The following is a 72089-nucleotide window of genomic DNA, read 5'->3' as shown; positions in this document are numbered from 1 at the left end:
AATAGTTGTGTAATTACTTTTTTTCACTGAAAATTAGAGAATTTAAAAGTTTGCTTTTCAGAGAAATATGTGACCAAATGTGTTAAACTTCGAGAACTTTACATGGTGTGAAAAAAGGTCAAAACATTTCAGAACTATTTGCTAGATACCACTGGAGTTGAGTAAGCAAGTTTCAGAATTTAGGTGAAACAGCCCTTTAATATCAACTTATTTCCATTCATATTCAAATGTTTCTGCAGATTGGACTTTTGTAATAGATTCTCTTGATTTTGAAGCTGCACTTTTTGCAAGCGTGCAGTTAAAAAACTGAGGCTGCTGCAAAAACTACACACTCACTTGCATTTCTTTCATTTGAGAATAACAGCTGATGTTGAGATGAATTAGTTGTTGGTCCACTGGTTACACATACAATATATACACTTACTGTCAGTAAGTCTGATGGCACAAAACTTACCCTCTCATACCTTAAACTGCTATTCCTCTTCTATTGAAATTACCGTGAAGCGGCAGGTCATTTTTTATTACTTTCTGCTAACAAGCCCAAACCCTTATAGCCTGCACAGCCAACCATTTGGAAGTTAAAAAACAGCCCATGATTAATGATCGCTGTGACATGTCTGAGTGAACCAAATGGAGTGTGCATGTAAACGCTCCCCTGCCAAAGCCTTCACCCTCACACTTATTGTAATCATTACAGGGAGAAAAAATTAGGGAGGGGTGAGGGGGGGCTGTAATGGGTTAATTACACCACAATCGGCGGGTGTAGAAATGCAGGCCTTTTTAATTATCTCCCTCCATCATTCCACACATTTCTATTATTTTCCTTCTCTTTTTCTACTCTCTGCTGTTACAGAGGTTCAGCGTCATGAAGGAAAATAGGGGGATAATTGGGTTCATCCATCTCTCTCTCTCTGCCCCCTCCTACCCCTCGCTCTACCTCTCTTTCTCTCTCTCTCAAACTCCCCCTCCCACAACTTTTTTACCTCTCTCTGTGTATCTCTGAATACCGCCGTAACTCTTGTTCTGTTTCAATCGACTCCCCCCTCCAACCTGATTTGGAGGAATCAGAGGAATGGGCCGATGTGTTGTTGCTGGCGTTTGTTAAGTTGATTGTGGCTTTGCATTCTTTGACTGCTAGTACTGGCAGATTTGATGTCATGTTTCCTGTCTCTGATTATCACATGCAAGCTGGTTATGACACCTAATGGTTTGTCAAGGAATACTTCGAAACTTGGATTCAAATTTGGGCTGAGACACCTGTCAATAAAGTGAAATTTTTTTTAAATTGTAATATCTTATTTAAAGTGGCACAACTTCAGTATTCAAGTGTTTTATCTGGTGTATAAGTATATAAGTGTACAAATATAATTTTGTCAACACAACAACATTAATATCAGGACCACGGACAGGTCAATGTTCAGTCTTTCCAGGAATTTTCGATTTTGTGATCAAAAGAAGTAATTCAAAGTCAGCCTATTTCCACAGTATTTACAAGAGCAATTTTTTAAATGCAATGTGCCAAAAAACTCAAAATACTCAAAAGAAAAAACTGTCTAGTTTTATTAATCAACATAGTTTCCACATAAAAACAAAAAAATATGGAACCATTTTCATGAGCTAAAGCCAAATAATAATCAAGCCTCAATCTCTACAAACTAACTTCCTTCTAAATCTGATGAGGACCCCCTTTTATTTGACCCTAATTTGTCAGGCAGTGGCCTCCAGTCTATGTTTTCCTCCCAATAAACTCCTCCAATATACCATTTTCAAAGTCACCAAAACCAAACCACTTCTACTCCAACCCTCCAACTTTAAATCATTTGGTTTGAAGTCACCGTACAGGCTTGTAGAAATGCTCTTGATTTCCTGGCAAACAAGAGGAGAGTTCATGAACAGGTCATGATCAGATTATTATATTTTTGGATGGAGGCTGGTTTAAATTTTGTACTTGACAAATGTTATCTACACACGAAAACCCACTTTACTGTACTAAAAATTTTCATATATCCTGTAGCTCTTGCTCTTTGTTCTACCTTGGTTTCTCCATTTCTTAAACTGTTACTTGTTGCTCTGTTTCTTTGGTGCCATCTCTCTCTCCACTCTCTCGTTCCTTCCAACTCTGTTTTCTTCCTCTATCATACACATCCTCTTTTTCCTTCTTCCATTCCTCCCTCATCCATCCTCTCTTATCACCAGCGACAGTGGGAGGATTACGAGATCTGTGTAATCTGACGTGAGACGTGTGGCCCCATGATGCCCCTGAAGATCGCTCGCACTCCTCCCCCGTCAAACACACACACTCACAGAGTACATGTCAAAAGCCTCCCAGAGATGATTTCTTGGTACTTTACAATCACACCAGTCCGACATTCACTGAAGCTTTTAATCTCTGCACATGAATGAAGTGTCCCGTCTAATTTCCCTGTTTCCTCTGATGATCGGGAGGTGGAGGAAGGACAGAGAACGGTCAGAGGGAAAATCACCAACAGCAGCTCCATGTTAGCTGATAGACATTTAAATAAGGGGACAGGGGCTTAATATATACAAGTGTGTGTGCGCGGATGAAGCTAAGATTATTGACTCCTGGCTCTAATTACATAATTTAATATGCAGAGATATGAGAATGGTATCGATCTTCTGATCACAGAAACTGATGGCGAAAACAGTGAATAAGTATATTTCCCAAAATGTCAAACTGTTCCTTTGACACTAAATCCACTTTTTTGACTGAGGAAATTATATGTACAGTCAATTGATTCTGGTCCCATTCCATAATTATTTATTAATCGCAAGAGTAGTTATTTGCCTGTTTTCAGAACACTGTATATGTAACTTATAAATGTACCCAACCCTTTAAACATAATTAGAATCAACTTGGTTTTTCTGCAATGGCATAGCATGTTTACGAAGCCTGCATACACTCTCCATTGATTGTTATTTGAAATCATGCAAAGTAAAACATTTCAAATGCAAAAAGCTATCCTTACATGCAATTTATATAACATATTTCTTATCTACATTTGGCTGGACCACTGAACAAGCCATGGCATTAAGATGATAGTGCCCATCAAGCCAGTAGGGTCAGTCATGGCTTCTTAGCATAAGCAGATACAATGTAGATATAAGGACAGGTTAAGATGCTGAGTAGCTGCTCTTTGCTTTGGTGAGAGTAGGATTGAAAGGCAGCTTAAAGATAAGTTAGGTCAGGGCTAGAGAGTGGTGTCACCTGTCAGACAAAGATCACCCAACTTTTGGCACATTTTGCTGTGTATTGGTTACTGTAATAAAATAATGTCTCTGCACTACACGCTACTTATTGCAGCAGAGAAATTGAGATTTAAATGCAAACACTTTGAGGAAAGAAGCAGGGCAACAGGCAGGCACCCAGGAGCCTGATTGGTACAGAGAAAACAGGTAAAAGGCTGTATGTAAACTAAACAAAGTATTCAAATTAAAAAAAAATTAAAAAAGTTAGTAGCCAATGTGGCAGGTGACCCTTATTGATTTATCCACTGAAAACAATTTTTACTGGCATGCAGCAGCACTTGGCAGGTGGGGGTTTGGTTATCATCTTTTTTTTATAAATCGAGTGTGTGGGTGTGAGTTAGAGAACCAGCCTCTGCCTGCGCTGAGTAGCACTCTTGTGCCCAACTCAGCAGAAGAAACACAATGAAAACATTCAGCTGTGCTCCTCGAGATTGTTTTTGGCCACAGAAGCCCTGTAGGAGGAAACACAAGCCCGCCTCTATACTACTTTGTGTCTGCTGAAATGTATGGATTTTTTTTTTCCTGTCTGCGGCTGAAGTTGTGCAGCATGCCAAATATTATTCAATTAAAACTCCACTTCATAATGCGCAATTTCAACAGTTTTGTGCACCCCGATCTTGACGAGGAAATTTAACTTAATTGCTTAACTTTTATTATTGATACAGTATTTAATGTTTTAAGAGGGTTTTGGCATGGCTAGTGTTAGCGATGGTGACGACGGTGGAAAATGAACCCAGGCTCAGTGTTTTTCAGTCTGCTAGGCCTTGTCCTGGGCAGCATTGTGGTCAGACCTCAGTCCATAGAACGTGGTGATTAGTTTGTCTTAGTTGACCGCTGACCAGAGGAATCCACAGGAGTTCCAGTAAGTGGGGCTTTAGACACTGAGGAGAAAATGAGTGTTTAATTTCACGGTGAACCACCTGTCTGTCTGCACAGACTTTCTTTTTCTTCCTCTCGCTACCTGTCTCACATTCAGGGATCTCACAGACTGTCCCTTTCTCTGCCAACAAACATCTCTGCCTGGATATTTTTATGCTGATGTTCTGTACTTTGTACTTTACTTTCTTACAGGATTTTCATACATTTTAGTAACTCTCAGTTGCAGTGATCTCACCAGTTGTTCTTTAGCAAGTAACAGCAGTCTTCACCTCTATTACAGACCTGAGAAAACTACTTAAAACCTGATCCATTAGACCTGAGTGCCAGCACCATGGTGCTCCTCCAATTAACGAGCTGCCGCAGTTGAAAAAGAGTAGCATAGTTCACACTTTCTGTCTTGCATCAAAAACACATTTTTCTCCCTCAATGATTATAATGTCATGATGTGATCAGAGCTGATAGTGAGAGTCAGATGTCACTAAAGAAAGGATGCTGCACAATCTCAGTGGGCTTAACATCCTGACCATACCAACATAAAGTTCTCCTCACATTCATGTCCTAACAAGTAAATGATCCAAAGATAGCACCTTCTATCTCAAGATCAGCAGGAGATTCAAACCTGAAGTATCTTGTGTCAATAAAGTAATACCCACTCTCAAGGGTAAACTCAGGAGTCCAAAAGTTTTATGTCTTTAAATATATATTCGGTATATACATACCACGTTCTCTCATAGAAAATCTCACATTTCAGAACCATTGGACCGCACATTACTCCTCATCTTAGGTGTAAACATAATAACATTATGTATTTGAACCCTCTCCACTATTTAACTTAGACCAATCAACCACACTGGATAGGTGAATTGTGAATTCTTGTTTTAAATCTTTAAATACAATCCTTAAAACCTCTGAAATTGCATTCAGAACACTGTGTTGCATTGTTCATGTAAATTAATTGTTGGACTGTTTCTATAGTCTGTGTTTATTCACCCTACACAGCTAATGTACTGACTGTGCAGATGTTAGCTGTAGCTAGCTAGGAACTAAAATTGACGAGTGTGGTTGTGTGTGTTTATCTAAGAACCTTATATTTTGGAAACATTTTCTTCTTGTCTCCGTGCATTTAGATTCATGTTAGTGCAGATTTTTTGCTTAATTTGAAACATTTTCAACTTGCTGAGATGCAAATTTTCATGTATTGGTGCTCACTTGGACCTTTTCCATTGCGTTAATTTGTAATGATGCCTAGTCTGAAATTTTCTACCTGAACACACCTTCAGCCTGGTCCAATTAGTTAGGCTGCTTACTGTAGCTTTTTATGGACTGTGGTAGGGCCGATCTGTTGGTCATCACCTGTCTGACCAGAGCAGGACTAATCCAACTGCATAGGACACATCCCCCTTTCCTCAGTCTGATCCAGCCCTGGTCCTCATTACCTGTACCTGTCTGTCTGTAGGTAGGTTAGCCCATCTGAATGTCTGACAGCGTCTCCTCCACCGCCGACTGCTATTCAGGATTAATGAGAGCCAATGAAAGCAGCCCCCCTCCTCATCCCCTTCCCCTCCTGTTCTCCCCCTGCCCAGCCAAAGCCAAAGCCAAGGCCGGCCGTAGGCCTCATTATTAAAAGCAATGGCCAGGACTCAGGCCCTGTCTGTACAAACACGCAGCAACGGAGTTGGGAGGGAAAGGGAAACCGGCTCGCGGGGGGATGAGGTTTCAATAAACGTCAGCCAGCGTCGGCTCTGTTTGGACTGCAAATTATTGCTGGCTGATGCTCTATTATTTTACAACCAAAGATCGCTGTCGAGAGAAAGGTAGAAGGGGAGGGAAGAGAAAGAGAGAGTTGGGAGGGAGGGGGAAGGAGGGAGAAAAAGAAACTCTGGAAGGGCGCCTAAGGGGAAAAAAGGGTTAGTGAATACTATAATAATCTTTAAAAATATTACTGGAGCAGCCGCAGCTTAAGCTAAGAATAGGCTGGAGAGAGCAAAGTGCCTGTGGATGATTCCAGTGTAGATATGAGAAGTAGAGGGAGGAGAAGAGCAAGCAAAGAGAGAAGGAAAGAGAAGAAAAAAGCAAGTGAGGGAGGAGGAGAGGAGAAAACGGAAAAGCCATGTGAGAGGGTTATAAAATCAACACCTTCAGTAAACATAAATTACAGCTGCCTCATTACTTCTGCAGGAAAAAAAATACATTTTTGACCATGGTGAAATTTCTTTAAAATCCAAATGTGTAATGGTCCATCACCCATATGGTCAAACAAATGAGGAAAATACAATGAAGGTCATCAAAAAAATTTAACATCATCTATCAATCCTAAAGCCGTCCTGCACAGGTGCTGTATGGACCAAATTAACACTAATGCAACTCAAGCTCCTGCTGCTGCTGCTGCTGGAGGTGGAAACTGCATCACTTCACAGGCACCAGATGACACATTTAATCTGGGAAAGTCCGCCAGTACCAGATACCAAATATTGCTTACATGTAGTGGGAGTACAAGCATGTAAATGTAATTATAAAAAATGCAGGGCTAAGTCAGACTTCATCAATTGATAGTCTGCGGTTGTGGTGTTGCAATGTTACAATTCTCTCTCTACAAAGACAAACTGTAAAGTCTAAAGGAACACTGTTGATTTGCTGAGTGTTGTCACTGTAATGCAATTCAAAGGTTTGTCAGGTATTTTCTTCAGTAGGTACAGATGCACATTATGTCTCCTTTCACTTACTGTATGTTGTCTGTGATAACATTAGTGCTATACCACAGCATACACAAACCATTTCTTGTAGCTTCTGAAGAATGTCTAAAAGGCTTAAAGATTCCTCTTGAGAATGGAGCAAAAGTGCTCTTAAAGAATTTTTTTTTTCAGCCATGCCAGCAGCATTGTTTATAGGAATGACAATGCTGGTCAGTTCACTGCTTTGGTCCAGTTTAGAATATCTCAACAACTATTGCATGGATTGCATAGATTTCAGGGATCCTATATAAAGTGCTGTCAGTTCATAAGTCCAATATGTTCAACGGGAGGCACTGAGACTTGTCTATACTCCTCCTCCTCCATCTGTACAGATATTCATTGCCCCCTGAGGATGTATCCTAATGACTTTGGTGATCTCCTGACTTCTCTTTTGGGGCCACCATTAAGTTTGATTCATGTTTTTCATTCATGTCTAGACAGCTGGATGGATTGCTATGAAATTTGGTTCAGATGTTCATGTCCCCCTCAGGATGAATTGGATCCCTAAACTTTTAATTGCCATCATCAGGTCAACATTTTATTTTGTCTCTTTATCAGCCTGTTTATGACCAAATACCTGCAAAACTACATTCCCATCAACCTCAGCTGTACTTTGTCTGTAGTGCCATTTAGCAAATGTTAGCAAGCTAACACACAAAAATACACTGGTTAACATGGTAAACATTATTCCTCCTGAACATCAGCATGTTGCCATGCTCCAGAGGCCTTAAAACACGAAAAAGAGCCTCCCTTCTGGACATGTGAGCATGTTAGCATGACAGCCTCACAGAGTTGCTAGCGTGGCTGTAGACTGTTAGACTGGATTCTAACAGTGAGTGACTGCTTTTGGATTTGTACATGGCAAACATCTGACTTTTTGTTCGTATTGGGCAAAGATTCTTTTTCATTCTTGTGTGAAGGGTCTCTAAATAAGAAATGTGAAGGATTAGATTTGAGTGATGCACAGATGCAACTCAGTGCTTTAGCTTTACAGTCCAAATAACTATTGACAGATACGCATGGCTCTTTAGCCCACAGAGAGACTGTGTAAGCTCTGTCACCACTGAGCAGCTTTGATAAACTCCTTATATTCTTGTAGACACATAGTTGCAACAGATTTGTGGCATTCTTTCAGGCTGCTGTGGTCGATATCATTTGATAGCTGCTGACATTTAACAGGCATCTATGTTGGCTAATATGTGGATGTGTACAAACTCATCTGATCCAGACTTGAAAGCTGTCACACTGGAGACACACAGGGTAGATCTATACAGAAGGATTTCTACCACCATATTTCATCGTCTCAGTGTGTGTGTGTCTGTATGTGCGGTTGTAAAGATTTTAATGCATTTGTGCGTGTGGGTCTTCTGTCCCCGCTTTCATAACACCCTCCCCCCCTAAAATAGGTTTAAAAAGTCATCTGGCTGACAGGGGAAAGCAGTTTTCTTACCTCAATAAAATTATCTTGGATTTTAGTGTTTGCCTAACACTCTTGTACCCGTTTAATATTTGAGCACGCTCCTCCACTCTGGGTTAGAAAGAAAAAAAAAAAGGTGTAACTTATAATGGGCTTGGCCTCGCCGGCAATTCCTGCAGCTGAATTAAAATGCAACATTATATGGCTTGGCCAAGGTTAGTCCGTGTTAGCCGGGGTGCTGTTATGGGCACTTTTCGAGCCTCTCAATTGAGGTAATAAATTGAGTCTGATGGCTAATTTTAGGTGAAACCCAATACCTCTGGCTAAACTATGAGCCAGAGGGGACCATTTAATCAAAATATGTCTGGCACTGCCGCCAATATAGAAACAAGCTGAAAAAAAATTGATTTTAGAGTAAATATATATTTTACAGAAATTTGTTTTAAGGGATACTGTAGCCTCTGTCAGTCAAGTGGAAAGAGGTAACAAACTGTGGGAGGTAAAATGTATGATTTTAAATGCTAAATATCCATTTGGCTGGCAGAATAGTGAAAGTAGCATTTAATTTTCATCAACTTCAGCTGGTGAGCAAAATATCTATATGTGTGCATATGTATTTATTAGGATATTCATACTTTAAATTTATTATATGTAAGCATTCCTTGCCTACGAATTTTGAAGCTAATCCTTATTGCAGTCACAGAATACCAGGAAGTTACATTTTATTCGTTTTCACACCACAAGATAAATTCAACAGATATCTGTAAAGAAATAAAACCACCCAGTCCTTGCAGTGCAATCCAAATTGTGCTTTTAACATCCAATATGTTCCCCTACACTCACTAAATCATCCTCTGAAAGTATCTCCCACTTAGCAGGGGAGGGAAAAGATCTTCAAAGTGGCGTCCGGTTCGCAGCCTTCACAGCTTGCCAAGAGCCACATCTCTGAGCCGCAAAAAGTGACACTCACAATAAACGGCCTGATATTTAATCATTAGGCGAGGAATGCACAGCGGACGTCTCTAATCTGCTCCTGTGGCTGCTGAGAAGTTGCACGGCACGCAGAGTGGAAGCCGTGAACTCTCAGTGTCAGCTTCAGCCGTGTGCCTTCGGGGTTTCGGTGGCAGACCCCAGAGGGGTAACGTTGCATAGCAGGAGGCCTCGGCATGCCTTTGCAATTAATGTATTGTCTTACTTAATAAGATGGAAATGTTGGAATGATTAGTGAGGACTGTGGTGTGCACTCTGGGGTCGGTGGGAGGATTAGTTACGAAAGTGCTGAGGAGCTCACTTACACCTACTGCTGAGGTGGACTGAACGAGAAATATACTATATTCTACTGTACATACAGAATTATTATTGTCAGGTTAAATGTTTTAACGTGCTGCGATCAACAGCCTTGTTTTTGCTTGATTACCATGCAGCTAATCAATTCTGAAAAAGAGAAATGTGCAGTCTTCCAATTTAACCTCTTCAATCCCATAAATCATCTGGTTATTGTCATCAAAGGAAAAGACCAAAATCAACAATGAATTCAATTATACTAACAAGTACTGATATATAGCCAAGGCCTGATATATCTTATTCCTCTCTGCCATAGAGCTCCACTGTTGTCCAAAAGCTATTAAAAACACATCACTGAGCCACACTGTTTTCAGAGATTTACATTTCCAGTGGAAATGAATGGGCTTCGTGCTGAGAGCCACAGACAGACTGGTGAGGTCAGAAAGTATTGAAAGATGGACTAACACATTGTTGGTTTTGGTCTTTTCATGGGATTTGTTGACATAACATAAATATAAAATATCACCAGACTTTTCCTTTAAAAACACACAAAACCATTATGGTTTTGCACAAAACCATAAGCCAAACTGATAGTTATATATTGAATTCTAATCAATATCCCAGGGTTTATAAATATACCAAACATGGCATGTTGAACTATAGAGATATGTGTGTACAGTAAATGTACACAGATCATATAGTATTTTACATTTGATGCAATGTTGCAGCCATAAAAGACTATTTTTGATTAGATTTTTTTTTTTTATCTAAGTACAACAAAATGCAGTTTAGTATCTTACCATATAGCACAAACTGTAGCAAGGTGCATATAGAAATATTATAACATTGTATTTATGTATGGACTGAACAATAAACCAATACATGTTCAGTATGAATGGATGTAACTATTATGTACAATATGAACTGCTATACAGTATGTACAGTTTGAGTGAAATATATTGTAGTGTAACAGTGTTCTAAATCTGAAACAAACAGATACAGAATATATACATGATGTTGTCAAATGTTTGTTGTTTTTTTTAACAAACTTTGAAACTATAAGAGAAAACTAATGGGACATTAGAGCTAAAGCATTTTACTAGACATTGACCATATGCATTACATTCAAACTGCCCAATTACAGCTTGGTAAGTGGGTAATAAATTGTGAGTCTGCAGTGCAGTGCTGAGATTTTGAGCTGTAAAGATTTGACATATCAGCTGGCAAAGCTGTTAAAATCTTTAACCCTAATTACACAACGCAAGCATAAATTAACATTCAAAGCTCATCAATGTGTGGTATACTTCATGTTGATTTGAAATAAATAACAAAGGAGAGTAATAAAGCATGGATGATGTGGATTGTTACCTTGCTAAACAGGCATTTAACTGGGCACCAGACTGTATTCCAAGCTCAGGAAAATGTATCTGAGTGCAGCGCCTCTGCAACTACACTACACACGAAGGAGCTAGAACCACAGCATCCATACACACATGTGTCACACGACATGGAAATACAATATGACAGTAATTATATTTTGCATACCTTCATGAAATAATGAAATTATCACCAACCTCTTTTGAGTCAATACTACTGCAGCAAAGCAAACAAGAAGAGGCCGTGTGATTTTTTGAAAAAATATTTCTCTGCTGAAGAAATTAGCCACAATCAAGTGTTCATAATAATTTTTTATTTTCTCCCTAAACATTTCTAATTGCATCCAGAGGTGTGTGTGTGTGTGAGCAGCTGTCCCTGTGCCACACTGCTATTGTTGCAAGAGCAGGGTCAAGTGGTTCGTCACTCATGCCCACATCACTTAACAGGACTGCCACACACGTTGAGCAACACACATATGTGGAGGTTTGTTTACTAAAACTGACTGCTGGACAGAAGATGTACACTGGCACATGAGGGATTTAAAATAATACATTTTTTAATTCATTCATATTGTTCTGCAAAGCTGAAGAAGAGTATATTTATATTCAATATCTTTTCCAGGATCAGTTTTTCCGACTCCTTTTTTAACATTATATATCATTACAATGCACTTAAACTGAACTACATATCTCAGAACAGTTACTTGAGGTGTGAACCATATTAATGAATATTATCCATTTGAATACATCACACACTTGTTGCATCTCATTCCCTCTCTTGCTTTTTTTCCTGTGTTTTGCCCCTGATATCAAACTGAACAGGGATTCATTTAACCAAGTCCCCTTTGTGCATTTAGTTTGCAATGCTTCTCCTTCCTTTTGTTTATATCGCTCTACATTCTCTCTGTGATTTTTCGATTGTGTATGACCTTGGTACCCAGGTTTTAGTAAGTGTTGTATAATGTAACATACTTATTTACATACCAAATTCTTTATTTGTCTTAAAGTCAAACAGAAATTTGGATTCTCCTCACTTTTTGAGTAAATTTAAACTATAATAATGATACTGCAGCTATTGTCTAAGCTTCATTTTTTGGGTGGGCATTTCCTGTGGAATATTGACATTTGAGTTCTGGCATCGCTATAACTGTAGTCCTGTTGTGATAACTCCAAATTGCCAGACTCAAAGCAACAGTTAGCCCTGTGACCTCAACATTCTGCGAAAGGTGTAATACAGGGATTTAAGGAAGCAATGTAGGGCGTGCTGAAAAAAAATGCTAATAATATTGCTCCCCCAGCTAGTTAACTGCCTGTATGGTCCTTGGAGTTGAAGCAGTGCTGCCAACTATTGTCATAACATATTGTAACGTAACCACATATATTCACAATTTTTAAAAATCAAAGTAAAAAAAAGGCATGATAAACTTAACTGACTCTAACTAGCTTTATCATCAGGTTATTATGTTTCAAGCTGCTTACATGCCATCAGTATCTCTCTACTATAGGAAGGACTACATACATATATACAGACTCTGTCTGTATGTATGTCCTTCGCGTATCTCTTGAACTGTTCATCCAATCAACTACACATTTGGCGAGTGTATGGCTGGGGACCCAAGGGAGTGCAATGTTGAATTTGGTGCAATTTGGACATGCGATACATTTAATATTAATAAACTTTTAATAAACCAGTGATCAGCGAACCGCTCCGATCTGTGAAGGGGCAATGCCCCTGCATGTCAGAGAGACCAGAGACGAGGCGTGATACGAGTCAGAGAAAAGTGCTCTAAAAAGAGAAAAGTAGCACAAAAAACACAGAGGCATTCAGGTACATTGTTGAGTGTAGGTCACCCACGTTTTGGAGGCATTTTTCAGAGCCTAATAAAACAATGACTGTAGTTATGTGCGTAAAACAGAGCAAACACTACAGGCAGTTCAAAACCAGGTTGTCTCATATGCTGCAAGACTGTGGTGAATGTGATGTGCCACTCCGGACAAAGTTAAAATCTTTTGAGCAAACAAACCCACTCAAATCCGAACTGAAGGCACAGAAAATAAACGATCTAAGAGCCCAATATGATCGATACACTATTTTAGGATACACATTATTTTATCTTTAAATGCAGCCCTAATTTTGAGAAATGAGAAACATTTATTTACCATTAGAGCACTTATTCTTTATAACATCTATGTATAATAGAATGTTAGTTGCTTGCATGTTGTTGGTGTATATACTCATTCATACCTCACAACAGTACCTCATCTGTATCCACTGTAACTGTAATCGGCCCGTTCCAAACAGGAACGTTTTGAATGGGCACTGCACTAGTGCATTACCTCTAACATCAAAAAACTTTGTACAATTGTTCTGACTATCAAACTGAAGTATCATGAATAGAGAGGATGCAGACACTAAAATAAACTCACTCTTTTGTAGTGTGTGTATTTGGAGGAAAAATCTTACATTTTCAAGTGAAATAATTTGGAATAAAAACAAAGGAGAAGGAGTTCTCTGGACAAACAATGTGGATCAGTAATTGGTTATTAGGTACGCACATTCACATGATGCCATAGCTGTAAGGGAGAGGAGTAAAGATCTACCCAAAAAATCACTAGATTTGTCACTAGGTGCTTTTTAATTACTAAGGGGGTCTTAAAAGTGGCTGAATGTTGCAAAAATGTGACGACTATATACACAAGTCAAAACAATATATACTGAATTTGGCACAAAAAGGAATTTTAATTTCTGTTTCATTTTAATTTTGCTGCTTCATCTGTCACAAAAAAACCAGTCTGGATTTAGTACAGCAGATTAAATATTCTTCAACCAACTTTAATTGTCACTTAAATATAATTGTGGAACCAAAACTGATCTTTCCAAACAAATTCCTCGTGAGCATGAAAAACATTGGACTTCCACAACAGCTGCATCTATAGTCTTCATACAAAAAAAAAACAAGTGCATCTCTTTTGAAACTATTTGACAGTAAGCCTCCCACTATCCTGTGTATTTATATGTCGAGCTGATTTGCTGATCTTTATGGAAAACATGAAGAGATTATTGGAGGGAGGCGAATCAAAGTGACACTAGTGACACACACTGAAGCCACCCAATATACACTACAGGAACCACAAGCTGGAGCGCCTCAGGCTGTGGTGAGTTTATGGCCTGTTGTGACGTATAAAAGCCAGCAGCTTCTTAGTGTTTCTTTGCTCCTGATTGAGTTTTAATTGATTTCTCATAGAAATGCGGTTCATTCTTGTCATTGAGAAGGAGTCTTTTTGGTTTTTAATTTGCAGATCTCTTGATTTATCCACCGAGTCTGTGATTATTACAATTATGTGGCTTTTGTAATTGGTGGATACAGAGTTGATGTTTTTTTGGGGGGAAAACATTACTTTGAAACAGTGAATGCTGCCAGGGACAATGAGGCTGTGCCGGGTGGGGTTTGATACATGAGCACACTTGTGGTTGAACCACTGTGTGTGTATGTGTGCCTCATGTACAGTATGAGCATGTTTATTCATATTTCTGCATCCTGTATGTCCACAGTGTGCGTGCCGACCGCAGCGCCACCACTGCCTTGCTGTCTGCTTGCCAGTGTAATGCGTGTTTATGTTTACTTAAATGTGTGCATGTGAGTGTGCATGTGTGTGTTTATGGAGTGAGTGTGATGTGGAGCACCTGCCCTCTCCACCCAGTCATGCTGCTGTGTGGCGGCTACTGAGCTGGAACCTTCCGGATGACATCATCAAACGGTGACAAGGCAGACAGGTCAGGGCGCCTGTGGTTGTTGCTGGAAAAGGCTACTCCCCAAAGTGTGTCTGTGTGTGTTTGAGTCCACACGTGCCATACTTTCATATTGATTTTCATATTGACTTTATCGGTGGACTCTCTTTTTTCTTTTTTTCTCTTTCAGAACTTATTAGTGTTGCTAGTGTGTTGCTACTTAGTAACCAGCTGGAATGCCCTAGCAACCACCAAGAACATCATACCACCTTACAATTACTCATAGAGGCCATAGACAGCGCCTGGAATTCCCTAGCAACTAGCTGCTACTCCATGTTAGCAAGGATAGTAACTACATGTTACTGTCAAGCCCCCAGAAACAGCACCTGGCTGTGAAGCCAATTTGACACAGTGGCCAAACTGTGTAATTACAACTTCTGGATCCATTACGTGATACACACTGGCCCTAAAAGCATTTTCCTGCATGATTAAATTATTTTATCCCCATTCAAGTGAATGAGGAGCCAACCGGAAGTCTGCTGGAGCCCAAAAACCCAGATGCTTAAGTAAGCCCGTGGAAACATGGCAGACTTTTTTTTGCGCCACTGAGCAGCTTTCATAGAAATGAATGGGCCGCATCTTTGAATGCGGTATCCAATTCTCCTTAATACATCTATGGTTACTGCCCTAGCATCTGCACAGGACACCATAGCAACCACATAGCAACCTATGTACTGAAGAGGATAAAGGTTGGAATTAATTATTCATTATTTTTTGACTTCTTTCACTATATACTGTCACCAAAAACTCTCTGCTATCCCTGCAATTGCTCTGGAAAAACAGCGCCATCTTCCTGTCTTGAGTCATAAAGCAATCCAGCAGCTTAAACAATAACAATTTAAAATTAAAGTACAAGCCTCAATCAAATCATATGCTTGATACAGTATATGTTGTGATATTCTCAATAGTGTAACCTTTTATTCAGAACAGAGGCTTGTGCTTTGGGCAAGTTGGGCGAAAAATGGAGGTATGCAGGCAGATTCTGATTCCGTTACACACAAACACATTTTTATGTATGAAAAACAGTGGTAATAATTAGGATTGCAGTGAACCAACTCTTTCCTCCCCTGATACAGACATGTCAGATACCCAATCCACTTATAAGGTTTGTATTGGTGCCAGTGCCAATCCAATCTCTTGTAGTAATACAAATGTGAATAAAATATGGCGGTAGACTACTAGTCCAGTGTTAACAAATGCATAATGTAATGATAGTAGTAGCTTTTTCTAATTATATTCCTCATCATGTTTTGTATATTTTTTCAAAACACAGAACAAGCTTTACAGAAGAGGAGACGAAAAACAGTCAGAAACAGTATTTAAACCACCACCTACCTTCTTAAAATATTCTGCCCGCTGCAGAGTTTCTAAACTCTATAAAATGCTTTCTTACACATTCTACTCGACTGCTCTTTGTTTGCTCTCTTTAGTTTTGCCCATGAGCGTGCATGTGTTGGTCTGTCTAGACCACAGAGGGCAGGTTAGTGAGGGTATATTCGTTTTCCATTTGCAGATTTAGAGGATATTATGGCCTATTTCCACCTGCAAACCCCAATCCAAGTATTCCTCCGCCTACCTGCTATTTGTCAGGATCTGTGTAATTACCAGTGTCTATCCCTCACTCCCCATCTCATATCCTGAGCACAACATTTGCTGTGGCCCAGGTTTACCCACTGGCTTTGAAATGGTTTCTGCTCAAAAAACAACACTCCAATTTCACTGCAGGGACAAGAAGTGGCTGGAAGATGCTGCCAGGGTGCAAAATAGACAAAATATCCCCTGTCCTGTGTGTGTCCTGCGTGCCACCACATCATAATCAAATCAAATCATTTTTTTTCTAATGACTTGCTGTGCAATGGAGACGGCGCGTGGCTGCCCAAACATAATAACCCAGAATGCACCGCGGGACCAAAACGGTATCGGCATTTCAGCGAGTGCTCCGTTAAAGAAACTGTTTTCATTCAGGAACATTCCTATTTCAGGAACTTTAAATGTTAAGTAAAGAAACATTATGAGAGGATGGCTGAATGGAAAGCTGTGTGTGTGCGTGGACGTGCATGCGTGCGGATTAGAGGCAAGTGTGTGTGTGCGTGTGTGTGTGTGTACCTATGTGTGATTTGGACATACACCTCTAAGCACACCTAAGTGTATCTAGCCAAATGTTTTTATATGGTTCCATGACGGGGGAGAGAGTCTGTCTAACAAAGGAGACTATTTCGATGGGGCCGGTCAGTGAAGGAGTGCTGGACTCATAATGACATAGAAAACAAACAGTGGTGAATGGGCACATGGTCCCTCCGTAACCACAGGGCCCTTAACGGGAAGAGCCTGTCCAGTAGTGCACAGCACAGCTCCAGCACTACAGGAAGACCCAGGCGCCAAGGAGTTAAAGTACACCTACTGTGTGAGAGTATGTCTGTGTGTCTGTGTGTGCATACAGTGTGTGTGACATGCATTGCAGATCTGCTGCACATATGCACAAATACCTGATGAGAAGATATGGACACTCTCACGCACACATGTAACACTAAAAAAAAACAAAAAAAAAAAACAAAAAAAACACATCCACACGTTTCACACATATTAACATACAAATACACACATTCATACTCCCTCTATGTCTCACACGTACACACACAGTCGCGGGGGGGACTTCCCAATCAACCACCAGCAACAATATTATCCTGCCATTCACTGTCGCGGTGTGATTGATGAAGCCGAGGGAAGGCCGCACTCTGGCAGCTCACACTGCTCCAAATCCCGACGTGAAGCTGATGTAGAATAACAATGTGTGGACAACGCTCATATTAAACTCAAATTGTGGCACCGTGTACTATTTAATGGCCAAAAAATATCAAACTGTCCCCATGTGGAGAGCTGCAGTCTACATGCATTCTCCAGTGAAATGTTTGGCAGAGAAAAAGAAATATTTTAATAGGATTTCATCTAAGTTTGAGTGTTAATCTGTAATGCCGCATCATGTCTGTAGCTTTTGGGAGTGCTTAGTGTTGCACATGTAACTCACACACTCATGAGATTTGGAATGAGCCAAAACATAGAACATATAATTTAATTATGACTGAATTTAATACTGAAAATGATGTACCATCAGAAGGAAAAGTGCTCTGTGTGCCCAAATGAAGTGTGGTATATTACTGTTTGAACACAGGACAGTATGTGGTATTGAAGAACATGACAATCTTTGTTAGTTATGTGAGTTAAATGAAGTAGACAATGAAATGCATTTTGTATTATATTTATCTTTAAATCATGATCTATGTTTGTTGAGTAAAACTAAGGATTATTAAGTCAAGTCTTGTTGGGAGATGCTGAACTAATGAAAAGACTAAAAACGGATACTTTTGCATTGTCAGAGTATCTGGACAATGCAAGGTCATTAAAAGAGTGTTCACCACTTTAGCCTTGCACTCTTACAACATTGTCGGACTCACAACGAACAGTTAAATAAACACAAGGACAAAAACTGATGCAGCAGAACTGTCATTTTTATTCCATACTATATGAAGCAGCGTGTCTGTTGTCCAGCTCCCATTCTTCTTCAGCAATTGGGGAGTTTGCCCACTGATCAGTTTTCTCCTAGGATGCAATGATCCTGACAGAGTATGCTTTGAGTGCCTCGGATGAGACCACATAGAGAGAGGTCTTCAGCAGCCACCATCCTGTGTGGACTGCTGGCGTCTAATCTTGGGCAGTTGGTGGGAGCATTTTCAATGCTTCAACGCGGCGCTCGGCTGCGAGGAGAGTGAGTTGGAACTCATTATCGATGACACCAAGCCCCTCTGGCTGACGACACACCCCTCCCACTTTCGGTCTTCCCCACTGAGACAATGGCTTCATTCGCAGATGATGAAGATAACATCTCATCAGTGTCCGATACGTCAGCGTCCCACAGAAGCCCACTGCCAATATCTGATGGCCAGGATTTTCCACAAGTGATGACCATCGCGACGGACCATCTTGGGCTAGCTTTACCTCCCCGCTTCCACCTAAACTGGTGAGCCATCACCGTGAAGGTTTCTATGGGTTGATTCACTTGTGTGGAGGCATCCTGGCAGCAGCCACTGAAAAGGAGAGCAGGGTTGGTGGATTTTCTCCAACAAGACGGGAGATCCATTTTAGATCTCCGCACCCTAAACTGGTGCATCGCCCGCAAAACATTTTGCATGCTAACCATGCAGCGGCTACTGAGTTGGTTCAGCCTAGCGACTGGTTCACCACCATCAACCTGAAGGATGCGTACTTTCATGTCGAGCTGGCTCCGAAACACAGTAAGGTCCTGCATTTCACTTTTCAGGGGATAGCCTATGAGTACAACAGACTGCCATTTGGCTATTCCCTGGCCCTCTGCACCTTCCGCATATGTGTGGACATGGCGCTTCAGCTGTTGTGCAACCAAGGTGCGAAGATTTTCTTTTACCTCAAAGACCTCGTAGTCATGGCCAGGTCCAAAGAATTGGCTATGTTCCACAAAGCCCAGTTGATTTTACATCTAATCAAGTTAGGGTTCATGATCAACTGGAAAAAGAGCAGCCCCCAGCCACAACAACAGGTGGAATATCTGAGGGTTGACTCATGCAGGCTGTGGGCTTTTCTCTCGGAACTCAGTTAGACAGTTCTACTGCACAAACTGTGGCAATCACAAACTGTGGGGTGCAACAGTGATGGCATTGACCATCATGCAGGCACTGGGGTTCATGGCCACAGCCCACCTGGTGGTGCTACTAGAGCTGCTGCACATGCGACGCCTGCAGAGGTGGTTTACCAGCCTTCGCTTGGATGCCAAGAGGCACAAGCGCTGCCTGGTGACCATTCCCCCCTCCGTGCAGGGCAACCTGCGATACTGGGGGTCCCCACAGCACCTGTCACAGGCAACACAGTTGGGACAATTGACTTCTTGCGTCACGGTGTTCACGGATGCATCCCTGAGTGGGGAGGGACTTGCCTGGGGAGAACAATAGGTGGAGTGTGACCTCTGATGGAGAGCCTACACACCAACCTCCTTGAACTCCAGGCTATTTTCTTAGTCCTCCAACACTTCAAGTCCCTGGTACAGGGGAGATGTATGTTAGTGAGGACCAAAAACCGCACTGCGATGGCCTACATCAGCAGGCAGGGCGGAGTTTGGTCCATTGTCCTGTTGAGGATAGTGAAGAACCTGTGGAGTTGGGCCACAGAACATCTGTTGTCTCTGAAGGTGCTCCACGTCCTGGGACATGAGAACAGGGGGGGCTGACCTCATGTCAAGGGGCAGCCCTCCATCAGAGGAGTGGAGGCTTCACCCCGAAATGATGAAGCAAATTTGGACCCAGTTCAGGAAGGTGGAAGTGGATCTGTTCCCCAACTGGCGCAACACTCACTGTCCCCTGTGGTTCTCCCTGACACTGTAAGATGAACCACCCCTGGGGGTGGACACATTTGCACACGTGCCATGGCCAGAAAAGCTGTTTTATGCTATTCCTCTCTTATCAGAGAGAGTGAGACAGAAGCGGTTGGAGATCATCCTGATAGCTCCAGGTCACCACTCAGCACTGTGGTATGCAGGGATGACTCAAATGCTGATTGCCCAGCCCTGGACAATGCCCCAGGGGGCTGTGTCCCAGGAGGTGGGGGCAATAGGCACACTGCCCATTTTGGGCCGGCCCCTCCGGGCTTGGCTTCTGAAAGGGACAGGCTGATGTGGGTTGGACTGTCTGTACAGGTTGTACATATCATTCAGGCGGGGAGAGCTTGTGGCTAGCTGGTTCCAACGCTGGAGGTTAGATCCACTGATGTGTGCAGTCAGTTCTATTCTGTCTTTTTGCAGTGTTTGCTGGAAAGAGGGCTGTCTCATGCCACTAGCGTATGCAGCAACTGTCTCTTCCTGTCACAAGGGTTTTTAGTGACAGACTGGTCTTTAGCCACGCTCTTGAAAAATGTTTCTTGCAGGACGTCAGTAGACAACGCCCAGTGATGTGTGCCTATCCCCCAGTGGGAACTGCCTCTGGTGCTGGAGGCTCTGGTGAAGGATCTTTACAAGCTCCTGGAGCGCTCCTCTCTGTAAGTATTGTCACTCAAGATAGCTTTGCTGCTTGCTCTGACCTCAGCAAAGACAGTATGTGAGTTAAATCGGTTCACCCCAGGTGAATGCCGCTTCACAGTGACCACAGTGGAGATACTCTCAGACCAAATCCCTCCTTGTTCCCAAGAACATATGGAGTTCTTTCAGGTTGAGGGTTATTCAGCTGGATGCATTTTGCTCTCTTCCCTGTGGGTGGAACAGGGGTCGAAATTACATCTCCTTTGCCCAGTTCATGCATTAGCATGTTATGTTGAACGCACAGCCCCCATCAGATGCACAGAGCAGCTGTTTGTTTGCTATGGGGATGGTGTGGCTGGAAAAGTTCTATCCAAGAAACGCCTTGCTAGGTGGCTTTGTGAGTGCATCTCCCAAGCCTATAGGCAGGTGGGAAGAGACCGTTCCACTGTGGTTCACTCAAACTCTACATGGCATGGCAGTGGGTGGCCTTGTTTAGTGGGATGAGTGTCGAGGACATATGTGCAGCAGCATCGTGGTCTGTGCCTTGTCCATTCATAGAGTTCTATCTCTTGGACATGTCAGGTTCCTCTTCACAGTCTGTGCTTGCTGGATCGACCCAAGACTGGTGAAAAAGGTGAGTGTGTGTGTCAGCTTTGTTTCACGTGACCCCCCTCTGGCCATGATACTCCTGCATTTGTCCTGAGAAATGAGGTGTACAGATGGTCTGTTGCGTGACGTAGTGCCCTGTGAGGTCATGGCCTCACCCAGTTCAGTAATATATAAGCTAGGTCGGCTGGGCCTCCTACTTTGCTGCTGCGGAGGCCTAGGCTATAAGACGGAGGTGGGCTGTGGCGACTAAACTTAGCCGGTCAGGTGTTCATTCATTGGGCTCCACCCACTGTACCCTTTGAGTCCAGTAGAGGGTGGAGCCTGTGTGAGATAGAATGAAGGTTACAATATTGTAACCCCAGCTCTGTTAGCACAGTGGAGCCCTCCACCTACGGGCCCTGCCACTCCTATATTGCTCACTGAAGAGATTGTAGGATACTGGATAGCAGGCATGCTGCCTTATATACTGTGCGCTCCACATGTATTCAGGTAGGCACGTCCTCACTGGCCAGCTACATTTATGCAAATTTCAGGGGGCGAATATAGTACGTGCATGCGATTGGAAGAGAGTTTTACCCGTAGAGTGCTAATAGAACTGGGGTTACAATATCGTAACCTTCATTTCTCAACTCTCACACACTGTGGTGCTGGGAGTCTTTTGATTCGTTATTCTTGGCAACCAGTGCCAATGTATATTGAGGTTCAATTGAAAATGACTGGCACCCTGTCGCTTCTCTGGTCTTTGAGTTTGTAAGTGTGAACACGTGGTAAGAGAAGTTTATGTGGCATTTTTTCTTTGTCTAGCCATGGTGGCTATGACTGTTCAAGCCATCTACCCAGTTCTTCCTCTACTTATTCATAACAAAGTGGACACATAAAATGCGTAATGCTGCAGTGTTTGGAAAAGCTTTCATCTAGTAGATTTAGGCTAGATGTCAGTGGAGTCGAAGGAAAACATATCATTTTACTTTGTTTGACAAAATGATGACACTTAAGAGTTGATCCATGAGCTTCAGATTGTGATTTCTATTTCTTCAATATTATGTTTCAATTTTTTTTTAATAAAACCCCCAACCACAACTAGAACACACAGTGTGGCATCTGGTTTTTGATATTTCAGAATGTTTCTCCCATGTGAAGCAGGACAAGACTGGTGAAAACAGTGAGCTGTTTAGTGTGGGCGGTGATGTCCAAACAACAGATGCATGTGGAAATGCAAACATGTGTTCACTTTCCGGTTTATGTCCCTCTCTGCTGGCCCACACAGATGTTTTAAAGACACTGAATTTAGTTTTATTGCTTGTTTTTATTTATTTTCTTACCATGTCTGGCAGGTACACAGATTTTTCCACCTTGTGAGGTGTAGTGTAGACATTCTGAGGGGCAGCGCACCTTTTAAGCCAGTTGCTATTTTGAAACCATCTTTCTGTTTTTGTCACAGTAAACAATGTTCAACAACCAAAATGAGGCTTTATTTATAAATTTGTAATGCTTACAATTTTAGCATGTTAGCATGGAGTGCTGGTGCAAATGATTATCAAGGATGATTTAATGAATATGTTCACTATCCACACAAGAAGAAATACACTGTATTTCTTTAATATGCATTTGGAAACACTGAAACAAAGCCCCTGTGAGGTACAGACATGAGCAGAGTTCTTGATGATGGTGTTTTCATTCACTCTGCTTGTTTACATGTTACCATGATACCTGTCAATAGCTCTTCACTGTCAGCCCTCTGTGCCCACACTTCCCACACTTTGCTCTCTGTCAGACATCGTATAGGTCTGTTCACCGCTTTGTAAACATCATAAAACAACAACAACAAAAATCCATGCTAAAAATGGTATTAGGGTGCAGATGGTTTATAAGGTCATGCTGGTTACTAAGCATCAGGAAATTGTCTCAGACAAGACCTTTATGTGGCACTTTTTAAATTGGAAAATCAGTGATTTGGAGAGAAAAAAATGGTATCAGCTGAGTTAGTGGACAATATTAAAGGGAAATTTCCTCAACAAAGTACAAAGTGTAGAACAGACACCAGAACATTAACAAACACTTAAGAAAAGATCATTTCTAGCTGTTTCCAATGACTGGTAAATTTTGCATTCTCGGCAGAGTTAAGCTAACTTGATCCTGATCGGTGCAGCAGAAATGCTGAGAAACATTTTTCACCATACACCCCCCTGGGGTGTCTGGAGGTGCACGTGTGCCGACCGCAGCAGCTCCCCCACTTAGTTTTATTACACAAGGTCATAATGTTCTTCCGTGCGTTGTTCTACTGGCTTTTTTTTCTCCATAGTCGCACATAATACTGCCAAGGACTAATTGACATAGTTACATATTCTTTAACTGTATCTGGTTCAGTCAGTGTGTGTGTGAGTGAAAGTGTGTATGTAAGCAAAAACCAGACAGAGAATAGTCGAGAGAAAGAGAGAGGGAGAGAGTGGGGTTGCATCGGCAGAATGTCTGGTTCATGCCCCCACTAACCGTAAGTAGCCAAGATATATCGGCAGTTCCTGTGCATTATGGGATACCGTACTGGCAATAAACAGAAACAGAGGAAATCTGAAATGAGGTGACTGAGACTTTTTATGACTTGTCCTCTTCACAATGCAGAGGACTGCAGCAGAATTGCCAGCCCAAAATCAAACATATAACCTGCAACGTATCAGACATCTATCTTACTGTCTGCAGCTGAAAAACACACACTGCGGTCTTGCATGGGAAGGCTAGACTTTCTTTTGATTGATACTGTCTCCAAGGTTAAACACACTTTAAGACCTCCTCTCCTCCCTTATTTTTATTTTATCTCCTTTTTGCCTGCAGATCTGGCTCATTGGCCCAGGAAACATGGCCTGAATCACAGGGGTAAGTTGATGATGATGAGCTCTATTCATTCTGTGCGTGTTGACATATTTGCTACCATAACCATCAATAACTCATCCCTCTATGTTTGCAAGTGTGTGTCCCTCCTGTTGATCGTCTATCCACAGCTTCTGCCAGTCATCTAAGTGTATTGTAATGATTATACTGCAGATAACCAGCAGCAGGCAAGCTTGTGGTAGCTGGAAGCATGTCATTTGTTAGCTTCTTGTACAGGAAGATGCTCACCTTTTATCTCTTAAAAAAGCTTCAATGTATTTTGATTTAGGAGATGTAAGGAATAGAGTCAGAAAAATACACCACATGCTGTTTGCATGTCTTTTATCTAAACCATCTTTCCGGGCTTAGACTAGCATGGGTGGCCACAGCAAGAGAGGAATGCATTACCAGTTTAGCTAGAGGCAACTAAATTATTAATTAAAAAGTCCAAAGAAAATAAAATATCATTGCAACATTTAACTCTTTTCATGGCTCTGTGTGATCAGGATGGATATCACTGACCCACTGACTGAAGTTTGAATAAAAAGCTGATATCATCCTTTTTATGATATATCAGAGCAGCAGTCCACACTGTTACAAATCTATTTTCTGTGTCATTTTCTGGGCTTGAAGACATTAGGTCTGAATCTTCACCCCTGCTGCTCTTAACATCATGTTCCTCCATCCTCTTTGATTTGGTTCTGGCTCTGATATCAGTAAGCTTGATTTGGAGGGAATAACTGAGGTCATCCTGTGAACTTGAACTGGATCCACTGATGCTGTTTGCATAGGTGCACAGTAGGCCTTAAGAGACATACAATGTAGCTATAACCATTGGTTTTTATTGCATGCTTACTGAGCCACTGCTGTACTTTGGCTCTATCCTCAAGAAGAATTATTTGGAGAAAAGAATTTGCAGATTGAAAGATGAATTTGAAAAAACATATCTCATAGCCAAATCTGCTGTGAGGGCAGATATGAGATCAATGTTAAACCATAAGTTTTGGAGCAAAAGGTTTGATGTAATTTAGTTAACAAGACAAAAGGTTAAAATGAAAAAATATATATGTAGCACTTGACTTTAAACTCATAACCAAGGTATTCATGAGAAAAGCAATACACATATTAGTATTAAAGCTACACATAATTTGTTACAATTGCTACTTTACTGTTGCAAAGTCAGCTAAGCTGACATAGTATGGATAGACTGTGTTTTCTCAACAAGATAATGTCAACTTATAATATACAATCTATTTTTAACAATTTCAACAATCTTCTCTTGTCTCTTATCTTTCATTAGGCTTAATCCTGGCATTACTTTTCCAGAAAAAGCAGCTCTTAAGTATTTAACTTCATGACACTTAAACACTGTCTGGCTCAGAAAAGACTTTGTAAAAGTTAAAAGTTCAACTTTTTCCAGTTGTCATTTATAAGACTAATTACAAATTACACAATACTCTTACAAGTTTGGTAGAAACTAAACAAAATAAAACAAAACAAAACAAGTCTGCAGCACCTCAGCTTGAGAAGGAAATATTTTGACATAGCATAGAGTTTTCTTATTTGTCTCATTGTATCAACCATTAAATCAAATTTCTCTTGCCATTTACCATTTGAGGTTCAGACATTTTCATGCACATATAAAGCATAGCTCAATGTATTTAGATGTAATTAAATGTAATTAATTCAGTTCATACTTTTTTCACAGATTTAATTGCTAATTTATGTTTGCACAACATTGGCCATCGATGAAGCTGCTGTATATTAGCCTGGCTGGTTAGATTGTGAAGGGTGCATGAATAGACAGGCAAGATATTACTAACATGAGAAGCTATGAGATCATTTGCATCTCCAAGCTGTGAAAACATCCTGACGAATATGCATTTAACATGACACAAGGACTTGATACTTAATTTAGCCTTTCAGCAGAAAACTGTTGGCAGTGATGATCAATGATAGATGTTGCTTTTGTTTATCCATTTTGTCAACTTCCATTTATCTAGTTTAGACACGCTCAATATCGTCGCATTCACTTTTCCCACACTGATTTTCCCAGCATGGACTCAAACTAGCAACTCTCCAGCCACCATCTTGACTCCCTGCCCATTAGGCCACAGCCCATGTTGAAACTCTTTGTTCTCTCCAGGATGTTCCTGCTCGGAGCTGCTCGTTGGACCGCTCAGCCAAAACCGTAAGCCTCTGTGACAGTTACTGGCAACAGAGAACAGCAGCCCTGCTTGAGTTATAGAAGATCACCACATGTGTGATCCCAGCGAGCATGAGTTATGCTCCCACTGCCTCACGTTGTCTTTTGATCACAATTTATCGTGTTTTGTGTCGACGTTGCCTTTTGACACAATGAGCAAGAAAGTGAGGGTGAGATAATGTGAAGATATTTTTATGTTGTCTCTTGGATATTGCTGTACAGTACTATACTGACTTTTTAGATTAAAGCACTGAGTGGCTGAGTTATTTGTAGTGTATGGCATGTAAAATTTGGCAGTTATACTTATTTGTATCAGCTTGATAAATTTGGAAAATTGGAAAACTATACTTCTTTTTTTATTGAATGCACCGTAAAACAAAGTAACTGATGCAAAGACTGGGCAAGAATTCTGGTGGCTGGTGTCTATTGTGGAAATCTTCCTCTCAGATGATACCACTGCACATACTCAAAGGGATGTTGTCCGCTTGTCCTTTGGCCACAGCTTCCCCAGATGTTGTAGCTATGAACAGAGGGGAAAAACTAAACAGTCAGGGTAGCTCTGATGAGTCACCAGCCTAATGGACCATGGTATGAAACATGATATGGGCTGCGTCTGCCTTGAGAGGGCAGTTTAGTGAAAACAGTGTCATTACTACAACCTGAGGCCTCCCAGGCAAGGACCTCATGTGGTGAACTGTATGCCAAGAAAAGAAAGAGAGGAGAGGGAGAGGACAGGCTGAACATGATACAATCGAGGATGGAGGGAGTCCAGTTTCAGACAGCGAGAGCAGGGAGGAAGAAGAAGGAGCGGGCCAAAGTCTTTGTTTTATCTGGAGCAAACAAGATACTTGCATCATAGCAGCTCTCCAAGAATAACGTCAAAACCTGATGACTCAAAGAGAAAATACAGAGCTGATGAAAATAAAGCTTAGCCTGTCTCGCCTGGTTAGCACTCAAACTTGGAAGCAGAGTGTGAAAGTGGCTTTTATACAACAGAAATGTTGTCTCTCATCTTGTTTGTATATGTTTTAAAGTTTTTTGCAGTAGGCTAGCAAAAAATGGATGCAGATGGTGTGAAATACTCCCGGTTATGTAATGCAGCCAATGCCACAGTATATCCCAAGTGACTTACTTTGTCAGTTGTCACTCTTCAGCACTTTTCAATTGACCTCAGTTCAGAAAAGAATTAAATCGACCTTACAAAACCTGTGTGTATGCAATTCTGCGTGGTGTGTGTGTGTGTGTGTGTGTGCACGCAGATTTCACTTTTCACTGCATGTTCATCGAAAAACTGCTAATATTATTCAATGTCCTGAAGACAAACTGAGAAAAAAAAAACAACCTTTGCTGTCTTTTCAGCCATCAGCACTTACTCTGCTACTTCGTCAGCTGAAAATTAGATTTTCTATTTCAGCATACATTGGCTCAAGTGTGAAATATAGAAGAAAAATTTGTCTGCAGACCTACTGCAGAAAATGCATTAAGGGAAATAAACCATGATTAAAAATCATTTTTTTTAAAGACAGCTGGTAATGTTTACACTGTGCACATAATGACAAATGCCAAATCAACGGAAAGCTACAAGCTGTAATGAGCTGTGTCCAAATTGATGATCTTTTTGGGCCAGCAAGATTTCAGATGGTGGAAAAAGGCTGCAGAATTGACACATTTATTTTAACACTGAGTCAAATGAAGAAACAGACAACTGCAACAATAGAGGAGGGTGAAACGGCAGTGGAAGTAACACAGTCACTAATTCTGGAGCTAATGTTGATGCTAGCTAGCCAGTGACAACCAACAAACTAGCTAAACAGTGTCCTCGTGAGCTCTCATTTTCCAAGTTGGTTTGTATAGTCTAAAGAATGAACTAATACCAAGATAAGCCAGGTCCTTATTGCAATGACATCATATCTGTTGAGTGCCCTTGAAAATATCATGGTGGTAGATTCTCCTGCATAGAGGAGGGCAAAGAACAAACACTTTGTAAGCTAGCTATTACTGTTAACACATTAATGTTTATAGCTGGATTAATGAGCAGTGCAACAATTTGTCAGGCCATTATCAATTGTTTGCTATTTGGTAACCAAATATATGTCTTATTCACAGAAGACATTCTCACTTGTGAGAGTAGGAACAATACCTGGGCCTGCTACTGGACTCCCTAAATAAGCCTTTTTCATGGAAGACATTTGACCTTATTAGTAAAAAAAAAGTATAAATTAATGATGGCTGAATTCCACTTAGTTGCTTTGGTTTTAGGGTCTTGGTATTGTGCATGCTGCCTCACTGTCACACTGTCACGGCTTACTGGGACACTTGAATATAACAGAGCCATCGTTAATGTCATTAGTAAAACCTGTGCTTTCTGTTTGCTGTCAGAGATGTAATTCAGATTTGACAGAGGTGGCAGAGTGGTGGATCTCTGATGGTCAGTGATGTACTGTTGTGGTCTCCTTTGATGTTCTCCTGCAGCTGACTTTGCTAATTAAATCCTGTATTGAGATATATAATTTCTTATGAGTGAAGCTTAGCCTATGTGGTTTTTTATGTTGTTGTAAGCCTACTATTGTGCACTAGACAACTGAAATGTGTGTTTTTTGTTAGCAAACACCATGAATTTGTTAGAGACTAAATTACCAGTACTAAGGGTGAGGTTTTGGACCAGTGTTTTGATGAATGGATCCCCGTTTTGTTTGTATCTCAGTCTCTGATATCCCACATATATGCACATGCACATTCCCACAGACAGTTTTACGTGATGTCACTGTTTGGCAGTTAGTGTTGATAAGACGACAAGAAAAACTGCAATGGGCCATGCAAAAGACAGAGGACTGCTAACTAGTGGACATGGATGTAAACCATCCATGTTCTATAATATTTACAAAAAAACCTACTTTGCAAAAAAGTTGTATAATTGTCTGGAAAACTCTACTCTTTTTCTCAACCCCCCTGTCTGGTATAGTCTGGATTTATAGCTGGTACTAACCCTGGAATAGGCCCGCACTGGAAACAAATTTTGGGTGTCTGCCTTTTCACCCCGGGGGTCACGAGCAGTACCCTGTCATCGCTGTACTCCCCCCAGTCACTCACACAATAGGTTCTGCTTCATGTCCCCAGTATGGCACTGCATTAAGACTGAGACTAGACAGTGTGTGTGTGTATCTCCCCTGGTTTGGACACACACACACACACATACTTTGGTGTTCATTGGTAGAAATGGAGCCCAGCTGCACCCCTACTCTCCTCTGAGGATGGCAGACAAAGCTTGTGCATGTTAGAAGTAAAATGAAAGTCAGATCTGTATACAGAGGATTTGCAGCTGTGCAAAAAATTCCCAACAATTTAGTGAGTGTAAAACTGGCAGTGCACAAGAAATAGTTGATTAGATAATAAACTTGCTTTGAACATGTGGTTAAAGGTCAAGTTAGTAATGTTATCAATAGAAGTGAATAACCTGGTCTAATGTGTATGGTTTGAGTATGTAATGAGTATGTAATGAGTATGGCTAGTGCATTGCTGCCACCCTATTTGTGGGCATTCTGTAGAATACTTTTGCACTATACTTTATCCAGGGACAGTGGAAGTTGAAATGTTTACATAGAAAAAAGTATTTACAGAGACTTGAGATGTCCAAATATACTGTACTGCTGAAACAACCTTCAGCAGAGCATCAACAGTACGCAAACAACCAGTCCACACCAACTTCCAGTTCAAATTACAGTCATTTGTTTGGGTTTGTGACAATCTCATGTACCTAAAAATATACCCAAACTCTTGTCATGTAAATCTCACAGAAGTGGGTTGTCTTTATATTTCAAACCAGTAAGAGTATGTTAGGGAGACCCAAACAAACAGCCAATAGCCATCTTATTTTTTCTTTGAACTTGACAAAATGCAGACTGGCTGCACAGGCATTATCAAAAGTCCATCCATTGCATTATCAGTGGAATCCTCAGTCCACGGTCAGAAATATCACACTCGAATTTAACAATGCTTTCAATACTTTGAGCACTCTTCACCACCATTATATTGTGGTAGAGGGAGGGGACATAAAAGTAAAATTCAGTTTGTAGCATGTGAATGTAAACACACTGTTAAAGCTGGACCTTGGACAAATCAAGCTTTTTTCTTTTGTTTACCATTCTCAGTTACAACCAGCTAATAACCTAATGAGAAGTTTGATGAGAAGCACGAAACTTGTGTTACAGTATAACTTTGTGTAACTAAGTAAGACTCATGCAAAATGACCACAGAATGAACCAAGTGGGATACGTACAATGGCTACAACAGAGTGTAGACAGCAGATGGGGAGTCAGTGGTCGGAGAAAATGCATCTGAGGCGATGAGTAGAAACTAATGTTCTCACTCCTGATGTCATAGGCCGGGGTGCACCAGCTGGTGTAAAGGCAACCCACCTTTTCCTGTCCTGGCATCTGAAGGACACCCAAGGGAGCAAGACGTCACCATCACCGCAGCCGTCTACCGCTGCCACCATCATCAGCACTAACATCACCATCATGTGTGAAAGGTAAAGTCCATACATCTTTCATCCATCCATTTTTACCCACTTAGGATGAGTGGTTTTCTCCACACCTCTATTTACCTGTTTCCTTGACTCTTGTTTTTATTTTTTGGCTGTCTCACATGTCCCGTACCCAGAATAAACACCTCTATGCAACACAACTGAATGAACAATGTCATTTGAAGTGTTAATTTCCCTTGGCTTAGTTTTGGTTCATGGAATTGCTGCGTCAGTTGCTCACATGGATGTCGAGATGTGTTTCATTTTATTAGGGCTGCAACTTAACAATCATTTTCTTTGTCGATTCATCTTTTGATTATTTTCCCAATTAATCAATTAGTCAGAAAATTGTGAAAAATTATGCAACCTAAACTGTCTTGATCTGTTCTGACCAACAGTCCACAACCCAAAGATATTCAGTTTACTATTACAGAGGACTAAAGAAAGCAGAAAATATTCACATTTAAGAAGCTGAAACCCAAGAAATTTTTTCCCTTAAAAATTACTCCAAATTATTAATCAAAATTAATTTTTCTGTCAATCGACTGATCATTGCAGCTCTACATTTTATTACTAAAATGTGTTAAAGTTGCAGCAAACAATGTTACATTTGGTGTTCAAAAGCTCAGAGAAGTGAGTCCATATGCTAAAGATGCTAAACTCATTCAAAGAATCAAAACAGAAACAAGCCAGCCCTTAAAACAATCCTTTTTTCTCACTTCCAGAATACATTCATAGCAGTGACTCTCTGCATAGGCACGTGTTTCTTGCTATTTATATAAAAATGGCAAAGTGTGCACTCAATTTTCTTCTTTCCTATGATGAGATTTTTTTTTACCTCCCTCTTGTTTTTTCTCTCTTTTTTCCCTCCACTTATCCTTCCTGTCTCACCACAGTCATTCACTATTTGGGTTATATAGCTTGGATTAGACAAGTCAGGATTTACACAGACAGGAAAGATAAGGGGACATTTTTACGGCACAACCACTATTCTAGAGGTGCATGCGAGAGTCGAAGAACCATTTTTAGACTGCAGACATGGCTGGAAAATTGGTGTAAGCTACTAAAAACTAGGTTGTAACATTTTAAGGCCCTACGGCTTTTCACGGAAACACCTCCCCATACAGAAAATATACCATATTAATCATGTAGCTATTAGCATGGTTGTCTGTGTCCAGGCAGGGGGGACCCTCATTCAGCATAATATTCTATTTATCCGCAGATTTTAGTCTAGGTTTGCTCATGTTCTTTGTATTCCTGACTCCAGTCTTATCAAAAAGGATTTCTGCATCGATGGGGCATCTAAAACAATGTAAAATTAGCTGTTTAATTTTTTTCAAAATACTTTTATTCCATCACCAGTGTATAATTAAGATTAGTATAAAGGATTAAGGTTAAGAGACACAATAAAAAACACCCTGGAAAACACACAAAAAAAATGACCAGTCTGATCTTTTGGCCACTGAACCACTCTGCTTTGTGCAGTACACGTTTCACTTGTTGCACCTTTAAATTGTCTGATACTCAATCTGAAGTCTGAAAAAAAAATCTGAATCCTGTGCACTGGCACCAGCCACAGGCCACAGTTCCACAGTGCTTCACCGTACTTGGTGGTGACCTGCTGTCCTGTATGGTAATGGTGTCAGTGGGACACAGAGCCCTCTGTGCAGCAGCAGCACACTGGCCTGTTGTGACCGTGGCTGGTGAAACAGAGGGCCTGTATGCCCCTGTATGAGTGGCACGTGTGTCCTCTCCCTGTGCTGCTAAATATAGCAACAACAACAATGGCACCGGGAAATGCCTGTTTAGAAAAAAAGCTGACCTCAGATGATATCGGCTTACACCCTATGAATAAAGCTTAGAGAAATTGAATTTTCCACTGATGGCAGAGAAGGTAAATACTAAGGACGATTATTTGCTGGTGCCATTCATCTGATTCATCGCTTCATCTGTAATTTTATCAAATTAGAAATATAGGTATAGAAGGATGTTGTTTAGAAAACTGATGTGGAACTGTGGAGTGTGTATCAGATAGCAATCAAGAGAGAAACTGACATTTATTTCCGTGAAAATGGTGCAGATTATTACTTTAATTTGTTTTTCTGCTCTTGAACAGAAGTCATGTAAATCCACAGATAAAATACTCAGCGTTTGTATTTTTCTTTACCTGATTGACTCTTTGTTCAATCCATTTCCAAATGGTGTACTTACAGTATACGGGTTTTTTTTTATCAAAAGCACTTAGCCCTACTGTGGGTCAGCATAATACAATATGTCGACCCTCCAAACACTCCCACAATGAGGAGAACCATGAGACCAACTCCTGATGGAATATATCATAGTTATAGCTCCTAAACCTTGTTGCTCAAATACAAATACTCCCATGTCTGGACGGCTGCGTGTCTCTCCAGTGGTCTGCTTAGCTGAAAGATGGCAGTTTAATTATCGTCGTTAATCGGACTCGTCACTGTGGGTCCTGATATGGGGCAGCCGCCAGTTAAGAGAACGGCACGTTCCTTGATGAGAGGATCTGTCTGTGGCTGGAAAGCATGGAGGGACTGTGCAACCTCAGGCAGTGAACTGCAGTTAGTGAATGACCTCTTTTCTCTCCTGAGGCCATCATTCACCCAAGGGCTATGAAATGATTTATGGAATAAAAAAAAAGATTTGAACATGTTTTAATCTTGCATTGCAGTATAATAACATGAAAAGGCCAAATAAATATTATCACTTGACATTAACGATTTCTGCCTCAGGGAGTTTGTGAAAAATGAAAGCCTTAAAACTCCATGTGTAAGTTCGCAGATGGAGGGACCTGATTTCTTATTTATATGTCATATATCTCATATTTGTAATATGAGAATTGGACTGAAACTGAGAAGTATCAAGATCTTTTTTTTTTTTAAGTAAAATACTAAATTACAACTAAAAGTCCTGCATCATTAGTTTTACTTCAGTAGAAGTACAGAAGTATTAGCAAAAACATACATATACATACATATTTGAAAAGTACTGATTAAGCAGCAGAATAGCTCCTATCAGAGTTATCAGTTATCATATTATTCCATTATTAAATTATTATTACTGATGAATTGATACATAAGCAGCATTTTAATGTTTTAGTACTGTATGTCAAGGTGGAACTTATTTTAGTCACATTCTTGGGTCTATCTAATCTATCTGAACATTGCATCATAATTAATATGCTCATCATATGTTTTGTATGTAAAATCTTGATCTTCAAAGTTAGACTGTAAGAACTATAGTTGTCAGATGAATGAAGTGGAGTAGAAGTACAAAATTTCCATCTAAAATGCAGTTAAATTGATGTGTAAAGCAATGTGTAATGGAAATACTCAAGTAAAGTACAGTACAAGTTATAATCTTTTTTTCATGGTCATTCAATGTATTTATATTCAGTAATTGCCTCTCTATATAGTAGTTTTTATTGGTATTCAGAGAGTTTTAGGATAAGAACACAAAAACATTCTTGAATGAGTCTTGTCTCGTTTTAAGAGGTCACTGGTTTAAGATGTCAAAAACAATTCCAGAAAAAGTTTCCAGAACTCAACCATCTATTTTTTTTTTTACCCATTTTGTAATGAAAGAAAAACATGTTTCTTTGCACATCTGTGAAGCTTTTAGGGTATTTAATTTGATATGTGACCAGAACATCAACTGTAAAAATCCATCATCATTTTCTAACAATTGACGACTTCATTTATCAAGAAAAGTAGAAGAGAAACAGAAGTGATCAACTCCAAAGTGCATATGATTATTTCCTCTCTTAAAGGCATACTATGCTGGATTTTACTAAAATATTATGACCCACTAGAAGTGTGTGGCGGTGTATGTATGCACAGAGATCCTGCCCTCTGCCTGTATTTTCTTATTATTTTGTTGTGTTCGGGATGCTTCTCGGCTGCAACCTTTGGGCAGTGGGTGTGTAGCCCCAAGCCAATAATAGTGCTCAGGGTGTGAGTGTATAAAAACGTAGCAACCAGGTGCCAGATCACAAGCACACATCCAAGAGAAAGCTACAAAAATGGTGGACACAGTGCCAATGTTCTGCTTGTTCAAGAGTTGTTTGATAAATTGCTCGTACTGTCTCCCTTACTGCCGGATTTTGTTGCACTTGTGGCAGTGAGCAGTTGTAGTCGACTAGAATAAAGTCTGTTTCATTCTGTCCGCTGTGCTCTGCAGCAGACTGCTTTCCGCCCTCTGTGTGTGTGTGCGTGCATGTGTGTTGCATACAGGCACAGAAAGCAGAGGAGAGAGACTTTGTGCTCAGGAGGTGGGGGCAACCTTGAAAGATGTTTACATACAATAACCTTCAAATCCTGCATAGTATACCTTTAATTGTTCAAGGGCAAAGGATGTATATGGGATGGACACAGTATTTATCAAAACCCATAAGGAAGCACTCATTCCTCCTATTTCAAAAATTGTTAATGGGTCCATTAATGAAGAAGTGTCTCCAAGTGCTTGGAAAACTGCAATAATTACTCCAGTGTTCAAATCAGGTGAACATATAGTTGTTAGTAACTACAGACCCATCAGTATCCTTCCGGTAGTATCAAAAATGACAGAAAAATGGATCTCTGAACATATGATGTCAGATTTGAATACTCCTTCCTTCTCATTGCATTCGATGCAATTTGGGTTTCAAAAGCATCATTCCACTGAAACTGCAAATTGTTTCTTATGGAAAATATTAAGGTTTTATTGGACAAGGGAGGTGTGGTAGGGGCTGTCTTCCTTGATTTAAAGAAAGCCTTTGATACAGTTAATCATGAGGTTCTAATTACCAAGTTATCAAAGTTTAATTTTTACATAATTAAATGGATACTGACAGAAAACAATGTGTTTGCATTGACCATAAAACCTCACAAATGGTTAAAAATTATGTTGGTGTACCTCAAGGTTCAATTTTGGGTCCTCTGTTATTTAGTTTGTATATCAATGACCTACATGAAGTTTGTCCACCCACTGTAACTTGTCAGATGCACTTTGATGATATGGTCATATATCTATATGCTAAAAACAAGAATCAGCTTCAATGGTCAGTATCTCTAATTGGTTAACAAACTCATGTTTACACCTCAATGTCAACAAAACTATATATATGTTTTTTTCAAAATCTACAAATAGAGATCCAGACCCAGATGTTAGAGTAGCAGGGAGAAGACTATCAATATTGCACGAGTTTAAATATTTAGGCACAATAATAGATTCATAACTCACATTCAAAACACAAGTTAAAACAATTGTGAACAGAATCAAATTAAATTTGGCAAACTTTAGACATATTAGGAACTATTTAACTACCAAGGCCTCAAAGATGTACATCAATGCCATAATTCTCTCACACATGAACTATTGTCTTACTAGCTGGACACAGACAAGTATTACCACATTACAATCAGTAGAAACATTTCATAAGCAGGCTTTGAAAACATTAGATAAAAAGTCACATCAATCATTGTAAAATCATCATTGTAAAATTTTAACTAAAATGATTTCTTAAACTGGGAAAACATGATCATATTTGCAGATGTTGTACTTGTGTATAAAATTTTCATGGTCTGCCCCCCCCGACTCCATGAAATGATTTCATTAAAGGGGGATAGTAAAATACTGCATAGAAAAAGTACCTTTGGGCAGTCAGCCTTTTCCTATCTAGCAGAACATACCTGGAACACTGTACCCACAGAACTAAGGAACATTACATCTCTCAACTCTTTCTCCAAATCTATAAAACAGTGGTTACTGGACAATCAAACATGCTGTCATAATCTTGATTCATGGTTATGTCACTGTTTGACTATTTGTCTGTGCGTATCTGTTTATGTGCTCTTGTATGTTTTATTTTAATGTTTTTTTATGTGCGATCAACCTGCCAGGGACTGCAGATGATAATTAGCCTGTATGGCTAAATCTGGCACATTTATATGATGGACCCAAATGCTCATGTTGATTAATGGACATTGTCCCTTCTTAAATAAAATGAACATAAAACATAAATTACTTGTATATGTACCATGTAAACAAGGTCCTTCACTTACTGTTGAGTTTTTCTATGACCCTGAACAACTATGACCGTGGAAAAAAACATATTGTAGAAAGATCAATACAGATCCTTAATACATATGAAGTAGTTGTGTTAAGAAACCATTTAAATAAAAATATATCAAATAATGACACCTAATATGACCAAATATGGCCAGTGAATCTGTGCCAATAGCTATTTCTATTCAACAGGCAGGATTTATTTACATTTTCAGCCTGGTGGGTAACTCCCAGCCCTCCCCAGCCTCTTAAGCGTCTTGTTATCTCTGTAAGGTGTGTTTGGCCAAGAGTATTAGAGCTGGATGCTGTATGGACGTCTTGTTCTGTGTGTTTGCTTTTCGTCACTGGAGTGGCCAGAAGATGGATGAGTCTTTCAGTGCCGATAACTCTGGTTTTTGCCACCATTAGCTACCAAGCAGGCTAACACCCCCTGTGATCCCTCTTCATCTCAAATAGACTGGAAAATCTAAGATTGTAGAGCTGTCAAGAGTGACCACTTCTATATTCGGTCCAACCATGATGGACAACCTCGGTTCATACCCAGCAGTCTCAGTACCTCTCAGTGTTGGTCTTCTCTCACTCTCTCTTTTCTTTCTAGCTCTCTCTCTCTCTATTTCTCTCACTCTCTCTCTCTCCATTTCTCTCTCTCTTTCATACACACACTGTCTCCGTTTGGAAGAAACACACAGAAATGCAGGAATGCAGTGTTCCTAGATCCGTCAAAGCTAATGTGACCAAGTAGTTTGCCAACAACACACAGATTTAGACAACAAGGGAAATTAGGTTGAAGTAAACATGCCTGCTTGCAATGTAAACTCATCAGCACTTGCAAAGCGTTCCAAATAATTCTGTCTAATTTTCAGAGATGAAGTGGAGGAAAATGCTTTGTGATGGTGCAGTGAGTAGTCAGGATTTGAGTTGCGGACTGTATAAGTATGCGTCATGGCTCCCAGACCACGGCGCTACACGCGTCATGAACAAGAAGAACTTGAATATTTCCTTTAAACAGTCATGGGAATCTTAATATTCACAATCCAGCTTTCTAATTGTACCTTCTCTGCTAAGTTCTTTGCTTTGCACAACAGCCAAACATCAAACATTATATCCCCTTGATTAGAATTGAATGCTCCATCTGCGTGATTACACAGGCTTGTAAAACACAGAAGAAACATTTTGATTGTGTTGTAGGGACATTAGGCTGATACATTTCAATAAATAGAATTTACTTTTGGATTATGGTGCAAAGTTTCCCTAGAGATCATAAAATGCCAAAATACATGTACAATACAATACTAAATCTCCAAAACCAGGGTCAATTGTAGGGTCTAACCAATATGGAATATGAGGTTGTGTATTGAAAAAGCCAATAGCCAATATTGTGTATATTTAAAAAAGGTAAAATAAAATAATATTAAAAGGATTTAGTGGAGAATTATATTCTCATCATGGTGGTAAAGCACCTGATACAGGACTTTACTGTAATTCAAGGAGCCTAGTAGTTCATTATGTTAGAATAAGTCAGCTTTTGTTGTAATCTAGTTTTACAAACTGATGCCCCAAGTTCATTGTAGAATAAAGTTGAAAGTTGAGTCATATCTAACCCTCCATCATAATGACAATGAATGGCACTGGCTGGTAGATATTTCTTTTTTTTTTTTTTTTTTAAGAGATTTCCCCATGAAATGTGCAATTTTGCACTTAGTTTGACCTTCAATTTAATCTAATTAAAAAATTAGGGCACTTTAAAGTTAGACTACATAACTTGAAAATGAATAAATAACACATTCTGTCTCTTTCAAACGTGCTGAATTCACAAGCAATAAAACACACTGTTACTCAATTCAATACACACAGAGGTTTTGCTGATACAGCCTTATTAGGTCTGATATTACCAGTAGCTTATAGCAGCTAATGTAGCCACCTTAAAGGCCCTTTAATTCAAATCCTGTGTCCACTAAAATAAATACTCATACTCACATGAAACACTCATGACATAACCAACATTAAAAAAAAAAACCCAACCCCCCCCAAAAAAACATTTAGGTATGAGTTTAATTTAGCTAAAACTCAGCTAATCTGCATCATCACACTGTGGGCATGATTTGATCAGGATTGATTGACAATGGCCAAACAACCTACCAACTGTCATCTAATTCCGATTCCTCATGGCATCTTTTTCCAACTCCCACTTGAGACCAGTGATGAGAGCTCAGAGAAATAAAGAAATACAGAAATGTCTCATATGAAATGACTAAAACTGCTGTAACTCTGGCAGAAAATGATGTATTCATGGAGGATCCATCACTCAACATCAGAAGGTTGTTAAGAAAAAATGTCATGGCCTTCAAGCTAACATTCCATAACATTAACCAATCCTAGAAAGATATTACTGTGTAACTGACATTACTGATTAAGTTCTGACTTTATGACTCTTCTCGATCAGTACACTATGTTTTAGCATTTACCATTATCCCATAAATGTCACTGGTGGCCACAGTGGCTGCTGTTCAGCATGAATTACATAGTCTTTGGATATCATTTATGCTACAGTAGAAACTTTCTCTTAAAGTCTTCAGTTAATCTCTCTATATATTAACAAAGACCTTGCATGCAAAGAAATCGTCAAAACACTAAAAGTAGCCTGTATTCTACATTAAAGACCAATTGCAGCATACCAGAGCTCCACTGAACTTTTTGACCCCCCCCATATTTATAACTGAAAATGGTAGATGCAATCTCTCTACCACACTGTCTCCTGATTTAATGTATAGGCCTACAAACATGAGTAAATTGGTACCAAACCTAACAGCTAATGATCATGATTTAATGGGCATCTATTTGAGGCTCCTTGATATCAAAAAAAGCTTAGGACCTCCTGTGCTACAGTATCAATTACTGCATATTTTAAGAGCTTAGTGGTAGGTAAAGCCCAATGGACAAATATTTGGCGTGTCCAAGCAAACATTTTCCCCTGTGTTTAATCGTAAGGGAGAACAGCAGACCTGTGTAGGTGTCCTTCAGTGAATCTCAGTGCTGCATAAACACTTGTGGTGGAAGGTGTTTACACGAATCTCCAGCAGACGTGTGCTCAGGCGTCCACGGAACAACTTTAATGCGTCGGTGGCATGGCCAATTTGACCTTCTTGAGAACTTGCGGTGAGTGTGTGTGTGTTTGTGACATATCTATTACAAACACAGTGTGAAAATGCTGCTGGAACGCAGAGGAGTTTGGAATGAGCCAGGTCCTCCTCCCTCCCGTCTGAAAGTGTCTTTTGTTTGTTGTATGCAAAGGGTAAAGGTCAGTATGTAACCTATACATATTTGTTTATTTTACAAATTACCAGTGTTGTTGCAACAGTTCAGGTTTCTTGAGGAATAGAAGATATGATAATGCTGCTGCTATCTGAATGTAAAACAAGCTCCCAATGCAATGTCAATTAAATATTTAGTAGGAGAACTTTGTAGTGTTTGAATCCTACAATCGACTAAACACAATTTTAGACCACGTTTAAAACAGTTATAAAACAGTTCTGATTTTTCAAGTTGAGGGTGATCACACTGGTCAGACCATCATTATTACAGAAGGGACAACTGTAAAGCTTGATGCTGTTGTTTGAGCAAGAAATACTCAATGCCTTATAAAAATTTTTTAAAAAAGAGCAAAACCTGATTCCAGGCACACTGTTGCTTTTTGAGTCATTGGTCTAGAAATCAGTATATTTGGTTGTCACCTTAAATGCAACTCAGAGGTCAGAACTCAGAATAAAAAACATCAACTAAATGCCTTAAATGTTAATGTGAAACCCAAGTATTGTCTTTCCCAGCAGGATGTCTGCAGGAGGAAAGTAGCCTCTCATAGGGGAGCTGTGTCAGCCTAATAAGGCTACTGTATCTGAAGATGATATGGACATTAAAATTCCGAGGAATGTTAGTGCAAAGATTCTCTTGAGATCGTCTTCATATGTGCTAATATACATTCATGTATGCAGAGAGACATATAGAGGAACATTCTCACGGTCGTATATATTACATTGCTTGTGAGAAGCTTCCTTAATGACAATCATTACTTAGCCCTAACCTTTGTCTGACCCTGAACCCTGACCCAAACCTAGCACTGTCTGGAACTGTCTCATCAACAGTTAATGCTTTATTTAAAGTGTATTCTAGCCTGTAGCTTGGGGAATTCTTCACTTTAAACCACCAAACATGAATCTAGCGGAATCAACTAATGTTTTATCATTAACAATGTAAACATACATTGGCCATTACTCATTTATGTTAAATCACCTTCAAATTCTAGTTTTCCTGTTGTAGCCGGTCTCAGAGCTTATAAACATGAGTTTATCTGACTTCTTTTGACTTGAAATGATGAGTTGAATGAATGTAATGCTGAGTGTTTATTACTAGCAGACTTCCTAGCATGTATTTTTTTGATGGTTACAACTCCAGAAAACAGCCTCTTACCCCCTAAATTTCTAATTTAACAAAGTACTAGGAGCTGCTGTATGTGTTGTATTTATACCTCTAATACAAAAGAGGTTCCAATGAAGAATAAAGAATGGCTCTTAAAACTGAGAGAATGTAACTGGAGAGCACATCTACCTGTAAAGTGTGTCAGTAGCTAGATTTCCATCCATATGTAGCACAAATTGTAACCGAATTTCCAGGAAATCTAAAAAAGAAAATTCTGTTTGATGCTTGTTTCCATCCACTACCATTATGCAAATATCATGAGTTAAATCCTCGAGTTAAGCAGCTTGTGATGCTGATTCTATGTTGAAAAACAATGTAAAGAACATGATGGAAATATGGCCTTTATGTTTGTTTCAGGTACTAACTTGAGGAGTGTTACAGTCTCCTCATCACTCTGCACAGATCTGATGTTTTCATCTGCTGGTGTTTTTTGTGTCTTCAGTGGAGCAGAAGCCTCAGTGTACATTTAAGTCAAATGCTTCATATACGTCTGTTTTTGTAATTTTTTTGGATTTCCGGTGTTTCCACTCAGGTTTTTTTATGCACAAATTGAAAATACAAGTAAAAACAAGTGGATGGAAACGTAACTAGTGTGACTAAACAGTTGTTGACTGGCTCAGTTAATTCACATTTTTAAGGCAATATGGAAACTTGTGTTTTTAAGTTGAACCAGCTTACAATATTTTACAGTGTTCCCCACTGCCAATAAATACCAGGGCACAGCTGTTTTCCTGAACGCTTCAATGGGATGAATTGAGAATTTCTACCAAAGAGTGAGTGAGTGGCTTAAGTCTGATTTGAAATAAACATACAGGTCTCTTTGTGCAACTGTTACTGCTCACATTTATAGTTAAAAATGTCGGACTGATAGTGAACTTGTGTGAGAATCTGATTCTACCTGTCTGTCTGAAGACAGTCTCACTGCTTCAGGTACTGTTCTCAGTAGCTGTGTGTTTGATTCAGGCACTACATGGTTATGCAAGCTGAGTGCAAGTCTACTGAGGCTATTGATTTACATCTGACCCCCTCTGCTCCCCCTTACTCTCCCTGGGCCTATAGATTTACATTAGTCTTTGTGTAGAGAGCAGTAGGAAGCAGACTGAAACATGGCACAGGAACAGGTTTACGGGGTCACTATCTATTTCCAATGATCTACTTTTAATCCCTATGGAAAGGACAGATATACATTTACTCCCACATGTAAATGCAGGAGGGAGCTGTTAACAGACATGTCTTGCAGTTTATTGAATGGGATGTTTCAGCATCGTGAAATTAAAGTAACAATTTGGCATAACACAGCTTCCTGTGATCATACATCAACCTCGAAGCCAATTAAAACAGACTATATTCAGCTAAATTCAAACTGATTGAATGACTGGTGCATAGTCAGCACTGTCAACCTTGCCGCTGAGTCTCCCATTCAGTTTCACACTCTAACACCCATCTGAAGCCAGCGCCTCGTTTGACGTCCCATGTTTGACAGCGCAAAAGCTGTTTTATTTCAAAATATTTGCTCAATAATTCAGAGACAGATGTGCTCGTATTCCCATAGATTTGATTTCACGCAACATGAAATAAAAGCTCGCCCCCGCTCATAAAACGCACCGGTAAGCGGAGTCTGCTGTGGGTACGTTATTTTGCACATGGAAGAAGGGATAGATTTCAGATTGTTATCAAGGATTGTCCAAAGACTACACATGCCTTCACTGCTATACTGGGGTCTTGGCACGTCAGTATATTTGCACAGTTCTTCGTCCACACCGACAGACTTATGGAGTCAGTCACACTATTACATTTGGGTTGCTTGTATGCCAATAAAAATGTTGTACTCATGTCTTCTTGTGTATGCTGATTTGGCACTTAGAGACTTGTACAGCTCAGATCATTTTTGGTGCACATGCCCAAGGACATGTCAGGATGTTATACCAAAACATGACCGACGAGATGGAAAGAGAAAGATTATTCCCCGAGAGCTATGATTCAGTGATTGCTACACTGACGAGCCTGTCATGTCTGCCTTAACCCTCTGTCCTGTTAAGTTTTAAAAATTCGTCATAGTTCAGTCAGAAATTGCTTTAGCTCATTTTTCACGAATGCAACACCAATGAGGTAGTTGTGTAGATGACAGTTATGCACAGTGGCAGAGTCAGGCCCTCAGAGGGGCAGGGCAAAAAAATATGAAGGGCACTACTACTCTGATTTGCTTATAAGGTTTTACTACACCACAAGGTTGACTTCCAGTTTGTACCAAATATTTAGTATAGAGATGGCTAAGTGGATATCTAGCTAGCTAGCTACTATCCATCTAGCACATTGTTTAGTATGTTATACAGCTTTGGTCAGGCCTATAAACCAACTTAGAAAATACAGTCTACATACAGTAGTAATGCATCCTTAATAATATTTAATCCATACACTCATTTTAATTGCAAAAAAGCCTTGTTATGTGACCTACCTCACAAATTGTTGTAGGATGAAGGTTACAGCTTAGACTGCACTGACCCAAACAACCTAAAGGGAGTATGACTGAGCAAACTAGTGAGTACTACTGTACCAAATCAAATGCATGGAATAATGTCAGCTACAACAACTACAACATGCTTTTAAGGGTGCTTTATTTTCCTAACGGTCAGCCTCCATAAGGGATATATTCATTTCTAGCATAATGGCCAGTTTACTCCATCATAAAGGCATCTTATAGGGCAAAAGTATCCCATGTTTGTCACTGGAAGGGCACTTCACCATGTTTATCCTTTCATTGAAAGGGCACCCAATTCTGCACTTCCATATGTTAGACTTAGGGGAACCCTAAATGCCACTTTTTCAACTTTTTTTTTCACTAGAAGGGCACTCATACAGAACCTCCAGGTCACCCCATTACAACTGCAAATTATAGGGCACTGTATTACATCTTGTGGGGGTTCTTTACAGGGCACTATTACATTTTCTTCCACTGAAAGAGCCCATGAGGGCACTTCATCCCAGAGTGTCACAAATAGAAGCCCTCTATAGGGCTCTTCATCCTGATTTACCCATAAGTCAGACAGCGATTACAGAACTTTGGTATGTTTTCTCCTTTGTGCTGGAACTTTAGAGGGTATTTTATCATGTTTGCTCTACTGCGTGGGCACCTTAGACTTCCCCAGCCCTGTCAGTGGTTATGCAGAGGTTTTAAATGCTGGTAGAGTGGTTATATCATAAATGTACAGTAAAAGTTGAGAGGAGTAGAGAGTGATTGGGCATTTTTGCTTATCAGTGGGTGGAAATATGCTTTATTTCATATAGCTTTTTTGAGCTGTGTGTGTGTGTTTGTCTGAATTTGCTCATGTATAGTACATTACATGTGTGTATGTATGCTCTTTAGTTTTGTCGTCTGACTGACCCACAGAGAAGCAAACCTATTTCAATAGCAATCTCCTTATGTTTTCTTTTAACTGTTATTCATAATTATTCACACTATGTAGCCTGTAGGCATTTCGTCCAACACGTAAGCAGTTAAAACAATCACACTGATCTCTTGAAGAGAAAATGGAGTAGTGCTACTGAAAGTGAGATTGCTTTGCCATTAGTTTAAATACTATCATATCAACTTCTTTCCGCTTACATTTCACCAAACTTTTCAACTGCTCACACTTGAATTGAATTAAATTTGGAAGTTGAGAGTGTGAAATGCAGCGTGAATTGAATGTCATCCAATTAATTACCAGATGAAAGAGAGCGAGAGAAAATGTGCACATGTGGATGAGTGAGAGAGAGGAAGAGTGTGGGTATGAACAGAAGTGGAGACAGAAACAAAAACTTTCTTTGATCATGTAATATTCCTGAATGATTTTGAGCTTTATCATTCAAGTGTATTGAACACTGAAGTTTGGAGTCTCTGCTCACAGTGACAACCAGAGATAAGGCTGTTCTCTCACTAGGCTGCATTTTTAATAAACTATAATAACCTTCTCATGTGCCTCATCTCTACCATGTGCATGCATGACAAACAGTACATTTGTGTTCAATTTTTCTTTCAAAAAGCTGTACAGCTGCATCAGTCTCACCTAATCCTGTTGCCATGTATAAGTTGTTTTAAGTTATTTTTCACAGACATGATGCAAACCTGGTTAGGTTACACTTTTTGGGGCTATAAATATCTCTGATGTCCTAGTCATGGATAAAAAAGACGCTTCTCATAACTTCATATCTTGTCTTATAAGATCTCACATTTTGAGTTTTCTTAAGTGTCAAAGTAAACCAGTGACAGTTGATCCATGGTCACAGTGCAAAGAGGAATTGCTAATAGTTCATTCAGCATGACTTTTCATGGTGCAAATTTGCCTGAATGCAAACAGATATAGACTGAAGAACCAGGCCTCAGGTGTAGCTCACAGCTGTAATTCACACTTACTCCATGGTAACATTACTTCCTGTCTTTATTCCCCAAAGCATTATGAAAAACGTAGTTCCAAAACATGACAAAATTCATTAATGTTATCTTTTTAAAAAAAAAAAAATCTTATTTAGGGCCAAAATGTCCTATCTTGTAATCCTGGAACACCTGGAAGCATAGAGGCAGAGCAACTCAATTTAAAATTGCACAAAAGTATTTTGTGCAATTTCATGCTAAGTACAATTCACATGGAATATTATGGTATTTCTGACTAAGCCAACTTATTCTGAAAATAACACTGATGATTATGATTGATTGACGATTATCATCCTACTAAATGGTGCAATGGCTCATTTCAGGTACAGTACACGCACAGTCAGAAATTCAGACAAGTCAGTGATGAACTGAAGATGTTAAAGCTAATTTTGTAGCACTTAAACACATAAACTCAAAGAGAAATTCAACAGTCACTACAACACACTCAAAACAGGACTTCCTCACATTGTATTTGTTTCTGTGCATACATTCAGTATACTGTGATAAAACACTGCTCCAAGACTCCACCTGACTAAGAAAGTGATGTCACCCTCTTAAAACCAGACGCGTGGTCTACCCAAGGCTGCATGACAGCTTTATATGTCAGTTCTACCTGCCATGACATCTTCATAGGTTTGGCTTAACACAGACTTTGGTTTAACATGGGGTATATACAGTTCATATCGAATTCCCTCCCTGAGCTTTGAGTTTTACTGTCATAAGAAGCCAAAATAATTCAATGAAATCTATAAAAGAAGTTTATTTTGACAAAGCGCTCAACATGATATCCTCAAGCCTTCCAGACAATAGTGCAATCTGATCATTTGGTATCAGAAATAAACAATTCCAGAGAGGCATTTTGGCAAACAGGCTGCATACTATTGAGTGAAGGTAGTGGATAAGAGTTTTTTGGTGGCAGCCGCCTGGCAGGTTTATTAGGTGAGATGTAATCTGATATCCAAAGTGTCTCGGGAACTGATGTAGCTTGTGTCAGAGCCCTGTTTGATTCATTGAGATCCCATAAAATCCCACAGAAAAAACGGCGTCCTCCTTACTTGATGCCTTCACCCTCCCGTCACCACAAAGCCTCCAGCCAAAAATGCTGATATGTTGAGAGATTACATCAGCGTTTACCGTGATATTGAATGTCAAATAAAAGAAGACATCAATTGGACTTTCTTGGAGAATATAACGTAATGCAGTCTTTTTGAAACAATTATATTTGTGTACAATAATGATTTTAATGTCTATGTTATTATACTTTATTAGTGGCTACTGTCAGTCAGTCAGATTGAGGGTTTTTTCCCCCCCTTTACAACCATAGACTGTAGTGTCTTCACATTAATCAGGTATTGCAGCCTCAAGGCCTGGACCAGCAGGCTCCAGGACAGCTTTTTCCATCAGACCACCAGGCTTATGAACAATGGACACTAACAGCCTGTTGCCTGTCTGATGTCACACACACATTCATAAACACATACATTTGTACATACACATATATAACAAAACTGAGTACGCCCCTGGTCAATATAACTAAAATGTTAAGGAATTACAAATCCTGTCCATTTAATACAATTTCTATTTGTTATAGGCAGGACCCATGCAAACTGCACTTTACATACATACATATTCAAATATTAAATATTTAATTTTTTCCTTACTGCATTGCTGAGGAACTGAAACCTAAGATTTTTACTTTCTTATACTTGTGTAATGAGATGTAACAATAAAGAACTTGAAACTTTAGTTTCTTACAGAAGCTCCAGTTTGTGTTTCAAAGCAAATTCTCCCCAAAACATATTTCAAGGGATCCTACCTAGTTAGAGACCTTTTAGAACCAGCAGTATTAGAGGAACAGCAACTTAACACGTCAATGGTTTAACCAGTCGTGGTGGTTGCTGCTTGTTAATATCAGCTGTAACAACACACTGTTTTACGGTTTTATTACTTGTGTTGTTTAAACTGCTGTTTATCTCCTGTTATTATCTCTGTTTTATACACTGGCATTTCTTTTACATGTGGAAGTCAAATTAGCTAAGGTGTGTATGTCCAACATTTTAATAAATCAGGAAGACACAAGCACACCTCAAAGTTTACTTTTTCCCAGCAAAAAGACCTATTCCCCATGCTTTTATAGAATTGCTCAATTTAACTTGGACATTTCTAACATTTGAACGTAGTTGAATGTTTTGAAAATCTGAATCAGCAGTGTGCAAGCTGACTTCAGTTTGACCATAAACATGTTAAGAAGATTAAGCGTGAAAATTCATTCTTGAAAGCCTTAAAAATAATAGTTTGACAATATAATCCCAACTGAGGGTACACTTACTAGTTTTCTCCAGGGCTTTCAACCATATCATATCATCCTCTAGTTGTTAGAAGAGATTGATTTGTTGACATCAGAGCTCAGTAGCTGTTATGATTTCATCCATGGCATCTTTGGACAAAACCATACTGACTCAAGATCCACTTACAATATTTTTCCTGAACTTTTCAGGCGTGTTTCACATGATGTTCATGTTAAAAAGCACGTAGCATGACATCATATTGATTGACAACTACTTCAGAACCCTTTGGGTTAGCAGCTATCATTGTTTCCTACTCGACTCCTACTCCTGTTTCGTTGCATTTTCCCTGGAAGACAGTCAATATTTCTATCTTTCTAAATATCTTTCCAATGTAACATTAAACCAGAAGTGAACTAACACACATTGCCTAACACCTCTGCAACGACAGGAGCTACTGGTTCACAGTAACACTGTAAGAGGGAGTGACAGCGTGTAGGTTTCTATTTACCACTGCTGTTAATGTAAATCAATCATTCCACTTAGGCAGAAATAATAAGAATTTTAACAAAATGATTGACAACAAGGAAGAAAATGTGGTGTACTATTACACTTGAGTCACCTTTAGGCACCCCGTTGAACAAAAGGAAGGTTTTAAAGGAAGAAGCCAGTCTGGTCTAGAAATATTAACCAAACAATTTGTGGTTGTGGTGTTTGGCACAGAATATAAATGGATAAACAAACCTTTTCATAAAACCCTCGTTATAAACCAAACAGGAGAGCAGACATGCCTTAATTTGCCATAAAGAATTCTTTCTCTCACATCTCACCATATGGTCTCATACAATGCAGGAGAGTGCGTCTAAAACTAAACTCAGTGTAAATTTCCTTTGACCAAAAACTATCAGCAGTCACGACGAGTGATCGTGTATGACAGAGACATAAATGTGATCATGTATGTGTCTACAGAAGAGATTTTACTTAGAGAAATAAAAGGCAAACAGAGAGGTAGTAAAGATTTTCTCTTTCTTTGACCCAAATCTGCCCCGCTGAGGTAGATTTCATCTCCAGGAAAGAGAATCCCACAAATCTCTGCCAACAGGCAGACAGACAGACAGACACGGACAGAATTTTCCCATCAATGGGCCGTGACGGCTGAATTTAAAGTATCCCTTTTACAGTAAGGGGAAAATATAAATATTGTTCTTGCTGAAGCCTGTACACTCAACTACTTCAATCGAAGCAAATTTTTAAAGCACTCTGGTGTTTCGGAAATGAACTCATGGGTCCAGGAGTTCGGCAGAGCTATTTGTCAGAGTCCACGGAGAGCTTTTTTGTTGTATTTTGCAGCCTAAATATCTTTCAACATACAATACCCTTCAAATTCACTTGCCAGTTCAGTTGGCAAGTATTAGTAAGTCTAACTTTTACATCTTTGCAAGGACATATGGGGCAGGGAGTGGTTTGGGCCATAAACTTTAGTTATTATAATCTAGAATATGTTCTTTCAGTACACATTTAGTGGCTAGATAGTTCAGTGGTAGACAATAAAAAGAAAAAAGTCACTGGAAGATACTGGAAATTAAATGCTCCTAATAATTAAATCATGAGAAATTTGATTATGAGCTTTCTTACCAATAGTTAGATCTAAAGAAAGATATCGAGCTCCATCCAGGAGATGGTTAACTTAGCATAAAGACTGGAAGTAGGTGGAAACAGCTAGCCTGGCACTGTCCAAAAAGTTCCATCAACAAGCACCTTCCAAAAATTGTGGTTTATGTTCTCACCTATTTCTTGGCTGGGTGCAGTGACTTCCTAGAGTCTCTCAATGTGCAAGTTATAAATGTCAAGACTCCAGGAAGTCAGTGTGTAATATATAACTTGTTAATTAGTGAGCCTTTAGAGGTGCTGATAAGTGGAATTTTTTTTTACCTTTGACATGTACCAACTAGCTGTTTCCCCTTCCTCTAGCCTTTATGCTAAGCTACGCTAACTAGCTGCTGGCAGTAGCATCATATTTAGCATGCAGACATGAGAGTGATACCCGTTTTCTCACATAACTCTTAGCAAGAAAACAAACAAGTGTATTTCAGAAAATGTTGAATTATTCCTTTAACTACTGTGTCACTTTGTACTTCCTAAATGACTAACTAGTATCAGTACAAAACATTATGGCATTCCTGTTAAATGTAAGTATTCAAAAATATGACTGCAGTATGATTTATGGACGTGTCTTGTGGGGCTAATGCTGTGTTTGTATCAGACTCAGGAAAATCCACTCACGTCAGAAGTAATTATTGGACATTGGACATGTGGGAATTGCTTGCAAGTGTGAAATTGACTGATGCTGGCAATCCAAAGTAATAAAAATCTAATTTACTGGTTACATTCCCACTAACACAGTCGACTGGACTTGTAAATTTACTATGAAAATCATTGCAGCTCACTTCAACATATCACAACAAATGATGTTACAGTCTTGAATGTGGAGAATTTATATGTGACGGCCTCCAAGCTGCAGCAGAGAAACCGCAAGTGAAATAAAATTAAATGATCATAGCACAGCGAGCATTATTTAATTTAACTAAGGTGTCTAAAATACTCTTAGAGACCTTTACAGTTGAGTATCACCAGCAGCTTTCCATTTCTCCATCCACCCCTTTCACACTTTCCCCCCCTCTCGCCATCCTTCTCCCCAGCGTCATTTGTCAGTGTGACAAATATAACTTTTAGCTAAATGTGTCCTGTTGTCCCCAGACTGCACCAGTCATGAAAAAGTCATTGCTAACAGCCAGACATACTGATCCAGCTCCTCAGGAGTTGTGGTAGATGCATTAATCTCCCCTGGCTGCCTCCCCCTCTTCCTCACCCCTGTGGCGAGGGAGTAAGAGGGAGATGGAGGGGGGGCGCGTAAACACGAGGAGGGATAAGAGAGGTGGATGGATGGGACTAAAAGGTTGGTGGGACCGAGGGAGATTGAAGGAGGGCAAAGTTCGCCGAATGGGGGACGGATGCTGGAAAGAAGTTGTAGAAGAAAAAACTGGCAAAGGAGGAGGAAGACTGATAGTTATTGAGTGAGAAAGAAGGCTGAGAGAGGAGGAGAGTAAAGCAGACATGTGGGATTGGATGTAAACTAAAGCGGGTTGGCACACTGGGGGGTGTACTTGAGGGGACCTGAGGGACAACCTTGCAATGCAGCCTTACAAGCATCCACAACCCCTGATGCTTCCAGCAGCTGCTCCAGCGGAGCACTCTGCACGTCTGGCTTCTGGGAAACACATTTTCTTTCCTCCAATTGTGGGGTCTGTGTCTTTCTCTGTGTCTCTCTCCCATCATGGGTAAAACATATCAAAGCAGCGTGCCGGTAGATCAGGAAAACATTGGCCCACTGGGGTCACTTTAAGAAGTGATTTTTGCTTTTTTTTTTTTTTTTAACCGTTCTCCTAATTTTCCTATACTGTCTCGAGCACTCACTTTGTCATCCAAAGCTGCTGTTCATGTTGACTGTGAGGCTTATTAAAAGAAAGTGTTAACGGAGGAGGAGTTGTCACGGTACAAGAGCAGCGGATGATGTTCTCATTGTGAATGAATGTGTGAGTAATCATCTGTATTCATGTTGAGTCTTTCAAATTGGAGCTTCAGTGTTCCTCTGCAATTTGTCCAGTTTTCCTATCACACACCTGCCATCAGCTGAGTCACATCTCTTTTAAAGCAGGTGCTAATATGTGTGATACAGCTTGACTGATGTGGCTTATTTTCAAATCCTGCCATAGCGTTTTCCTTGGAGAATTTTTTTTCTGAATCATATTTTAGATCAGTGCTTCCCAACCTTTTTGATAAAATCAGTGTACCTGTGACACAAGCTGTGAGCAGTTCGACCAAAGAATGATTTTTCCCATTTTGATTCTTTAATTTGAAGGATTTTTAGAGGCTGAAAAGGTGGAAGTATTGAGTGTTACACAAGAAAAAAAGCAAAAATTTGAAGTTTTGCAGTTAAACTTATGAAATTAAATATATTTGCATATTCATAGATTCTGGGATTTTTTGTAGAAAAACCATATTAGACACAAATTACTATGCAAAGTATAGTGTTTTATATACATCTTAAAACATGTATGGAGGGAACCTTTAAAAAAATAATAAAGAAAAGTAAATTTAAATAACAGTCAAATAAAAGGAAAAATAAAAAGGATACGATAAGGCATGTTAGTTTTGAAAACACAGAACTTTACGATTGCATTTGTATTTAATGTGACAATATAGTGTTAACGATGATGACACAAATTATACAGACCGTTGATAAAAACACTCATGGACATTTCTGTATGCTGTATATAGATCACAAAGATCTATTCTCAGAAAAATAAAAGCCCAGAGTGTATGAAGGCTCACTGAGGTCCAGTTAAGAAAGAACAATGAATATAAAAGTGCCTTGGATAAAAGGGGAAATACTAAACTAAACCAAACAAAGCTGCAAAAACATCACTACCAGTAAGTCTTACCTCAAGAGGAAAAGAAAGGAAAAACACAAAATGTCATTCTTAAAGGAGCAATCATTAATCGGTCTATAGCACCTTTTCCACCCCTAGTGTCAGTCCACACTGTTCGCGACCTAAATTGTGGCATATTTAGTGTAGTAGAGTTCACATGGAGGCTCTTCTACAATACACGCACAACTGGAATACAATGCATGTGGATCACAAATGGACTGCTGTGGCCAGAAAGTGCCGTAAAACAGCCATGGCGAAGATTAAGCCAGGATTCCTTGAACATTAATATTACTGAGTACGAGGGTCTGAGCCATGATGCTTTGACTGCACATGGAAGAATGTACTGTTTCTGTGACTCAACAAGACTGGAAAAGAGCTAGGGAAAAACATATTGCACAAGTGGACCAGAACCAACAAAGGGGTCATAATTATGTTAAACCTGCAGTGCGGAACCTTTACATAAAAATGAATGTCTGTTACATTCAAGCCCTCATTCAAGTTCACACAATGCTGATTAAGTCTTTCACCACCAGATAAATCTCTCTGCATTTCACAGTGTATGGAGTTTTTAAATCTCATGTCGGGGGCGACATTCCCGTGCTGGCCGTTTGGCCGTTAATTGTGCGGCTCCAAATGGATCAAATTCTGATAATGAAACGAATCATTTCGCTGGGGTTGTGTGACGTTCAAAACAATTTATCCACCATTTTACAGCCGCAACAGTATGTACTGGGCATTGGGCATACTGGGACAAATCCCGGTTGGCCGTCAAAAAATACATTTTTTGGCCAGAACCATCAACACATATCCGTTTTTACCAGCCCTCTCTGTGTGCCTGTCATTCAAGGTGTGCATGAGAATGTGTTGCATGCCTGTGTCAGACTACATTCAGACTAAATCAGGCTCTCAGCACATCGCTGCAGGGTTGAGTGGAGGTGTCGGGGGGTGTTCAGGTGTTTATTTGTGCTCTAGAACGTAACTGCTGTGAAACAATCTGAAAATACCATTTCATTGATCTGATTCACTGGCTTCCTTGTTACCATTGCTCCCCCTCCTCATTCACTCTCTAGCTCGCTTGACCACAGCTGCTGTCTCTCGGGAAGCCGAAAGAAGTGTAACTTTACTTTTAACATTATCAAATGAAGAGAAATTTCCTCCCCTTGTCCTAGTAACGTCTTTGTACTCAGGCAATCACATCTGAACACCTCCCTTTAGTCTCACTGCCAGAAGGGGGAGACAAAAGTCCCGCATTCCAGCTTTAATATAATAGGCTATTCATTAATTCATACATTTCAAATTTGACAAAATAGTGATAAGAAATTAAATAATCAAATGAAAAATAGAAATATCTTTCCCTAAATTAAATTCATGAAATAAATCAGTATCCACTGAAATAGATTAATATCTGTTTATTCTCCATATATATGTGTGTGTGTGTGTATATATAGTCCTAAAAAAGGCCTCTTTTATTTATTCCAGGTTGACACTGGATCAACAATTATGATTAGTTGCTCTGTCACTCAGCAGAGATCCAGAAAAAAGTTACCGATGCGCCCTGCTGGTTTGCTGGTTAAGATGCATTGCCATATAATCATAACGTCTGTGGTTCAACTCCCCTCATTTCCAATCATCAAGTAACTGTTGCATATCTAATAAAGGCTTAAAATTGAAAAAAAAAAAAAAAAAATTTTTACAAAGGTGTTGAGTTAGTATCATAGACTGTATGTCATCACTGGTCTTGTCTGAGCAGTCAGAAACTGTTTACAATGGAAGAACAGCGAGTCTTGAGTCAGAAACAAGCACATGTCTATTGCACATCTTCTAAGATTGAGATTACCAAGAACAAAATTAACTGCATGGCACAAATTTAGTTTAGTTAGGATGCACTTTAACTTCAGTTTCTTCTTGCTTTGTACCACAGTTCAGCCTGTCTCTGACATCCCTGACTAAACCAAAGTTACCCACAGTATGTCTAGAGTACCTTATACTCCATCACACTTGCATGTATCTTGGCTGGATTTTATAGCTGCCCCATAGCTTAAAAGTCAAGTGCAAATGCCATAATGGACTGACTGCTTAAGTCACTTTGGGAGGTGGTTTTGCCTCCATTTGTGCAAGTTATTTATGTTATTGTTTATGAATAGTTGTTAGCTTCCTAGCTAAGCTATGAGTGTTCTAACTAAGGTGCACAAGGTAGTCGAGATCTGGATTTCCAACTTTTACAAAACCCCTTCAAGTACAGAAGGTATAACTCCCTCTATGATTGTGGGGCCTTCTCTGATTTGCATTTAACTTGGGAAGACCAAGGCAGTGGAAACAGATTTATGATCTGGCTAAAGGAGACATACAGTATATGTGGTTAAGTATATACGAAAGTGTATTAAATGGCATCTGGTTTTGAGACATTTGAAGTGTAAATGGGGTCACAGTTTTTCAGATTTTCTGATGGATGTTTGGAAAGAGACTACGCACAAGATGACAATGCAACATTAGAATAAGGAAGCAATGAAAACGCCTCATTGGATGAGAACAAAGTGACGGTGTTGTAACTGTGGGTGGAGTTAACGGGGAAGCAGCGCAGTGAGTGAATGAAACTGTTGACATGCCAAACACAGAACACAATAATTGGGGAGTAACTTATTGGACATATCCAACTTTCCGTCAATGGGGGAAATAGGTTTTGAAGAGTGGTGAGTAATAGAGGTGCACCACTGTGGGGAAAGTGGATCAGTAAAAAATATGAGAATCTTTCCTCCAAAGCTTTTGCCATGAACTTCAATTAAGCCACACTGGCACTGTTAACAACAACATGTCATTAAACTGCTACCTCAGAGATTATTGTTCTTTCCAAAATCTCCAAATATTACAACATATAGAGCTACCTCTAAATGTTAGGGTAAGTAACTAACAAGCATTTTCTTAACAAAGCCATGGATACTGTCATACCTTTGGCTCATCAACAGGAGATATGACTCATAATTCATCCACAGTACTAATAGCTAATGACTAGTCATGCCATAATGCAAAAGATACATTGAATTAAAGTTTTCCCTGAATTGTAGCCTCATAGTTGAGCACTGAGACCAATTTAGAGGTAGGATTACATGTCAGAAGCTGTGACTTTGCAACCTTCATGACCAGTGGTGCTGCCAGACAACCTGACAACAGCAGCGGTCAAGCTGCTTCATGATTTCCCTGTCAGCAAGGTGAGTCAGGCCGTGACTAACCAGCGAGACTAAACCACTATCGAGCGTCTACATCTATGGCATGAGGGCCAGCGGGCATGATGTGTAGCACAGGAGTAATTCTATCTATTCCCCTCTATTCTCAGCTCTCCAAGAAGTATAAGCCACTCTTTTCTGTCTCAGAGATGGAGGGTGGGGTAGTTTTGCTCCTTTGCTGGATCTTGACACGAACCTGGAAGCCTTGGAGCCACAGGGGCCAAATGTCTGCAAGCTACCCAGTCCTCGAGGCACCCAGACTCGGAAGTGAGTGCCAAGAGGTTGCCTCGTCTGGGCCGGGTGTCTCCCTCGGACTTGGACTGACAATCTTAGAGATGAAGGGTGGAGGGGCTAAATATGGATATTTAGAAGGAGCATATACTGTAATTTCATGTAAATTATGTCCCAAAACTTGCCATGTGAAGACAGATGTGATGTACTTACAATTTTCTACCGAAATCATCAAAACATTGCGGATATTGATCCACTGGCATCAAGCTTGATGTTGAATGACAAAACCTCATGTAGAAATGTGGAAAAAGCTCCTTGTGGTGTTAACAGCAGCCTGTCGTCAGGGAGACTGGAGAGCCGGCCACTGACTTTTCGTTCTTTTTTCATGAGGAGACAACAGCTTCCCTTCGACTGCAATTCAGCTCAAAGGTGAAAAAATACACTTGTAGCCATTGTACTGCAAAATGCAAAGCATACCATTCTTAGAGGACATTTAAAAATAGCAAGAATGAAAACTTTCAAGCAGACACTTGGTCTATGTTAGAGTTTACTGGTTCACTCTCAGGTCTGACCACAAAACAGCAGAGAAGACTGTTTCAGTCCCCTAATGAGTCATGTCACTGATGTACATGCTCACAGAGTTTCACACTGTGTTCACTCTGGCTTTAAAGCTGATCAAATGAATGTAATGTCTGTAATGTTTGTGAGAGAGAGAAGTTGCTCATAGCGACAAATCCACAGAGAATTATTAGTAGCTTTATAGTTTCCCTTAGCTCTAGAGTATTGTTTTGATTCTACAGCCCACAACTTTACTGTTTTGGTTTAGTTTTGCTGCTCTCATCACCCTTGTTCCCAGCTTCAGCTCTTTTCAGAAAAAAACCCAATAAACCCACTGTACGCTACTTACTTACTTACTAGACCCTTAAGAGCAAGATACAGACGGATGACAAATTTCACATCAATCAAATTTCAACATCCAATCGTGTTCTGTGGTATGTATAAGAACACTGAGCAGGCCCAGTTGATTCTGATTTTGTATCAAGATGACAAGAGGAAAATATCTAGGTGACTTTGAAAGAGGGTTGATTGTTGGGGCACGGAGGGCAGCAGCTTCAGTCACAAAGACTGTTCAACTGACTGGTGTTTCAATAAGAACATTGACTAATTTAGATCTATGTGAAAGACATCATAAAATACCACGGGAGATTTTGGTATGCAGCACTCTACATCACCATCATCAAAACACCAAATGAGGGAATAAGAATGTTGTTCCATCCCTCCAGTAGAGTTTCATAGACTTGTAGAATCTATGCCAAGGTGCACTGAAGCAGTTCTGGTTGCACATGGTGGCCCAACATCTTACTAAAACACTTTATGATGGTTTTTCCTTTAATTTGTCTTCCGTCTGTATTTCCCTCTGGAGTTGGTGGAGACCAAAACAGAGCTAAAAGGAGAGTGAATACTGCACTTATTGTACATTCATCAAGTAAACACAATTTCAAAGTGAATACTTAAGTTGTTTTATGTCTGCTGGATGTGTAAATAGGCAACTGTTTGCTTTACCATGTCAATTTTATAATACAATATATGTCAGTTGTTTCTTTCTCTGTAGTTTTGGGAGCAAAAACAGCCTTTTCATTCCCTCTCCATGCTAATGTGACTGTCTCACAGGATAATGAGCAACATATTCTACATTCAATAGTCCTCATGTTTTATTTTGGCAGTTTAGGGACCTTGTACTGCTTTTAGAAACAGCTGTCTGTGATGTAACCTAAATTCCTAGGTCTGATCTGTTGATTGATGATGTTTTCTCATTACTATTGGTGACTTGACTACAAAGAAAGAAAAGACAAGGAGAAATCTATTTTAGAAAAGGCAGAGACACATCTCTATGTGCATGGTAGAGCAATCAGCTTTGCTTATTTGGAAATAAACCTGCACTCTTGCTGTCACCATGATGTGGTACCTACAGATACTGTGTACACCACTGGGTGGTAGAAAGGCATTCTGGGAATGTTTGGAACATTAAATATTCATGAAATCAGTTTGGGAAAGTGGGTACAGGAAAAAGATAATTACAACTCTTTATTTCAAAGTAATTACTGAAATGAGTTGCAATACATATTACAAATTGCTTAAGAGCTTAAGATGTTTTTTTCTTTTAAATATAAAACTTGTCATTTCCTGTACAGGAAATTGGGCACTTTTCAATCAAAGCACAGAAGTTTGTACTTTAATCCTGTGTTGGTGTGTTTGTTTGTTGTATCTGCCAACCACATGACAGCGAGCTGCGAGAGCTAGGCCAACCACCCAGACATGATGCGGAATTAAGCAGCTTAACCACACTCAGCCAGCCAATCAGAAAGAGACTAATGTGACTACATGGACCTGGGTATTTAGCTGTCACAGGGCCGTCAGCAGGAGATGGAGAGGCGACCGCGCTGTGGTGCCGCAGTCTGTGATTACACTTCGCCGCCAGAGGAAAATCAAAGCACTGATTACACTCTGCAGCTCTCTGTGGGCCTGGCCTCACAAACTCAGTGGTCAGAGTTGACTGACACTCAAATGGCAATGGAGAGAATTTACAGTTTCTGCCTCTTTATGTAAAGCAGCCCTCACAAACTGATGATCAGGGATTCTGTTTCACTGTGGGAATCCCTCGAAGGTTTGATGCTGCAGTGCGGTTAGCTCCCATTGTTTGTTTATACTCTACAGTATACAGTATGTATATATATACAAATCTACTGTCAACCATACAAGACTTTAAGAGATTCTAAAAGCTCTTCACACTCATCTCTGTTTCTGCATCGATGGAAACACTCATTACAGTGTTGCTCAGTGTGGGATTAGTCTTAAAACCACATGGTGGTCAGAAGTGGCAGACGCTCAAACATTAATGGAGAGAGAGGGAGACGCTCTCTTTTCCAGGGTGGTTTTGTTGTCACTTATTTTCTTTTTTTTTTTCATCTTAAGCCACTTCAGTTGTTCTTCTGTCTCACTCCTCTGGTAAAACTTAAAACATTCAGCAAACATGGCATCTATAATCACTTTTAAACATTTAAGGGCCGTGAAATGTAAAGCATTTCATACATGTAAATTCTTTACAGCAAGACTAAAACCACTGTTTGTTGCCATCAAAACTCTTGATATACTGTATTCAGTACTTGTTGAAGAGCAGAGGTAGAAATTAGGTACATGTACAAACACATTTTTGACACAGAATCTTTAAACTGAACTTGCTGTACTGAATCACCATTGTCTCTGACCGTATCAGTAGCTTTTAGCAGCAGAGCTCCTCACTGGTGGTTGTCGGCTCAGCCATGATACACAGTGTGTTACTTCCTTGTTAAAAGCTTATTAAATAAAGGCAAAACCCACATAAAAAGAAATCATAATGTGATTACTATCCCAAATAAGTGTGTGCTGAGCTTTTAACCTTTAAAACAGTGCTGAATAGGCCTGGTGTTGCACTCACCTGAACACAGCAGTTTAAAGTAGCAACAAACTGGACAAACTACTGAATTGGAGGCAGTCAGAATCAGGGCTGAATGACAAGGCAGGGATGGTAATGTGATCACTGTTGTGACTTACAATTCAAATCAGCGAATCGGTTTGCAATTTACACCTCTAGTAAATGATTGAAAAATCAGCAGCTTAAAGTTAAAGGAAGTGTCTCTGGTAATAACATGTTTTAGAGATGGAAGAGTGCTCCAATGCTTGAATATTCCCTGACCAAGGTTTAGATGGTAATTTGATTAGCAAATATGCAAGTGTAAAACTTAAATAATGAAGGTGTTTAAACTAGAATTTGACATGGGACCTTCTAAGAGGAAGGTGGACCCTCAAAAATCTGAGTCTAGTTTAAGGCGTGTATCTCTCTGTATATATTTAGCTTTAATGGTGCATATTGCCAAATACATTTTTAATTTAATTGACACAAACTAGTTGACACACAGTAAAGCTGGAGTTTTAGGGCCCATGGAAATCTACTGTATTTGATTGTTTTTCTTTCTTTTTTCTTTCTAATTTATTTGATAAACTAATGATAAAAACCCCATACTGGTTTCTCATACTGGCATATGTTCATAGCATTCCTGTTTTAAACAACTCTGCTTCCCAACTCACTCTGCTTTTACCGACCGTCCCTCAGACTTAATCCCTCTTGACCCATCCACAGCTGGCAAACAGTCTGTCGCCAACGACCTTTAACCCCTCACCCAACATGGCTGCCATCTCTAACAATTATCGGCAATTGGTCAGTTATTTTCTTAGGCCACTGAAATTACCATGCCGTCAAAGTAAGCAGGTGATAAAATGTAAACGCTTCCATTTGCAGATCAGAGCGCAGAGAGGTGTGCACCCACGAACATATGGGTAAACAGTCTTGCACGTGCACTCACACACACACATACAAGGACTTAAACTTTCTTTGCATTAGTCCTAACAAATCCTCCACATTATAACTCAACTTTTTTGTCAAAGAAACTTTAAATTGCATACAAATATCATGAATATTTATGGAAATGCATTTCACCGCACTTGATAGTTCAATACAGTAAAAGTAGCAGAGGTTTTTAACATGTGAACTTCCCCTGTACTGAAGCTCTGCAGCTGACTGCAGCCCAATTAAATCCCTATACACACTTTCCATCATCAGTTCCAGATTTATGACCCTTTCCAAACAATACAGATCCCCCAATACACGAATGATTTAGTGCTGCTATGAAAGTATGATTCCTGTGAATGAGGGAAAAAGTGAGATGGACAGAATGGAAGAAACTATAATAGAGACGTTAATGGTGGGTATTCGGTGACTTACGTTTGACAGCGGTGATTATGTGTAGTGGTAAAACAACAGCACTTACAGGAAGCTGCTGACTCACATCCAGGGCTGGATCGCAGGATCAACTGAGATTGATGTCAGGCATCAGCGGTGAGTGAGGTCTCTGCCACGACACTAACACTGCCAGGGTTAGGAGTTTGATGCAGTGTGAGGTTGAGTGGGTATAGCAAGACGCTAGCACACTATGGGTTTATCTTACATTCTTAATGTCATCTGACTTCAGTCATTATGCTGCTAAGGCATATTGATATTAGAGTGGAAAAACAAGGCTCTAGTGCTGCACGTTTTGCGTTGGTTGGTGCACTGATTCACTGCTCTGGAACTCCCAGTGGTGCTGTAAACCAGTGGTTCTCAACCTTTTTTGAGTACTGGACCCCCTGCATATTTTGACCCCACGCCCCCTAATTATAGGGAAAACCTACATTGCTTTATTGTAGTACAACTGCTTAAAACAGTATATGTATGAGCAACATGTAAGACAACACCAAATTTGAAATTGAAACAAATATCATAGCTTACAGAGAAATGTAACAATACAGTATATTTATGCGCTCTTCAAGATCAAAGGTAAACATGAATATGAGATTTCAATGAATATCATATAATTAAGTCTATTAGTTTTGTGTGTCTGTAGTAGTTTCTACCAAAGTCTGGGGATTTCTAAATCTATGGTAGTTGCTTGAATGGTGGTGAGAACGGCCGCTAACAAACCTACGCCCCTTACATTCTGTCAAGGACACACCTTACCGGAAATGATGCTCTTCCCTCATTCTCCTATGTAGTGAACTGCATGTCACCACCCCAGTATGAAGGGCCACCCTAACGACTTTCGATTGGTTTTGCAATGCAGGTTTTTTTTCAAACTCTCTAATTGTTTCCAACCAGTTTTAGCAACGAAACCTGGGAGATTATCTCTCTGAGCGAAGCGTTTAGACCTGTGACTTTAGTCTGTAGAGGCAGAGGAGAAAGAGTGTGTGTGTGTTCCAAGCAAAGCATCCTCGCCTCTGTGTATATGTCATGTGGGTGTGGTGTGGTGAAGGGTTCTTAATCCAAGCATCTGCACTTTTGGTGTGTGTGTGGGTGTGTGTGGTAAGGGATGCTGTGTGTGTAGTCATCAATGAGACACTTGGCACTTGTCTGCCACTCATGAGCTTCTGTAACCTGGGTTGAATAGTGGCAACAGTTGTAATGATACTTCTCTCCAGTTGAAGTCGGTGTCATTGTTTGGTCTTTATGTGTGTCATAGCTGAGAAAGTGACCTCACATAAGTAGGTAGACTCGAATTGCTGCAACTGAAAGAGAGCATCATTTGCGAACTCCGGGTACTCCTCCACGCAGCACCAAAACTGTGCCAGTGATGTCTCTGAAAACTTCAGCCTGAAGCCACAGTCTGAAGAGATGTTGATGAGGCTTTCATGGAGTCACTCTGGTGCTGTATTAATGCTGTTGGGCATGAAAGGCCTGCATATCCAGTCATGTCTAGCACACATGGAAGTAGGATTGGAACTTAGTTGACAGCTTTGCCAGGTGCATTTTTATAGTTTTCAGATTGTTCCGTTTCTTGTTCTGCTTCATGTTTCTGTCAGCTATCCAAGTATTAAGCTGAGGGAAATTACTGACATCCCCCGATTCACCACCAGATGTCAATTTTCCTCATGAATATCTGAAGAACTGTTTTGTCATGACCTTGCAAGCTTGTGTTTAACTCATTGAAATGGCTAAAAATATCGGCGAAGTAAGTTAGGTGTGCCAACCAGGTGTGGTCCTGAAGTTTAGCAGCCAGAGGATGCGCATGCTCTGGGATAAAATTGTGCACCTGCTCTCTTAATTCGAATAGTATCTGTTGCGCTTTCTCCTTCAAGAGCCAACGTACGTCAGTATATAGCAGCAGCTGATGGTGGTCACTGACCATTTCATCACACAGCTTGTGGAACAGTTTTGCTTTGAGAGGTTATGATTTAATGAAGTTAATCACTTTCACCACGTCAGTCAAAACGTCGTCCAGTTCTGGGCTCATGCGTTTGGAAGGCAACACTTCTCTGTGAATGATGCAGTGCATGCATCGTTGATGGATGTCGGGGTTTACCTGCCTCATGTGAGAGACTAGTCCATGGTGCCGACCTGTCATGGATGCGCCATACTGCTACTGCTACAGTGAAAAACAGTCCTTCTTCTTCTTTGTGTTTGTTTGTTTGTAGCTATACTTCAAATGCCGTATGCTGAACCTTGCAAGTCAATTTGGTTTCCCCAACATGTTCCTGCAAATGTTTCACAATAAAAGCCTTGTTAAGACATTAATGGTTTCTGTCCACTGAAATGCTAGAGGGCATTAGAATCCCATGCAGGAAGTGTTGAGTTTGTATTACCAGCATAACACAGTAACTTAACAGGGTTAAAGGGAGCGGATCAAAATGAGGCTTTGTACTAAAACATGACCAATTATACTTATCAGACAGAAGGAATTAGAAATAAAGGCCTGTTACCTTCTGCAGTTGAGGTAAATAAGGACCCTGGTCACTATTTGAGGAAATACAGTATGTCTGTAAAGGCCATAGGATCTTTTTAAAATATATGTTTTATTATTTCACAGACTCCTTGCAATTACACCACGGACCACTAAGGGTCTGTGGACCCCCGGTTGAGAAACAATGCTGTAAATGGTGCCACCTTTATCTCTTCTGATTACATGGTGGACTTAAGCTACTTGTAAAAACCTACAAACGACAATGCTAATGTTGCTCGCAGTAGACCGTTATGTTTCAGAAACTCAAACAGTGCATGTTGATATCTTTTCTGTTTGGCCCCGATATGAATAAAATAGTCTATTGTACAATCCTGCAAGTTCAGAAACACAAGCAATAAGTTTATCGGCATCTTTCAGTTCAACAGAGACAAAGGTCAGCCCAGAACTTTCACTGCTTTTCTGCGTAAACCCATCGCAACTCACCACATACACAGTAATGCACAATACACAATAATGAGGAGGTGCGCATAATAATAATATATAATAATAATACTGTCTTTAGATTTTAAGACAAAAGAAAGGTAAAAGTGGATTTTAGTTCAAAAAATGATTTCTGTTTAGCAGAGTTGCTGTTTACCTCTTCGGTGCTTGTGGATGCTTTATAGATATCAGTTATCTGTATCATCAGGCATGATGTTGTGTTAGGGCAAACACTTCAACTAAATGAGAGATAGGTGTTGTAGGAACATGACCAGTTGAAGTGAAGGAGGGGCGGCTTAAAAATACACATCTTGTCTGATAACAAAATATCATGTACTGCAGTTGTAACTTCAATACAACAACTTTGTACTTTCAAAATTTTGAAATAATGATTCAGCAGGATTCTGGAAACGCACACTCAACAGTAGCGATGCCAGTGGTTTATTTACTTATTTTCTTGTGTGCGTGTGTATGTGTGAGAGAAAGCGTAGCCTCAGACTGGTCTGTGTTTATGTTGGGATGGAACTCCTCGTGGCGCCATTTTTGCTATTTACGCAACAACCTGCATTCCGTCATGTTTGTGTTTTTTGCTGACAAGGCACGGTGACTGACGCACAGGAAAAACAGGTCTATGTGCCTCCGCTCTACTTATTTTCCTCAGTGTCTTCTTTAGGCACCAAACATGTTCGACGGACTCTTAAAAGCAGAGCCAGGGAGTCATTTTTCCATGAAGGACCAGTGGATCCAGTCAGAGTGACGTCACCATCACAGTTCTTACCTTCTTCAGTCAGCCTCTGCAAACACACTTGTTTTCTGAATGATTGATAGATCCATGATGTAAGCAGCAGCTCTTACATTTGCTTGGATGGAGTTGAGGATTATCTGCCAAGATGGTGTCATCTATTTGCAAAGCTCATTCCTAATACAGACTGGATGCTCTAATGCTGCACAAAACCCCCCGATTTTCATTTTCCATAAGTCTGCTCTCACAACATAATGATCAGGTGAGCAGAATGACATTTTAGCGATAATTTGAGGCCACATTAGTGCTTATTTGCCATGTTTTTCTTCCATCTCCTCATAAAGAGTTAATCTGTAGGTTTCCAAAACTTTCAACATCAGTCCGAGCAAGTATAAGTCAGGGAAGAAAACACATAGTCCACCATTCATTTAGCCTCCGTTGCCATGACGATGTTACAGTCCAGTGGATGCGCGTGCATGTCTGCGCCCGGTGTCGCTGACTCACGGCCGGGGCCGCGGTCCATGAGCCAGGCGCCAATCAAATGCAACTTGTGTGCCACTGAAACCGCTGAGTCCATGCCACCCTGGCCTTTCTCTGTAGCTGTCACTACTTGGCTAGGGAAAAAAATAAGAAAAAGAAAAGGAGAAAAAAAAGAAAAGAAAGAAATCGCTCACTCTCCCTGGCAAGTGACAGGTCTCAGACATTTGGCAAAGAAACCCAAAAGGTTGAAAAAGAAAAAAAGAATTCTCCCCAAAAAAGCAAAAAAAAAAAGGGCAGATTTTTCATTGCTGTTCTTGTCAATAAATCAGCGCTCTGACAAGTTTAGAGATTTTTTTGTTGTTGACCATGCTTGCCTCCCTCTCTTGCCTGAGAACAAATGAGAGGCAATGAAAAGAAAAAAGAATGAGTCTAAATAAGGTCTGAAGGCAGAGGAAATCAGAACGGAGGAATAACACAGCAGTCGGCTTTCTCCGGCCCTCACAAATCAAACCACATAAAATTGTCCCCGAGCTTACAGGAGGAGATGTTTGACATGAGGGCTCTCCACCCAAACACACACACACACACACACACACACACTCATGCACATATACTTGCATGCAGGCACACACACAGATGCAGAGATTGCAAGCATGTCTCGCCTCAATAGCAGTAGAGTCAAACAAATTGCTAAGGTCTGTGCAAACAAGAACAATGTGTGGTAGGATTTGCTCAGCCACTCTCTCTCTCTCTCTGTCTCTCTCTCTCTCTCTCACACACACACACACACAGTCCCTCCTTCTCCTTCTTGAGTTACCTTTATGTATCCAAAACAGAATAAACCAGCCAACAGAACATACAAGGTTTGTATTAATGCTAAACATGGAATATTACGTGTCATGTCATTTCTTTTTTTTTGACATTTCCAAATCAAGTAAATCTTGTGACCAGTCACGGAGCAAAGTGTTTCATCAAGCTTTATTTAGATGTGTCACATTTAAACCTGCAGAGAAGTGCTGGTCTACCCTGATTACCAAAAATAAACAGTGGGGAAGAAAAAGTCTGACTCATTCATCATTGCATCATATCGACTGGTGTTTGATGTGCTGAGGTTTGCGGATGTAAGTGAGAATGTCAGGGATTTTCCTCTGCATTGCTGCATTACTCAGCATTTATAGATCTATCCTTGTAATTTTCTATTAAGATGAACAGTTTACATGTTAATAAAATGGAAAAATCCATGTGGCATGCATAATTAATAACTACGTAGCATGTGTTATAAATTACATTACATATCTTGAGAAAGAACCTGCTTAGCGGCGCAGAATCCGTATAATAACGAGCTTGTAGTCAAAGTTTTATGATTTTATGTCTCTTCTCTGGATTTCTGTATTTTACATTCAGTTTCTCTGAAAATGTATTTGTTTCACCTACATTAGCTTATAACTGCGCTACCCCTGCAAACTTTGCTACATGTTGTTTGGAAAGCTGTTGACCTGACACTGATTAGAATAGATCACATATACTAAAATCTGAGTGGTCAATCATAGACAAAGAAATTGTTGAAGTTGTCATTGTGTTTGGAGGACGATGAAACCATTTACATATAAGAATTATAAATAACACTTTTGCGCTGCAGTTGTCAGGCAATGGTAGGTTGCAGCTGTGATGACAGTTTGAGAAAATATGTTATGCACTGTTCTTCATTTGTGCATGCTTTCTTTTCAGAGAGCTTCCACAGACTGATATGGATTGACCTGTTTGACCCTTTGACCCTTTAAAAGAAAGCAATGCCAACTTGTGACCCTTCGCCACGTCTACCAGTTGGGAGCAGTTCAGTAAGTGACTTTTTTTTCCTTCTCTGATGAAAAGCAAAGATCCCCTCCAGATATGTTTTAAGAAAAGGAAAAATACTCTGCTTTGAATATTTTGTGTCTGACGTGGTTTTTCCATTGAAAAGTTCAGTTACCTATTACAAATTCTTAAAATGACATCTACTCTACCCCCTCATTGAAAAACACAGAATCTATGAATATAAATATATTTTTCATTTTCTTCTACTTCACCAAAAGCTTCGCTCTATGTATGTATGTATGTGTATGTGCACTGGGGGTTTCGAGTTGCCACATCACACTTGTGTAAATTGTATACTACACAATTGACTCCAAATTAGTTGCGATATCACAAATTTCGCTTATATATACATGTGTTAAACCGTTGAGGTTCTAGTGTCAAACTTCACAGTGAAGCTCAAACATCCAAATGAAGTAACAAAAAGCAGAACACATTTATTAGTGGAGGGGGACTTTAAATAATTTTTAGAGGTGCAATCAACAATAATTCACAAGTCAAAAGCAGAAATTGAAACAAAATCTGTAAAAAAAAAAAGAAACATAGTTTTACGTAGCATAAAAATGACTTTCCTGTTCTGTTGATCATCTTGCAACCCCTCTGGGGGGCCCTGACCACAGGTTGGGAACCACTGATATATAGAATACTACAGTATGAGTGTCCATTGTAACCTGTGTATAGATGGATGGAAATAACACACTACACCACTCACAGATTGACATTAACACCTTACCTAAACACGTGAGGTGTTTCTGCTGCATTCTTCAGTCTTCTCATGACCTGAAGCATCTTTTAATGTTTCAAATCAGGATTTTCTTTCTTTTTACACACACAGGATTTGTGTATTTGTATCTGACCGCTAGCAAAACACGTGCTTGCATCTTGCTCTTTTTAGCTGTTGGAGGCTTTATTGTATTTTGAATATATTTCAGTTCTGGCGATTCTCAATAATTAGATTAAGTTTTGATTTTGCGCTCATTGTTATGATATTATTCCCCCTTTTTTGCCTATAATATTACAGCACATCAGAAAGTTCTTTATTTTAACACACAACAGAAACAGATTATCCACCGTCCCACAAAAATTGTCAGAAGTATGATTTATAGCTGACAACCTCAGTTAGTGCTTTTGAGTTCAATCCACAGTTTTGCCCACTTTAAGTAGCTCTGTTTAGCAGATAAAAGTTACAGCTAAATGCTCCAAATGTAAATGTAAAAACGCCATGCAGCCACATGAAATGCAGAGCCTGGATGTATATAAAAAAACACTCCTTTCAAACGATGTTATTTGTTTTCTCAACCATAACAGATACTGTATATATTATCTTTAAGGCAGGATCTGGTTGACAGACTTTTCTTTAACACGGGTGGGCGGATTAATTAATTAGCATCATTAGACTCCTGACAGTGAAATGAGCCTCATTAAAGAGAATTAGATGAAACACACACCAGCCAGTGCGGGGAAAGAGAGGGGGTGGTGGTGGCTGTGGTGTGTGTGTGTGCGTGTGTCTGTGTGTGTATGTGTGTTTGTGAGAGGGGGGGCTGGGGAGATGAAAGGCAGAAAGAGAAAAAAGAAATTTAATGATAAATACATCCAACTGCAAAGTATAATAGAATCATTGGCATGTGATCCCGAGAGGTCTGAACTGGATTATTGTTCTGATTTAAACAATAGCAACAACTGGACTGATTTAGTACGCCTGTATCATTATGGCTGCTGGCCCACTGATGTGACTCCCCATGGGGGTTTTGCCCCCTCTTGTGGAGCTCTGTTAAACTGTTTCATACAACAAGTTGGAGTTTGTCCAGGAGTATTTCCAAAGTGAAAATTCACTGAAGTCTTGAGCAGAGTTTTGAATTTTGTAGTATATTCTTAGAGCTAATAGAATCAGTTTATTCTCTTATATTAAACCACAAACCACTTATTTCTAGCAGTGTGTTATGCAATGTCCCATTCAGTGTTTCAGTCCCAAGCTTTACTCTATACACACATGGATGAGTGAAAGTTCCTCTTTAAGCAGTGAGCAATCATTAGACTCCCATAACTACTTACTCACCAAAGAGTAGCAGTCACGTTTATCTTTCCATCCTCAGCAAGGAGGACCAAAATAAATATGTTAAATCAAAGTTCAAACTGAGAGAGCATGACACATCTGTTTGCTTCATCTCTGTATTTACCTGAGGTCCTAATTTAAACTGGGCTCGCCAGTGCCAGCACACTGCCAGAGGCTGCCCATCCCTGTACCAAGGCCACACCAGACCAGGGAGTAAAGGCTTAGCAATGAAGAAGAAAGTGGAAAAGTGGTGAAGAGAGAGGACAGATGGGCAGTGAGTTGAATTAGAGACAGAGAAGTGGGCACTGTCACCTTATATGATTGAGAGAGAAAGAGTCCAAACTATACTGTACTGGAGTTTGATAAAGCAAGGACATAAATATCTGTTGCGACCTTGCATCTCCAGCTTGAATCTACAAGTATAGGAAAGTCAGCTACTTCTTTGCGAACTTTGCCAACTTTTTTCGCAAAAGTTGGCAAAGCTGTAAAAAAACAACAAAAAAAACTTGCCTTAGTCAAGATTCCCAACAGAGGTTACTGCAGCGAGAGTTTACTCACAAACAGATGTCTTAGGCTTTAAAATGATTTGACTGAGTGGAGAAACTACAAAACAGTCCCATTACGAGGAGATAAATGTGCTCTTGCTACACGCCAAAACCCTTCCCCTTGTTCACACTGAGTTATGCAATCAGTGAGTGAGTGTGAAGCCATTTATGTTATACAGCTGTGTGACTTGTAGATGTATGGACAGTTGACAAGCTAGTCGACCATGGAAACTTTAAAATCCATTGAAATCTGTTGAAATTGACTTTCATGAACAGTTGTTCTCCCCGATAAGTACAAAATAAATGAGCAATCGTGTACAGTTTTCCAGTTTATATACAGCTGTAATGTGAAACACTACACAAACCTTTATGGATCAGTGGTGAAGTGATAAATTTGATGCAGTTGTTTTCTGTCATTTTAAATTATCGGTTTCTAACAAGAGCTTGCCAGCAAGTTATGTAACACCGTTAAAAAGAAAAAAAAAAAACTATCTGTCAAAAAAAGCAGCAGAAATTCTTAATTCCGTCAAATCTGGTGACAACATTACAGCAGCTATCTACTTCATAGTTTAAATTGGAGTGGAATGGATTGCAAAGAAGAAAGCAAACCATCAGCTCCTTGCCGTATGAATGGAAGGTGAGGGTGAAATACACTTTCCCTGCAGTGCAAAGTAGCATCTGTTATTTGGTTTGCATGAGCCCTGATGAAGCCAAAAAACACATTTTTTATACTAAATATTAAACTCACTGGGCTGTTTCAAACCCTAATCCTTAATTAGAGCCTACCCCACCTTACTTTATTATGAATAAAGTCAACATCAAGGATCACACATCCTTCATCATCCTACCAGTCATTTGGCCCGGGCAACAGTGGAACACACTCCGTCACACATACATACTCAGTTGGGCAGGCGTTGTAATTGTGCAGGGGGCCTTAATTGCATCTGATAATTGGTGGCTGTTTTAAGAAAATCTGCCCAGCTATCAGTCACCTAAATGGGGCGATGGAGGGGCCTCGTCTCATGCTCTCACGTCAGAGCGGAGGTAAAGGAGAACAGGGCCGTGTGTTTTTCAGGTTCACAGGAGTGTTGTCAGGGTCTCGTAGCTTTAACCTAACCAGCTTCCCTGGTGGTCGGCCAAGAGCTATGGCATGGCCCCGCGGGGAAGCAGATGACTCAGAAGGTGTGTGTGTTTCTGTGCACCGACTACATTCATTTTGCTCTAAACACACTTAAACCTCAATTTGGTTAGAACTGCACGTGAGGAGGCACTTCGTTTCTGAGTGCTTTTGTGGAAGTGGAAAGTCAAGGCTGCCACTACTACTGTTACTCCCAACAGGGACTGACTGATAGTCATTTTTAAAGGCCAACACCAGCAGGCCTGGAGTACACACACTCTTCTTAGCATGTGAACATGATTTTCTACATCATAGCCATTACTATTCATACATTTTGTCATTTTATTTTAAGTGAGCAATGTAACATCAGCCACTGTGGCCACAAGTCATAATTACAGAATAATAGCACACTGAATTTCCCTACGTTTCCCAAGATTCTCTTGAGTCTGGTATCAGTAGGTGATTTTACTGAGAGCAAGTTGAATGGGACCAAAACAAGGTAACAACAAATGCCTTTTCTAGTAAGGTATTGCTTTACTACTTGTTTTACTTTTGTGATAAATTCATTAAAATGTCTAAATTTGTGACATGCTAGAACATAGCATAGCAGTAGTACAAGTAAAGAAGACTCCTGAAGCCAGTGAACAGACTCAGTGTAGGTAGTTGCATAGCAAAGTGTGGTTAAAGTTAACTAAAATTAGCTAACGTGTGCCTTCTTTAGCCACAGGTTTCACCAGAACGTGGTAGAGGATGTGATGGGATAAAATTGCTGCTTTGTCGCTAGGAAATAGGCCAGTGTTATATCCTGACACGTCAAGACATTGCCAGCATGTCAGCAAACTTTTTTGCCGGACAACCCAGCATTGTTTTACAGTAGGCTTGCTATAGCACAAGCCTAAATCTTGATTTCATCGGTGAAGCCAACATTAACAGGACGACTCATGATATGAGGTCCGGAGACCACCAAAGGCCCTCAAGTGGTGTATAAAGATCCCCTAGTAAGCTTTATTCTCAGGTCTTTCTCTGGCATTAAAGGGTGTACAAAGATGAGTATGCTGATAATAGTTTTTAGTGTCTTGCCACCCAAAGTTATGTAACTGCCTGACATCATCCTCTCGGATGGGACTTAGTAGGACAAACTCCTGTCACACAGGGGATTGTAGTCAAAGCTGTTCTGTCGAAAACTTGAAAGTGCTTAGAAACGCTTACTTTATTTTTATTCCTGAACACTAACCCTGCCAATAAAATGCAATCTCACCTCACAATAGTAAACCCAAAATGGAAACTATCATTTTGGTTGTCAGCACCTTCATGGTTGCTTCTCTTGGCTGAGAGTATGTCCCTGTATGT

General features: G+C 39.9%; 1 long non-coding RNA gene across 1 annotated transcript; it reads left to right on the top strand.

Moving 5' to 3' along the window:
• The first annotated feature begins 24161 nt into the window (after positions 1 to 24161).
• On the top strand, positions 24162 to 67005 carry LOC137171550 (uncharacterized). Its single transcript, XR_010924785.1, has 3 exons — positions 24162 to 24262; positions 30843 to 30990; positions 66902 to 67005. It is a non-coding gene; the product is annotated as an uncharacterized lncRNA (long non-coding RNA).
• Positions 67006 to 72089: the final 5084 nt, after the last annotated feature.

The sequence above is a fragment of the Thunnus thynnus genome, chromosome 20 (genome assembly GCF_963924715.1).
Source record: "Thunnus thynnus chromosome 20, fThuThy2.1, whole genome shotgun sequence".
NCBI lineage: Eukaryota > Metazoa > Chordata > Actinopteri > Scombriformes > Scombridae > Thunnus > Thunnus thynnus.
Note: the sequence above shows the minus strand (reverse complement) of the source record. Positions and strands in the feature narration are given on the sequence as shown.